General features: G+C 35.7%; 8 protein-coding genes, 1 long non-coding RNA gene and 2 pseudogenes across 11 annotated transcripts; 4 read left to right on the top strand and 7 right to left on the bottom strand.

The window, feature by feature from the left end:
* Positions 1-15,949: 15,949 nt before the first annotated feature.
* On the top strand, positions 15,950-18,653 carry LOC125203790 (actin-7-like). Its single transcript, XM_048102240.1, has 5 exons — positions 15,950-16,091; positions 16,814-16,886; positions 16,987-17,380; positions 17,575-18,188; positions 18,303-18,653. Exons 2-5 carry the CDS (start codon positions 16,827-16,829, stop codon positions 18,366-18,368), a joined length of 1,134 nt encoding a protein of 377 aa, XP_047958197.1. The 5' UTR covers positions 15,950-16,091; positions 16,814-16,826; the 3' UTR covers positions 18,369-18,653.
* A 623-nt stretch (positions 18,654-19,276) lies between these two features.
* Positions 19,277-22,179, bottom strand: LOC125208372 (probable protein phosphatase 2C 43). The gene is made up of 5 exons (XM_048107970.1): positions 21,855-22,179; positions 21,002-21,336; positions 20,179-20,543; positions 19,840-20,076; positions 19,277-19,752 (listed from the first exon to the last, which is right to left on the bottom strand). Exons 2-5 carry the CDS (start codon positions 21,303-21,305, stop codon positions 19,513-19,515), a joined length of 1,146 nt encoding a protein of 381 aa, XP_047963927.1. The 5' UTR covers positions 21,306-21,336; positions 21,855-22,179; the 3' UTR covers positions 19,277-19,512.
* Positions 22,180-25,934: 3,755 nt separating this feature from the next.
* Positions 25,935-26,772, bottom strand: LOC125207843 (annotated as a pseudogene).
* A 1,687-nt stretch (positions 26,773-28,459) lies between these two features.
* On the top strand, positions 28,460-29,398 carry LOC125207753 (putative germin-like protein 2-1). Its single transcript, XM_048107228.1, has 2 exons — positions 28,460-28,580; positions 28,724-29,398. Exons 1-2 carry the CDS (start codon positions 28,466-28,468, stop codon positions 29,257-29,259), a joined length of 651 nt encoding a protein of 216 aa, XP_047963185.1. The 5' UTR covers positions 28,460-28,465; the 3' UTR covers positions 29,260-29,398.
* An 85-nt stretch (positions 29,399-29,483) lies between these two features.
* LOC125207936 (putative germin-like protein 2-3) lies at positions 29,484-30,794 on the bottom strand. The gene is made up of 2 exons (XM_048107457.1): positions 30,599-30,794; positions 29,484-30,119 (listed from the first exon to the last, which is right to left on the bottom strand). The coding sequence occupies exons 1-2, from the start codon at positions 30,714-30,716 to the stop codon at positions 29,575-29,577; spliced, it is 663 nt and encodes a 220-aa protein (XP_047963414.1). The 5' UTR covers positions 30,717-30,794; the 3' UTR covers positions 29,484-29,574.
* Positions 30,795-41,816: 11,022 nt separating this feature from the next.
* On the top strand, positions 41,817-42,955 carry LOC125207775 (putative germin-like protein 2-1). 3 transcript variants are annotated; one of them, XM_048107253.1, is made up of 3 exons: positions 41,817-41,836; positions 42,152-42,240; positions 42,378-42,955. In XM_048107253.1, the coding sequence occupies exons 1-3, from the start codon at positions 41,817-41,819 to the stop codon at positions 42,911-42,913; spliced, it is 645 nt and encodes a 214-aa protein (XP_047963210.1). In that variant the 3' UTR covers positions 42,914-42,955. The 3 variants fall into 3 exon arrangements, with proteins under 3 accessions (XP_047963210.1, XP_047963209.1, XP_047963208.1); XM_048107252.1 differs by lacking the exon at positions 41,817-41,836 and having other exon boundaries at positions 42,126-42,240; positions 42,372-42,955; XM_048107251.1 differs by lacking the exon at positions 41,817-41,836 and having other exon boundaries at positions 42,126-42,240.
* A 522-nt stretch (positions 42,956-43,477) lies between these two features.
* Positions 43,478-44,686, bottom strand: LOC125208007 (putative germin-like protein 2-1). Its single transcript, XM_048107547.1, has 2 exons — positions 44,495-44,686; positions 43,478-44,108 (listed from the first exon to the last, which is right to left on the bottom strand). The coding sequence occupies exons 1-2, from the start codon at positions 44,610-44,612 to the stop codon at positions 43,585-43,587; spliced, it is 642 nt and encodes a 213-aa protein (XP_047963504.1). The 5' UTR covers positions 44,613-44,686; the 3' UTR covers positions 43,478-43,584.
* Positions 44,687-52,205: 7,519 nt separating this feature from the next.
* On the bottom strand, positions 52,206-53,141 carry LOC125204327 (putative germin-like protein 2-1). The gene is made up of 2 exons (XM_048102948.1): positions 52,982-53,141; positions 52,206-52,882 (listed from the first exon to the last, which is right to left on the bottom strand). Exons 1-2 carry the CDS (start codon positions 53,100-53,102, stop codon positions 52,347-52,349), a joined length of 657 nt encoding a protein of 218 aa, XP_047958905.1. The 5' UTR covers positions 53,103-53,141; the 3' UTR covers positions 52,206-52,346.
* Positions 53,142-59,154: 6,013 nt separating this feature from the next.
* Positions 59,155-60,231, bottom strand: LOC125206296 (annotated as a pseudogene).
* A 1,525-nt stretch (positions 60,232-61,756) lies between these two features.
* On the bottom strand, positions 61,757-62,790 carry LOC125207956 (putative germin-like protein 2-1). Its single transcript, XM_048107479.1, has 2 exons — positions 62,542-62,790; positions 61,757-62,417 (listed from the first exon to the last, which is right to left on the bottom strand). The coding sequence occupies exons 1-2, from the start codon at positions 62,657-62,659 to the stop codon at positions 61,879-61,881; spliced, it is 657 nt and encodes a 218-aa protein (XP_047963436.1). The 5' UTR covers positions 62,660-62,790; the 3' UTR covers positions 61,757-61,878.
* A 5,432-nt stretch (positions 62,791-68,222) lies between these two features.
* LOC125207574 lies at positions 68,223-69,466 on the top strand. Its single transcript, XR_007173992.1, has 2 exons — positions 68,223-68,510; positions 69,267-69,466. It is a non-coding gene; the product is annotated as an uncharacterized LOC125207574 (long non-coding RNA).
* Positions 69,467-70,725: the final 1,259 nt, after the last annotated feature.

Here is a 70,725-nt window from a genome sequence, read left to right on the forward strand (position 1 = left end):
ATATAGTTATAGTTTATAGAGTCTGCTCTCCAAAACATGGAGTATCATCAAGTTCTAATTTTGGTGCTTTCAATCCCCTTGAAGATGATGAATGGTAAGAAAAAATTGTTGAATAAAATCGGCATGAGGATGTAGCTATTCGTGCAACAACTCTATTTTATACACGCAAGGTATATAATGCGATGCCTTGAAAAAAAGCGTGAGAAAAGAGTTGTGTAGTATAGCAAGATAAAAAAAAAATAGTGTTTTACACCAATATAGGACTATAGGAGTATATTGATCATAAATTTGGGAAATTGCTTTCTTCACGTGCTTTGTTTGTTTGTACGAAAGTGCGCAACTCATCTAGTTGTGCTTGCAAACTTTCTTTGTGGATCTTCTGTTTTTATGTGTGTATATTGAAATGTTAATTGGACAATTTGGACCTTTAACTAAATTCGAGGGTCGCCAATTTCTAGTTTCTTGCCAAATTTCAGGCAAATCTTTTGCTTATTTATCATATCTGAATCAGTGCCATTAAGTGACAAGCCATGATACAAAAATATAATAAAACGTTAATATTTGAAAATTCAATCATGTCAATTATTATTTTATAAGTATTCATGGGCAGCATGAAATTTGCCTGAGTTGTTCTTCCTTACATCGTGGCCCATGTATGAAAAGAAAATTATATAGTGCTAGTGCTGGTATTGAAGTACTCTCTCCGTCCCATGAAAATAAGGATGTTTTTTTTTGTTCGTCCTATAAAATTATCTCATTTTTATTTATAGAAAGTTCTCTCAAACTCATTATCTATATACATCAATTTTGTTTACAACTTATATTACTAGGGTCCATCATTAAACACTAATAATAATATGAGTCTCACTATTCACTGACACTATTTTAACTATTATTATTCTCATCTTTCTTACTTTATCAATTATGTATTAATTCTGGTGTCATCTCAAATGTGCATATTTTTTTTTAAGACGGAGGGAGGGAGTATAAAGTCGGTAAGTTTCAACTTGATGCAAGAAAGGAAAAAAATGTGGTTGGGCTTACGCTTAAGCCCATTCTAGCCCTCAATTAGCTATGTCCGTGCTTCAGGATATTTGAGTCATTTCATTTTCTTCACTTATTTTTGAAAAATAATATTTCCTATGTTATTTGAGTCACTTCTTTTTTGTTTAATAAATAGTTATAGTTAAGAGAGAGTAAAGTAGGAGAGGGAATGTGAATAAGAAGACTCTCCTCTACATTAATCTCTTTTCACTTTAACTATTTATTAGTAGTATTATTTTTCCAAAACGAGTAAAAAAAAGAAATGACTCAAGTAAATGGGATGGAGGAAGTAATAAATACTTCCTTCGTTCCATAGTATTAAAGTCATTTTGTCATTTTGGTATTTTACTCTCTATCACTTTATTCTCTCTCCATCTCTCTGCCTTTTTCATTTCTTACATTATTCTTCTTTACTTAACTCACTTAACATAATTTTTCTTCAATCGCGTGCCGAAAAGAAAAGTCTCCACTACTATGGAATGGAGGAAGTAGTTAAATTGAAGAAAGAGTAAAATAAGAGAGAGAATAATATAGTCTTAGCTACAGTATTCTCTTTCTTATTTTGCTATTTCTCCATTTTAACTATTTATAATTATTTTTTCAAAAAAAGTGCAGAAAATGAAACTACACCACTACTGTAGAACGGAGGAAGTATAATCTAACAAATTAGAAACAATAACTTTACATTATTCAACTGCCCATTGTAAATATGATTTGCTTGGAACTCATATTTTTAATCGCACGGCATGATTCCTTGAGCTTCCTCCAGACCATATTTTTGTAAAAAAATAAAAAATTAATATTTTAATGTCGATGTGTGCAGTTGCTATTTTCATTAAATATTTTATTTTTTTTTATTTTTTCTTCGTTCTCCAATAAATATCTCATTTCATTTAAACTATATTTGTTAAGTCGACCATACAGTCTACTAACTCATTTACAATTTATTATAGAACTGGAGTAATATATAAAAGTAGGTTCCATACATATTCCACTAACTTTTTCTATCCACTTTACTTTATAAAGTTAAACAATTTCTTAAAATCCGTGTATATTAGATATTTAGACATTTAATCATGGTCTGGGAGTATATTCTAGTATGTGCTTAATCTCTAGCAACAAATGTTTATCATGTACAATAAATCTACGTAACCGAATTTTGTTAAACCAAAAATTAATTTATTTGAAAAAAATCCTATTGTGTAACCTTGTAGCTGAATAGTGAGTGAATGGGTAAGCTTAACGTTATGGAATATCTGAGACATAATGATATCACAGTCGTAGTGATGTGCACTGCACGTTTACATCGCTCAGTTACCCGTCGGAATGCCAAACTATGGTCGGCGGAAACGGACACGAGTCGGCATAAAGGTCGCACGTGGACGACATGCTCTCACAAACAGAATGCCGAGTTGGAATCTGCACGAACTTTTCAATGTGGCTCTCTATCATTGCCCTCTTTCTTTCTCTCTCTACCCATTTCAAGAGAGAGAAATCAAAAAGGTAATCCATGTTGGAAGTTTTGATTTTTTGTTGGAAGACTTTTTGGTGATTAGACGAGTCTACCCTTCTGTGTTAAAAGGTGTTCCCCGCATGGCCTTTTTATAAATTTAACTTAAGATTCTTATCGCATTTTTTTTTAACAAAGTATTACATCCTCATTTGTAGAGACGATATGCTATACGGTTTATTTCAAATTTTTATAGCGTCTATAATACTCTCTCCGTCCGTCATTAGGAATTTCATTTATGTCCGGCATAAGTTTTAAGAAATATTAAAAAAAGTGGTTGAAAAAAGTTAGTGGAACAGGGATCTCACTTGAATATATTAATTTTAAATGAAATGTGAGTGGAATGAATAAGTGGAAGGTAAGACCCTATTACCGTTTATGGTAAAAATAAACCGAGACCCTATACGGTTTATTTCAATTTTTTATACCTTCTATAATACTGTTAGTTAGGAAGTAACTTAGGGTATCTCTTGGGCATGCCCAAGCCACCATTTCTTGGGCATGCCCAACAAACTTGTCCCTGCCCATGAAAACTTGGCCACCACAATGGTGGCCCTCCGGCCCACCATTTTTTTTTATATTTCAACAATTAAAATTATTTTCATACATTTTTGTTATATTTTAATATTACTAGAATAAAAATTATATGCCTATAATAATTAAAAAATGCATACTTTAAAAAAAATGCATACTTTAAAAATTACTAAAAAAAATTGAAACCAAATTGTCGTCGTATTATAGATAGGGTAAAATTATACAACAACAATGTTTTAAATACTATAAAAAAAATGACGCACACCGCCCGACTACTCGGTGTCGTCATCGTCATCCATCACATCATCTTCACCGCCGCCACTGCCACTTGCACCCACTGCCGCTGGCACCGCCCGTCTGCGACCCTTCGCCCCATCCCAACTTCGACCTCAGTCGAATAATGAGGTCGTAGTAGAATCTCTTGGTCTCCGGATCAGTTGACTTCTCGTACAAGGCCAAATTCTCCGAAAGTTGCTTCATCATCTGGACCTCTAGGGTATGAGTCAAAGCCGCCCTCGGTGTTGAGGGCACTGCTGTAGAGGTCACAACGGAGAATTGAGAGCCGGTTCTAGATTCCCGGATTGCGGCACGCTGGCCCTGCGGACGTGGGCGCCGAGAGAGTCTGGAGGGGGGCTCCTCCTCCGAAGCATCATCGTTTAGGTCGAAGGCGCTTGAGTCACTACTACTGCTGTAGTTGCCGGCGACGCCCAGTCTAGTCCGCTTCGGCCCAGAGAGAGGATCTTTGTCAATGATAGTCCTGAATTTCGGGCAGTCACGCAAAACGAGGTATTCGCCCCAGTAGGTAAACTTCGGCCACGATTCAGTATTGTACAACTGATACGACAACGCTCGAACGTCGGCTTCGGTGCGGCCGCTCTCAACAAGGCAAAGTTGGGTCTCGTATATGCCACTGAACCTCTTCAACGCTTTAGTAATCCTTCCGAACTTCTTCCGGATCTGGCTAGCTGTACGCTCGATGCTCCCATCTGGTTTGAATTCGTTGTACGCATCGAGAATGCGATTCCAAAAGCAAACGTCGGTCTGATCCGGACCGATTATAGAATCGGTCGGTCGTGACCGCATACCAGGCTCAAGCTACAGCAATGGATTCTTCATTGCTGTAGTAGGTCGATCGCCGGCCTCCACCGCCATCGCCATCCCCGCCGCCGCCTCGCCCACCACTTCGGCCGCCACCTCCTCCGGTCCCCTGCTCTCCTTGGCGGCCGGTGCCTGGACCACCGCCGCGGCTTTGCCCCCACCATTTCCGCCATTTCGCCCACCTTCGCCGCCGTTTCGCCCCCCAACGCCTTGATTTCGCCCGCGACCGCCTTGAGTACCGGACACCGGGGTCTCTGGTGGTGTTCCCATCAACTGTTCCAACGTGAATCTATCAGATTCAGATAGAGTGGATTGGGTGTATTGGAATTGGGAGGGATTGAATTGCTGAGAAGGGTTGTTGATCGCGTCCATATTGGGTCGGTAGTCGCCAAACCCCGATTGGGGACGACCCACGTTTCTCTGCGGCTGAGAAGAGGACTGACCCCGGAGTTGGGGTGTCTGTTGCCACGGCGGCGGCGATTGTGGATTCCACAGGTGGGTTGGAGGGGGTATCGGACTCGATCTCCACGGTTGGGAAGACGAAAATGTGCCAAATCCCGATTCTCCATAGCCGGGAGAATCATCTCCACCTTGCATTTTGTAGACTTTGAAAATGGTAGAGATTGAAATTTTAGGGTTTAGAATTGAGAAAGATAAAAAAATGGGATGAATATAGTATTTATAAATACAATTTTTGAAATATAAAAAAAAAAAAAAAAATCTGACCAAGAGCCGCGGCTCTCGGCCCTTGCAGTGGCGGGCCGAGCCGCGTGCCCAGGAGCCTCGGCCATCGCTCGTCCACCCCCCCAGGCTGCGTCCTCCTCTCGGCTCAGTAGTGGGGGGCCGCGCCCTACCCATGCCCGGGCCAAGGGCCGCGGCCCTCCCACGGATGCTCTTATATTCTCCATGTCCCAAAAATGTATACGCATTGTGATGTGATACGAATTTAAATAAAAATTTGAAAAAATGGAATTTTGTAAGTAAACATTGTTGTTATTAGTTGGTTAAGTATAAATAATGATGGGCTATAATTGTTTCGTTTTCGTAAATATTTGTGTGTAAAATAACGGTAAATGTATATGTATCCACTAAATAAAAGCTAACTTATGTGCATTATTATGTGGTACAATTCAAAATGACAAATCTACCTTATTTTATAGTGGTGGAGTTATTTTATTATTTTAGACTTTCCATAATGGTGAAGTTATTTTCTTTTCTAATAAAAGTTAACTCATTCTTCTTTCTTATTTTACTCTCTCTTACTTTATTTTCTCTTCATCTCTCTACCCTTTTCATTTCTTACTTTATTCAACTCACTTCAAATATTTTTTCTTAAATCGAGTACCGAAAAGAAACACTTATATTACTGTGGAACGCTGGGAGCATGTACTAATGTTTTTTATGAGAAATGAAATACTCCGAAAAATTTAAATTTGTAGATTACTTGTATCTAATTTGGAGATGATATCAATGATTCAATGTCACTTAATTGAAACTCCAGGCTGATCGGAATAGTCACTAGATAAGAGAGATATGGTTGAAATTTGTAATTCAATACAATTGCAGTGGGCCTGCAATTTAAATGGGCCCCAGATCCAATGAGTTGACCTTATGTTTAACTTTTGCTCTTGTTTGAGAATTGATACGCTATTTTTTTTTAATTATTTTAATGCTCTGTCCGTCCACGAAAAATAGATAAAATTGTGAATGATACGAGTTTTAAAGTATAATGATAAAGTAAGAGAGAGATAGGAAAAGTAGGAGAGATGAGTGTTAGTGGATTATGAGATTAGCATTTAAATTGCTGTGTAGGGTTAATATTGATTAAAAACTTTTCTTTTTGAACTTAGTCTATTTTTTATGGACGAACAAAAATGGCAAAATTTGTTTATTTTTGGTGAATAGATGAAGTAAAATGAATAACACGTCAACAAACCCTTGTCATTTTCGTGAATAAAGGAAGTAAAATGAATAACACGTAAAATTCAACAAATCCTTGTCATTCTAAGCATATTCAGTCAATGAATGAACTAGTCTATGAGAATACTTGTAAAACTCCTGTCATTTTAAGCAAATTCAGTCAATGGATGGACTAGTCCCTGAGAATCCATTTTCTCGCCGCCCTGTTTCATAAAATTGTTCACTATATTTATAATTTCATTAGCATATAACATAGTACTTACTATATTAACGTATGATTAATATAGATATATATATAAAGAGTTGTCAGATAAATCAAATCACACTTATTCCGCCTAATGGATATAATGACAATAGTCTTAAATGGTATACTAGAACACTCTTAAATAGTACTCTCTCATCCCATAAAAATATGGGCAATGAGTATAACACGAGAATTAAAATAAATTTGGTAAAGTAAAAGAAAGGAGGAGAATGGTATGGTAAAGTAATAGAGAGTAGGAGAATGATAGTAAAAGTAGTGTTAGTGAATAGTGAACCTACATTATTAAATTGATACTCCCTCCATCCCAATGAAGATGACCCATTCCTTGGGCGGCACGAGAATTTATGCAACTTTATTTTGTGTGTGAAAAAAAAAAGTAAGAGAAAGAGAATGAAGTAGAGAGAAAGGTGTTTCCATTTTTAATAATAGGTCATCTTAGTTGGGACAAACCAAAAAGGAAAATGTGTCATCTTTGGGATGGAGGGAGTGTAACTTTCCAAAAAAGATGACACATATTTTTGTGGGACAGACAAAAATGGAAAGTGCACATATTTTTATGGGACGGAGAGAGTATGATAAATATGTATCAATTCAGAAGATCACTCTCTATAACCATTGGGTAAATAACACCTAATGATCTTTCCCTCAATTTATTTTATTAACCAATGAGATCATGTCATTAGTTACAATCTTATTGATCAATACATATTTTATTTAATATTCAAATATCTTTTATACCAAAATTCATATTATTTTCATCCTCTCTACAAATAGAGATCACATTTTCTATAGTTTATTCACAGAAAAATCTTTATTTTTCTCGACATATAATCTTTCTTATACTCTGCAACTTCTCTCTCTTTTTAAATCTTTCTTATACTCTACAACTTCTCTTTTTTTTTTAATTCTCAATTCCCAAGATTATTTGTATTTTAATTGTTGCAATTTATGACCTTTTTGTTTATTTTTTTGTTATATTTTTTATTTATTTATAAATTTTGCAATAATATAATAATAATAATTATTATCATTATTTGGAAAATTGTAGAAAGATATATAATGTCGTTGTTGGGTGGTTATTGATATATCATAAAAAAATATACTTAGTTGGATGAATATTGATGATATGAAAGAGATAGAACTAATTAAATATTATAAAAGTACTTCGGTTGATTGGATTGAGTTAAATAGTTGCTGATGAAATAAGTAAATTGAATTTACATAAGCTTAAACGGATTTAAAAAAAAATATTTAAAATTGATAATTTAAAGTCCTATCATATTATGTTGATGGAAAATTACTTTATTTAGCTTAACTTCATGTCATTTTTAGTACTAAACCAAACTATTTATTAAGTTTAGAATTATAAAAATTCATTAATGAAAATCCATTTAAAATGCACACTTGTATACAACCATTCTTATTTATTTTCATTAGTCGTTAATTTGTTGGCTGACATGTGCAAGACATACAATTGAAAATATGTGTACTTTTTTCACACTTGAATCTATACAACATATAAAAAGAGAGTTTTTGGAGAAATTTACTCCTTCCGTTCATGAATAAGAGTCCTATTTCATTCTGGCACGAGTTTTAAGAAATGTAAAAAAAGAGGATGGAAGAAAGTTAGTGGAATATGAGTCCCATTTATATATATTAGTTTTATATGATATGTGAGGGGAATGAGTTGGTGGAATGTAGGGTCTCTTTACCATTTAAAGTGATAATGAACCGGGACTCCTATTCGCGGACGGATCAAAATGAAAAAATGGGACTCCTATTCACGGATAGAGGGAGTACAAGATTGCTATTTAATTTTAAAAATTATATTAAATTAAAATGTATAATTAAAGCCTAAAAACATGTGATTAAGTGGAGTGAGTGGGAGGTTAGGAGTATACAACATATAAAAGGAGAGTTTTTGGAGAAATTTACAAGATTGCTATTTAATTTTAAAAAATATATTAAATTAAAATGTATAATTAAAGCCTAAAAACATGTGATTAAATGGAGTGAGTGGAATGTTAGGAGTATATCACTACGATGGAAGTTTTTTAATTTCATCTACCCATTTCACTTTGCATACCAAATTAAACTGCTATAACCTCTCGATATGGCAAGTCATAGATGAATTCGACCAGCACGTCCATTTGGTCGAGATTGACATCGAGGAAGATCCAGAAATAGCTGAGGCTACATGAATCATGACCTTGTGTACAATTTTTCAAGAACAAGGAAATGATCACGTTGGTTAAATTTGGAGCGTCGAAGATGGTATTTTTTTGTCCCAACCATCAATATTTCGATTCCTCTATGGACTACAACACGTTGCATTCGTCTCGGATATAGCACCAACCTAATTTTTCATATTATCTAGATAGCTTTGTGATGTTTTTGCTCATGCCGCAGGGAAATTGAGTGCCTTAATCTTTCTATAATACATTGTTAGAATCTAAAACGTTGTCGTTGAGAAAAATAAAAAAATGTTAGTACTATGTTTTTGTTGATCTTGATTTTAATTTGAATGTGCAGGACTGTATCGGGTGTGAAGATGAAGAAAAAGTACAGAGAATTCATTGAAGCAAATAAATAAGGTGATGCTCAAGAAGATGTGTGACTCAATTTTTATGTGTTGGAATTATACTATTTATTTGCTGAAGAAACAGAAAAAGATATACCATTTCTTTTGCCATTGAGATTGTATATTTCGAAATAGTCTTATTTAAATGTACAAAACCAAGTCGAAAGTTCTGCAATTTGAGTTTGTTTACTATGTCTCGATGAAGTCTGAAATGCCCTTTTTCAACTACAACCAATGTAATGTGTTGAATTATTTGCCAATTTTTACTAAATTTGTTAATATTTAATTATTGTTTACATATATAATCATTTTTGTTTTACATAGTGTAGATATTGGATTATTATAAAGTAAATTAAGATCTGTGCACATGTAGTATACTAGTTACAATAAAATTGAAGTTACGAAAAAAAAAAATATTATCATAATGAATTTTTTGAATTAACAAATAAATTAAATTGGTCATGATCGGCAAGAATGGAAAACACACCTAAAATTTATTATAGCATATGTTTAGATTTACATATATGGATAAATTATCATATCACATAGTATGGTTAAATTCTGGTTCTATCTTATAACTCGTCAAAATAGTCAAACTATGATTTAGATGATAATAGCCATGATTTTTTTTTAAATTGTATATTACTTAGAAAAATCATTGATTTTAGTGTGAAAAATATAGAATACTCCAAAACATACATAATTCCCCAAATATATGTTAATGAGACAAATAAGAAAAATGTCACAATTAGGGCTGAATAAAAATACCGAAATACCAAAATACTGCACTTATCGTAACGAAAAAATACCGATTTTTCGGTACGGTATGATGCCGTACAGAAATCTTTTGATACGGTAACAATATCAATTTTCCTATACCGCGGTATACTGTGATATACCGAATATTTGGTATACCACGGTATACCGAATCCTGCATCGAAAAATCGGTACATGTTGAAATATTATATACTGAGTATATTACATTATATTTAATATATTTATAAAATATAATTAAAAAGAAAATATCTCAGAAAATCCTACTTTTAAATATTTTGTGTATAAAAGAGATTTTTTTTGTATAACTATACTACGGTATATCGTACCGTACTTCAGTATACCGCAATAACGGTAAGGTAACGGTATCAAAAATTAATACCGAATTTTTGGTATACCGAAACTTCGGTATGGTATCAGTATGATATTTTGTCATACTGCAGTTTTCAGTAAGGTATGCCGTATGGCGTTCTCGGTACGGCATACCGCACTGACCCACCCGACTCACAATTATGATATAATGGGCTATTCTCTTGCTCAAGTTGGATTATTTTTTCAAAAACCCATATTCAATCACGAACAACTTTATGTTGCGATTTCAAGAGTTACGAGTCATGAATGTTTGGAGATTTTGGTTTATGATGATGATGATGTTGGTTGTGACTTTACCGTTAATGATGGGTACAAAGACGTTTTTCAAAATTTGTAAAACAATAAAGTGGGGAATATTTTCTAGTAATGGTTTTTGTAGATTTTAGTAAATTGGATATACACGAACTCGATATATGCTTTTTAGTATATCAATCCTACCAATATCAACGTATAGAATGCACCATAAGCGAGGTGTTTTCTTTTGAGTATGAAATTTATGAAAATGATGTTCAGATACTTAAGTTGAGAGAGAATAATGCAACACATAGAATAAAACATGTGAAATAATAAAGTAAGAAAGAATAATTATGTTAAATTTTTGCTAAGAAGAAAAAATGACTTGATTTAGATCATCTGGACAAGCTGACAAACCGACTAGGTAGATAAAGGGAAGGGGAGAAATTGGAGTGTGTAGACTATTTGATTGACCTTAAGCTTGTGGGGGCGACTGCTTAAAAATTTGAACTAGTTCATGCCTATGTGTTTTATTTTCTTAAGTGTTATTTTCTTTTCCTTTTTCTTTCGTATGTTAGTGTCTAGGTCTAGGAGTTTTCATTGGTCAGGGAATAACCATGCATTGAAATTCACCTTATTTCTCTTTTTCTTGTCTTTATACTTGAGGACAATACTTGAGGACAAGTATGATTTAAGTGTGAGCAGTTTGATAAGGCTAATTTCATGCATTGGTTATGGGGTAAAATTCTGTGATTTCATGGGTCTAACAAGGTTTAATAAGCCAGGTGTGTAGAGAAATCGCCAGCCCTAGGAAGAAGGCGAAGATTGCCTGGATGGAGAAGCTGGCGGGGAAAATGAGAGGAAGAAGGAAGAGTTATTAGACTGAGGAGCATCAAATTGGAGGGCAAAATAGGGAACACGGGAACAATCTAGAAGCTCTATCCACTATAAATAAGAGCATGCGATCAACATGAATGGACGTTCCATCACTTTTCGGCTCTTAGCTTAGTTTTCCACTTCTCTACACACACTTTCACGGGGAATTGGTACGAGGGTTCACGTTTTAGCTTGATTGTGGAGCAACACCGTCTATACGGAGGCGAAGAAACAAGTATCTTCTGATTTCCTGTTTACTTTTCGTACTTTCCGAGTCCTCGCTGTTCAAGGCTCGACTCTATTTCGTTATTGTCGTTGAATACTTCGTATTTTGCAATGGATGTCGCTACTTTTGTTTCGTTTACCTTATCGCTGTGTTGTGGTTCTGATTTGCTAATTATTGTTGGTTGATATGAGTTTGGGGTTTGATTGTGAGGAATTTGTTGTTGATCGGTTGAATCTACGTAAGCTTGTGAGGATCGGAGATGGAAATGATGTTTGATTGTCGTGGATGGCTTGGATCCGGAGTGGATTAAGCGTCCCGTGGATGGATCTGCTTGTTTTCACTTGATTTTGTTGTTTAAATTCTGCATTCTTGTTTGCCTCGTCTAGTAGTCGTAGATCCGCATTAGTTTTACCTGTTCTTCATTTCTATCGGTTTAATTTCGTTCACCTTGTTTCGATCTTCGCTTTGCTCTGTTTTTCACTGGTAGTTTCATGATAAAAGTTGGAGAAGATGATGTCGCTGTTAGTTAGTCCTTAGGTTAGTTATTTTGCAGCTTTTCAGTCGTACTCTGCCATTTTGGGGAATGGTCCCCACGTCTAATTTTTCCCAAGTCTAGGTTAGTTTAGAAAGCTTTTTGCTCGGTCCAGTAATTGTCTTGCTTTATTCTGGTTTATGCATGCTTTAAAGATCCCATCTAGATCTAGCTGTTAGGATAAGTTCTTTAAATTCATAAGTCTAGGAAGTAAGTCTCAACCCCAAAAATTGCGTGGCAGCAGCCAAAAATAGTTTCCAGGTCTGTGAACATGTTTACTTACGCATTTATATCTGTGGATTCAATCCCTGCTTCCCTGTACTAATCTTTTAGCTAAAGCGGGTTGAGGGTTTTGAAGGGGGGAATAAGGTAGTGATTGTGTGCCCAACGACAGATAGCTCAAGGTTCTTTGAGTTCCTAGACCCAGTGTCTAGAGGATTTTCTAGATCGGGGATTTTTAATTTTGAACACTCTGTCACTGACCATTAAACTCACAGCTCTTCAATGTACTAAATCTGATATTATTTCAAAATTATCATTTTTCTTCCCTTTTTTCCATCCTTCACTTTGTTTCTTTATTTCAATATTAGATTTAATTTTATAAAATTAAATTTTAAATTTCAATTTTTAAATATCAATAAATTTTTATTAATTATTAAAATTACTATTAAATAAAAAATTTATAGTTCTAATCAATATTTGATAGCGTCTAATATTTAATCAATAAGGTACGACGACGCCTTTGTTTTAATCAATATTTAATAGTTTTAATTATAAATAGTTCATATAACACGATTTATTCTGAGATAAATATGCATCTAATGTAAGACTAATATAATTTTCATTTATTAATTTGAAAACAATCAAAATTAACTAGAAAATTTCAACCAAAATTCTCCTATATCAAATTTTTAGTAGTATCTAATTTTTAGTCAACTTCATAATTTTTAATCACAAGCAATTATAACAACCGAACGAATGCTAAATAGAATAACTCTTTTTCATCATGATTAATCTATACTTCTTCAATTCAGCTGAATATTATATTAAATTACAAAAATTAATAGTTTCAATATTTATAGTGTCCATGAATTAATAGTTTTAATTAAAAAATGTATTGATATTTAAAAATTAAAATTTAAAATTTAATTTTATAAAATTAAATCTAATTTTGAAATAAAGAAACAAAGTGAAGGATGACAAAAGGGAAGAAGAATGATAGTTTTGAAATAATATCAGATTTAGTACATCACTGAAATAATATCAGATTTAAAGTGTAAAAAGACCAAATTGCCTAAACCCCCCAAAATCCCCTAAAAGGGTATTTTCGTCACGAAACAATGAAAAATGACCAATTTTAAAATAAACGCTTAGTCCAGGGTTGTCTGGGGATATTTTTAAAGTCCAGGATTCAATTATGAGATACTCCCTCCGTCCGCCATTAGGAGTCTCATTCATGGGCGACACGGATTTTAAGAAATGTTAAGAAAAGTGGGTGGAAAAAGTTAGTGGTATAGGGGTCCCATTTGTATATATTAGTTTTAAATGAAATGTGAGTGGAATGAGTTATTGGAAGGTGAGACCCTATTACCATTTATGGTAAAAGTGAACCGGGACTCTTATTCGCGGACGGACTAAAATGGAAAAACGAGACTCTTATTCGCGGGCGGAGGGAGTAAACACATAGTTCAGAGACTATTTTTGTAGTTCACTGAAAAAAAAGTAGGTATTTAGTTTTTTTATGCCTAGATTCCCGAGAGAGAGACATCCGTTATGGGTTATCAAACGTACGAGAGGACAAAGAGGGAAGATGGCCGAGTGAGAATTACTCCCTCTGTCCGCCATTAGGAGTCCCATTTGTGGGCGGCACGGGTTTTAAGAAATGTTAAGAAAAGTGGGTGGAAAAAAGTTAGTTGAATAGGGGTCCCACTTGTATATATTAGTTTTAAATTCAATGTGAGTGGAATGAGTTAGTGGAAGGTGAGATCCTATTACCATTTATGGTAAAAGTGAACCGGGACTCTTATTCGCGGACGGACTAAAATGAAAAAACGGGACTCTTATTCGCGGACAGAGGGAGTAGAATATAACGATGGAGAGAGATGCAATGAGGAAAAAGAAAATTAATGACGTGGAAGAAAGTATATATATTAAAAAACATTTGTGGCAAAAGTAGGGGTGAACACTCAGTATTTTTGCCCATTCCGATATGCATATCTAAAATTTTATGTAAAAGGAATACGATCCGATCCCGTACGAATTGTCCAAAATCCAAACTATTAAATCCGATTAAGATACTATTCTTTTATACAGTACTACTATATAAAAATGCAAAAATCCAATACTAAATTTGAAAATCCAATACCAAATTTGAAAATTTTCATACTTCCTTTGTCCACAAAAAATAGTCCTATTTATGAACGACACGAGTTTTAATAAGAAATTGATAAAGTAAGAAAGAAAAGAAGAAAAAGTGGTTATAATACGAGAAAGAGGAGAAAAAATGGGAAAAACATTTTAAAAATGAGAATTTTTTTTGCAGATATCGCAAAATTGCAAAATATGACTATTTTTCATGGATGGAGGGAGTAACAAATATCATTAGAATTGTTTAACGAACTATTTTTTTTATATTAGGTTTATAATTATAATACTCCATCCGTCCCTTATATAAGAGCTATTTATATTTTAGTACGCCCCTTAAAAATTTTATCCTTTATATTTTAGGAATCCTTTTTTCTTTCTAATCAGTATGCACTATCAATATTTCAATTTTTTTTTGTATTTCTCTTACTTTACTAAATGTATTAAAACTCATGTCTCTTTTTTTGGTTAACTAATACAGACAAAGCCTGATTCAAAACTAAATTAACGAATAAACTCATCGCTCTATAATATACTTAGGTGGCGTTCGGTTGCCATGATTAGTATTATGAGACTATCCATTTAGGATTAAGTTGTGAGATTATTTTAGTTGGAGGGGGGAGACTATGACTAATTATCATGAGAATATCGATCTAGGATTAAGTTGTGAGGGTCAATCTTATGAACCAAACATGATACAGATTTAACATGAGATTTAGTCTTGCCAACTTAACACCTACTTAGTATTTTTAAAGGATGAAGACATCATTATATAATATACTCCCATCGTTCTAAGTAAGTTGAGACATAACTTTTGGACACAGAAATTAAGAAATTGTGTTGAAAAGTAGGAGAAAGGAATAAAGTAGGAAAAATAAAGAGAGAGTAAAATAGATGGTGGAATAAAGCAAGAGTAATTGGATGTTTTATTTTTTATTAAAAAAGGAAATGACTCAACTTAGTTGGGACGGAGGGAGTACGAAATAGGAGTAGTGGGGCATGTTAGGGTGCTACCACCTCTTAAAATAACACCATACCACTATTTCTAGCCAATCATTTGTACACGTGGACGAATAATAAGCTGCCACGTGGCAAAAAAAAAAGAAAAAAAAAAGTTAAAAAAGACGGCCAACAATATGTTGTACACTATACAACAATTTTTCTTGGACAACAATATCCAACACGCTAGACAACAATCTATCGATTGAATATTGGTGTGTACACTATAGATTGTTGTCTAGCGTATTAAATATTGTTGTGTAGCGTTTATAATATGCTGTATAAGTGGTGTCACGGTGTCACTTTAAGAGTGGTTGTCATTTTAACACAAACCTGGAGTAGTACTATATAAATATATTTTGAATTTCAAATTACTTCAAATTTTAAAATATCAAAAATCTTTTAAAATCCAATCATATTCGAACTATAAATCTAAAAAATTCAAATCAAAATTTAAATTTCAATTTATTATGTTTATACCTATTAAAATAGACAAAAGGGAAGCCAGCTACGTTCACCATGCTGTCGTGGGTGCCACAACCCACGAATCCAATCCAACGGCTCAGATCTTATAATCTTGAATTTGAGGTTCATTTGATCTGAATTTAATGTGAGGCTGAGGTTTCATTTAAAGGAAAGGGCCGGCATTTCTTTTTAAACCAAGGCGAAAGAAAAGCACACACACAGTCCTCATTTTCTCTCGGAGTCGCTTGCTGAGAATCAGCAAAGAATTTGACAATCATCTTCCGCAACTCCTCAAAGGTCCAATCTTTGTTTTCATTATATCAAATCTTCGTTGCGATGACTCGATTTTGTTTTAATTTTGTTTTGAATCTAGTTTAGTTATTTCATCTTATACGATTTTTGGTGGTCTCGATTTGTTGTTCTTGTATGAGATCTAGTTATTTATGTTTCTATAGACCTTCTTATTTATGGATCTGACGATGGGTGTTTTGAATTGTGGCTTGTGCTTGCGTGACTATTGATTGGTGAAATTCATAGTTTCCAGTGATACTTCTTGTGTGAAGTTCTGTATTTGATTGCCTGTGTTCGATTAGGATCTAGTTTGAAGTTGCTATAATCGGAAATTTCCTATTTATAGCTGAAGTTTGGATAGACATGTGAATGATCCGATTCGTTATTTGATTAGATCCTTTTTGTTTGCTATACTGTAATTAGCAATTGGCTGCTTAATCTTTGAGTCTGCTCCTGAGTCAAAATCCAAGTCAATTAGATTAATTTTTATTCTTTATCAAATCGAGGATTATGTGCAATTGATAATATCCAATGTTGAAATTTGCTTATGTTTATGGATCTTGTATTATCAAGTGATGTCAATCAGGTTCTAGTCTGACATTTGAAATTTTGTGATTTCTTAGATGGCACATTGCATTCATTGAATATTTAGGGTTTTGGTTTTCTTGATTTCAGATGCATGATGTGTGTCTATGTTGACGATCTAAGTATTGTTTTATTGTCTTCAGATAACATTAAGCGATGGCAGATGCAGAGGATATCCAGCCCCTTGTTTGCGACAATGGAACTGGAATGGTCAAGGTAATCTCGCTTTCCTTGACCTAACAAACCTTGTTTTTGGTTATCAGTTCAGATTTTTGTTGATTTATTAACCTTAACTTATTACATTGTTGACTTTCAGGCTGGGTTTGCTGGGGATGATGCTCCGAGAGCTGTCTTCCCGAGTATAGTGGGGCGCCCTCGCCACACTGGAGTCATGGTTGGGATGGGCCAGAAAGATGCTTATGTTGGTGACGAGGCTCAATCAAAGAGAGGTATTTTGACCCTCAAGTATCCGATTGAGCATGGTATCGTCAGCAACTGGGATGATATGGAGAAGATCTGGCATCATACCTTCTACAACGAACTTCGTGTGGCCCCAGAAGAGCACCCCATCCTCTTGACAGAGGCCCCTCTCAACCCAAAGGCGAATCGTGAGAAAATGACTCAGATCATGTTTGAGACCTTCAACACCCCTGCCATGTATGTTGCGATTCAGGCTGTTCTCTCCCTTTATGCCAGTGGTCGTACAACTGGTAAGGAAGATATTAGAAACTCAATCTGTATTTCATGCTTGTTGCAACATGTGACTTTTTGTTGATTGATATAATCAATTACCTATTATCGAGCAATTCTTATTGCCTACTATATGATTAAAAAGCCATTAGCATAAACCCTAGTGGCTAAAATTGGTCTATTTGCATATGCTTGACATGTTGTTCTTCGGCAGGTATTGTTCTTGACTCTGGAGATGGTGTCAGCCATACAGTTCCAATCTATGAGGGTTATGCTCTCCCCCATGCAATCCTCCGTCTTGATCTTGCTGGCCGTGATCTCACTGATAGCCTCATGAAGATCCTCACAGAACGTGGTTACATGTTCACAACTACAGCAGAGCGGGAAATTGTGAGAGACATCAAGGAGAAGCTAGCTTACATTGCACTTGATTATGAACAAGAGCTCGAGACTGCAAAGACGAGCTCTGCTGTGGAGAAGAACTATGAGCTGCCTGATGGACAGGTGATCACTATTGGCGCTGAGCGGTTTAGATGCCCTGAGGTCCTCTTCCAGCCCTCGATGATCGGGATGGAAGCTGCTGGCATTCACGAGACTACATACAACTCCATCATGAAGTGTGATGTTGATATCAGGAAGGATTTGTATGGAAACATTGTCCTCAGTGGTGGCTCCACCATGTTCCCGGGTATTGCTGACCGGATGAGCAAGGAGATCACGGCTCTTGCCCCAAGCAGCATGAAGATCAAGGTGGTGGCTCCACCGGAGAGGAAGTACAGTGTCTGGATTGGAGGGTCCATCTTGGCTTCTCTCAGCACCTTCCAGCAGGTACGGTCACAACTTAACATTCTCTGCTCATGTTCATGTTTGTGCTTATGCATTATCCTTGCATCATAAACAAGAAATGCAATGAACTGTTTTTGCTTGGTTTTGCTATTGTAGATGTGGATCGCCAAAGCAGAATATGACGAGTCTGGCCCTTCGATCGTTCACAGAAAATGCTTCTAAACATCGAACTCTTGGTTCGCTGGCTTTGCTTGAGGAGATTATACTACATGATATGATTTGCCTATGGCTCTCTATGTTTCATTCGCTTTTCTTCCGGTTTTGTTCGTTTATCGAGTCGTCGTCTACTGTTCGAGAATTTGAAGTTTGGACATGGAAATATTTTAATTTTTTTGTAGCAGACTTGTGCTTTCCGGATGGTACTATGGGTTTGAATTTTGGATGAAGAGCACATACTGTAATTTTAGTATGGAATTCGTAATGTCAAGATTCAGTCTTTGCTTTCTTTGTGATTATGTTTCATCTTTTGTTTCTAAGTGAAGGATATTTTATTTCAGTTCGGGGAAATTTCAGAATATATCTAAGATTATTGATTTACTAGTTAACTTTTTAGATTAAAGAGAAAAAGGAATTTGCTACTTACTAGTTTGTGGGTTTACAATTTAATTGAGAGGAAGGTGGTTGGCTGAGCTTATAAACTGAAACAATATACTATATCATGTTTCAAGGTTTTATAAGATGTAATGTTATGAGCCTATGTTGCGTGAGAGCGTTGTGATTTAAAGATACTCCTTCTATTTCATAGTAATAGAGTTATTTTATCATTTTTGTACATTCCATAGTAATAGAGTCATTTCTCTTTTTAGTAAAAGTCAACATATTTTTCTACACCTACTTTACTCTCTCTTACTTTTTTCTCTCTTCGTCTCTCTACCATTTTCATTTTCCACTTTATTCTCCCTTTACTTAACTCACCTAACATAGTTTTTCTTAATCTCCGTACCGAAAAGAAACGCCTCCATTATTATGAAACGGAGGAAGTGGTATATTTTTAGTTAGATAAAGAAAATGGAAGATGGATAGGTTGAGTTCAAAGATATTGACAAATTCGAGCTGGAACATGTATTGGATTAAAACCAAGTAAACACGATAGTAGGAGTATTATTCAAGAATAATGACAAGATCTGTTTTTTACAAAACGGAGATCAAGATCGACAACTATAAGTCAGTCTGTTATTAGGCAAAAGATTGTACAAACGCATGATTTCGTCTAGGCGATTTCCGAAGGGCATTCGCCCGGGGCTCAGGCCAAATAAAGAAGTAGGTAATCAAGTTCCACAGACATAGCAGGCAGTTCTGCATCAGTCTAGGAAAAGTTGAAGTTCGATGGTCCGACAGAATCAACAAAACCTCGTACTGACTGTTCAGGCACGGAGGCCTCATCACCGTCAAGCATCTCGTGGTCGATGAAGACAACGACTATGGAGATATCGTCATGGACGTGTCTCCTGACCCCATTATCGAGTTTCTTGATTTCCTCATATGGCATCTGTCTTATTCTACCAGCCCTCTGCAGAGCTGATACAAGTAGCCTCCTTGCTATTCCCTGTGATGCACAAAACAAGGATGTAAAATTGATACTATATGAAAATAAAATAGTTTTGAGCTATGAACTGAGAGATGAAAAACAGACTGCTCTCGGATTGTTGTGGACGATCTCCACAGCCTCCTGATTGGTCAAGAATTCCCAGAGGCCGTCCGAGGCGAAGATGAGGAACTTGTCATTTCCTGATATCCGTCGCGTCACTATGCTTGGATCAGCTCTAAGAACTGGTCTCTGCAGAGGCTGGGGAAGGTGGAACCGTGGGAAAGATGGATCGAGGGCAAATTCTGGCCTCTTGAGGTAGGCATCACCAATGGATCTTGATACCTGTGTATAGATAATACAGACACATACCAAGTTCAAGATTCAAACCATTGCCACAATTGAAGCTCAGTTGTTACAGTATCATGGGATAAAAATGAAGCGAACCTGTATGATTCCCTTGATACGCCAAACTCCTTGCTTCATCACAACAATCTGTGAATCTTCGGGGTGCAAATTAGTCAACTCGTTTCTGACCTCTTCCATGCTAGCATTGTGATCTCTAGTGAGCTGCTCGGCTACAATTCTATTTGACCGGTCCGAACATCCCATTACTGCTCTAGAGTCCCCCAAATTAGCAACATATAGCATTCTCTTCCAGATAACTCCGACCAGACAACAGGAACCGATTGCTGCAAGCACTGGTCTGATTGCATAAGCTCTTCTAACTAGCGTAAGAAACCCATTTTCTGTTTCAGAAAACGCATTTCTGAGTATATCCTCCGACATTGCTCCATTTTCCTGAGCAAGTCCTGTGAAAAAGAGGCATTCATGTTAGGACTTAGGCATCAGCCACTTTCTTCCCATCTTAGAATAATTTCATGCATTTGTCCCTTACCTGAACTTTTCTATTGAGAAAATAACTGAAAAGGGAAAAAACACGAATTTAGCAACATAGAGGCCACAGCTAACAAATCTCACAGCATCTAAAAGCTTATAGGTGACCAGAATCTTTTTAACAGCTTGTCGAGTGGAAAGAGATGCTTACGAACATTGAGTGGTTCATCCTGATGAACTGATTTCCCAAATTGCCATAACATATAAATTTCAGCAACGAAATCATCAAAGTAGACTAGTGAACATAATCCAAAGAAGTTAAGACATGATGAACATGATCAGCAAATACGTTGTTTCTCATTACTAATAGCAAACGAGTCCTACTTGACATTGAACTCAGACATTCCGAGACGTATCCCAGCAAAAGACTTACTAATCAAATGATTGAAGAGGTGGTCGGAGATGTATCTTGAGGCCTCAGGGCCACCGTGGCCATCATAGACACCGACAAAAGTGGCGTGCCTACCAGTCTCGACTTGGCTTTGATCCTCAAGGACAGCATTTGCCTGGACAACAGCAAATGAGAACTCACCGTGTGAATGCTTCTCGAGATCTTTGGACCAGAGAAGCGCGTCGTCCTCCCCTCCGGAGCCTTGGTCATCATCCTTGCTCATAGGGGCATATCGACTCATAGGACTCAAACATGAAGATGCTGTTTTTCCCAACCAAGAAAACATCCCTCATTTCCTTTTTAAAGCAGAGGAGATTCTGCAGTTGAACACACATGTAAGCTAGACTGAGTCAAACAACAAGCTAAAAATGAGTAAAACAACAAGCTGAAAACATCAAGACCTTCTAAACACAGCAGCATGATATTCAATTATTCAGATTAACCCTCAATTTAGCCCCAAAATAAAGAGTGGATGCTAAAACAGTGAGATCAAGAGTGCGAAGTTCGAACAATTCAACAGTATAGTTAAAAATAGGGTAGAAAATGTAAACAGAAATAGAAACAATTTCAAATTGGAGCAAGTGAGTAACTGATCAACATAGATTTAGCTAACAATAAAAGCCAAAGAATATGAAATTGCCAATTTCCAAGAAGAACCAAACGAAACCCGCCAAGACAAAAGAAATCAAAATATATGATCACTCAAGAAACGTTATAATCTGATTGAATCCACAAAATACGAAACGGCTGAGCTACTACTTCACTAAAAACGTACTGATTAAATAAATTAATGAAAAGTAAAAAAAAAAAAAAACATTTGAGACGAAACACTTACAAAATTTCGTCCAATAACTATAACCAAGACAGAGTATAGCCGATATATCAAGATCCCAAGAAGAATTCACCAATGCCGAGCGATCCAAGCACTGAAATTTTTTGTGGGACGAAGAGAAATTAGATTAGAGTGCGTGTAATATCGGAAAAAACATATCTTTTGGAGAGTAAAAGTGCAAATTGATGAAAATTTATGAGGGCTGTCAATTTCTGCAAAAACTTTTCCTCACAAATTGGAAACAGACGAGAGAGGATTGTTTTCAAGTAAGAAAGGGAAACATCGAGGAAGAGCTGTATATGTAGAGAGAGATAGTGAGAGAGTTTGACTCGGGAGGCAAATAGATTATGGTTGATAAGTGGAACTGCAGATATATACAAGCGGTAAATTACAGTTGTTTTACTGGAATTCTTTGCGAATTCATATCAATTTGAGTTTAACGTAATTTAATGTAAACAAGGTTTCACATTAAATATGATTTTACCTCAATCATTTATATTAAATTTAAATTTATAAAAATATTTTGTATATTATGCCTTTTTACTCACAAAATTGATTTTTTTTTTTTGTTTTATTGTAATGTAAATATAAATATAGGCATTTTTTTACTCAAAAAAACAAATATGAAATTAATTTTAGAGTTTCATGAAACTAATTATCTACTCTATTTTAGATTTTAATGTACCATTGAAAATGATCTTAATATATGCCCATTATCATCTTCTTAGCTCAATTCTTTTAATAATTCTAAATTTACTTTATATACTAAAGTGAAGTTTATAGTTTCATCGAAGAGTTATATGGAGTACATATATATATGGAAGCGTTTGATATGAGTTGTTTGAAAATAATAATTCGATGAATAATTGGGTACCACATGCTGATGGTTTTGATTTAATAATTATTTGTCTTCACAAAATTAGATTGATTATGTAATCACCCCCTTCACAATCTGATGAGGAAGTGTTCGATTACCCAACATTATATTAATTCAAAATCAGATTGAAATCGAAATAATTTTTTTTATCTTTGGAGGAAGATCATGACTTGTAAATTAAGACTAATCATACATTATTCTGAAATTAAAAAAATGGATAAACTATCAAATCAAACAATACTTATAAAACCAATTCCATTAAGACCTAACACGTTTGATCAAATCAAACAACATAAACTAGTTCCATCCCGATGTTATAAAAAATTAAAAGAAGGAAAATAAAAACTGCCGGTATATCTTGAAATTTAGAAAAGACACATGTGGAACAAAAAATTAATTATCCCTTTTAAAGTCAACTTTTGTCTGGAGTATTAGAAACTTGCATCGATAGTTTATATTTTATATTTGATATGAAAAATAAAATAAAAATATTATAGTTGTTGGTTGAAAGTGGATCATTAACATTTTCAGTTATCTTTAAAGTCAATGCTGATTGCTGACAAAGATCCACGGCCGCCACGACTATTTTGACATTTTTAACCATTTTTTCCTGATTATTACAAAAATACAAATGGTCATATTATGAGTATTTAGTGCAACATGAAGATTGGTGAACGCTGAAGAAAAGAAAAGACAAATTCAAATGTTCATATCTTAATATTTTGTCGGAGGTAAATATGGTAAGAAAGTCACTTATCCATGTGAATACAGGTGCTTTTTTGGTTGTGTTGGCAAGAAACTTATGACATTTTGAGATTAAATAATAGTCCTATGTCCCTTAAAAATAACAGTTTTGAAAAGTTTAATGATTAATGTGCAATTGATAAATTAAAAAAAAAAAACAAAAAACAAAGATAAATGAATAGTGTCGGTGGATTATGTGATCTATATTATTAGTAGTGTTTATATGTAGGGTTAGTGAATATTGAGATACATAAATATTAAACTATTAATTCTAATGATAGAATTAAAATAATGTGTATGGATAATATGCTGTTCAATTTAAAATCGTACAAATTTAAGGAATGTACCAAAACAGAAATACTTGCTATTTTTAAAAGAATGAAGGAGTATGCATATTACTAATAAATTATAATGATAGAGCAACTACTAGTTAATATATTAAGATCAAATATTTGCATTTTGGGATATTTCACATCAAAATTACACTAATAAGTTATAAAGATGCCCAAAAAAAACCAAGTTACTTAGTACTCCTACATTATATACAATCCATCAAATTTATACCATTTGAATTGAATATATATAAGATATATATATATATATATATAATATTCATGCCCTTTATTTTCCAAAAAAAAGAGCACATCTCTAGTGTTCGTGGAGCGCATGGTCGACGGAGCAAAGAATACACAGAAGACGTGCATTTTAAGAGCTTAATTATATTTAATCACCTTAATTAATATCTTATCATGATAAATAAATAAATAAAATATGATAGTAATAGGATTAATTTTATATCATTTTATTATATAACTCCAAAATAGATGAGTTGTACGCTATACCGATTACTCTTGAGCGCATGATGAGCTCCCACACATAAGCTTTGGTACAAAAAAACTTGATTCATTCCACAAAATAGTTTGCTAAATTACTTTTAATTTTAGGTACTTAATCCGAGTTGACTTCATCCAATTTCGCATGCTTTTTTCCCGCACGCTTTTTCATTTTTTGGGAACTTTAAAAAGAGTTTGAAAATGAATTATGTCAATATACAACTGTAGTTTTGTACGAACTAAGAGTACTAAATTGTGAGGGCAGTGTAGTTTTCTAAACACATACAACTCGTGACCAAATCCTATCCTATCCTTTGATATGCAACACCACCTGCACAATCTCATCCCATAGTCAAATGAAATACTCCAAAGCTCAATTATAATTAAATAATTACTAACGTTCTCTCAATATAAAATGAATACTAGTAGTATAATTTTGTTCCTATACTATGATATTGATAGGGAGCTCACTATGAACATGGAAAGTACATATCAAGACAATGGAAATGAGGAAGATAAACTACTAGTAGTATTATATTTTGCAAATAAATAACACGAATATGTTATAAGAAGTTGCAAAATGCAACATGAAAAAGTGAACTTGGGTCACATGTGTGAAGACTAATATAGTAATGACAGCCTGATTTAAAAGGGATAGGAAAAAGTGCAAAAGCAACACAAAACGTGAAATATAGTTCAATTTTATCATGCTTCATATTATGATAATCCAACACTAACGTCCCTATCGTAATTACTGCAAATTCTTGGTTTCTTTAGTACACAACCACACCTATTTTTGGTTTATGTTTTTGGTGGTATAATCTTTAGATGACAAGAATATATGATGCTGAAAATGTCTTAGGTCCAATTCAGGCCCATTGTAGCCGTGGGCTTCCCTCTGGACCACTTCATAGATAGCCCAAGCCCACACAGTAGAATTCTAAAATGCCATAAATATGAATTGAATGTGGTAGTATAAATTTTTAAAGTCTACATTGTTCTTCCAACCAATAGGAGTATAGGAGAATGAGAGCTAAATTTACCGAAAAAAATACTCTACTACTTTACAACTCAACTTAAACGAAAAAAAAGTAGTAGTAAGTAGCTAGGTGCGGAAATAGATAATTGAAGTGGTAATTAGGCGTTTATGACGGTTGATGTCGAAGCCCCTTCAACGGTTCTACGCCATGACTACACCAAAATCATACTCCACTAGTACTACCATTTAATCATTTATTAAAAATTAAAAATAATGGCGAAATCGAGACAGAATATTGGGCGTACCTTCTGGAATATTAAGTGTTTTATCCATAATTTATGTCTTTCTATTTCCACACATCTTTTCAACCAAATTTGCTAAATCTTGAATTTAATTTACACTAGCGCACCAGCTGGTGTGCGTGCATAAATATTAGATATACAACTATATTTTTGAAAGTTGTGCGGTTAATTTGATTATATAAAACCCGTGCCAAACCAAGAATGCATACTCTTGTGTACAGAGGGAGTACTAAAATTTTGACATGCTAACATAATTAGCCCACATATAATGAAAATAGTGTCATCATCAACATGAATAGCGAAAATAAGTTGTAGATTACATAAAAGTGAAGGAAGCAGCAAACAAAAGCAGTAAATTAAAACAAAAGGAAAACTCAGAAACACATGCAATTAATCAATTGTATCTAAAATTTAGCTTGCAAGTTGTGCACAAGGCTGGGCTCAATCTGGAAGGCCTTGGTGAGAATATCGCTACTAATGTCAGGCTTGGACCCGAAAACCGCATTAGCAATGGTGATCACCCCGGGGTTCTGGCTGCTCAATGCAGCTATAGCAACTGCATTTTTAGTCCCCACATTCCGCTGGAAGTGAATCAGTCCAATCGGACATCCCCTTTCTGTAGGGTCTTCGTGATGAGCCTATTCTCAGGATTCGAGGTCACAAACCCTACTTGAAGCGAACCCTCAACGACTGTCAAGATCTCGGTAGCTCTTGGGTGAGTGTGAGGAGGGTTTATTCCCCACGGTGCATAGTCAATACGCACCATGGAGATGCCGAGGGTGTTGAGCCCAGGCAATTGGGCCACACTGACTGGGGTCACTCTCGAGCCGTTAGGGTTTGAGGTGTTTCCGGGAATGTGGAGTCCACTGAAGGAGAAGTCCGCAGCTCCAACTGATGATGGGCTCTTGCATGCTTGCCCATTCACTCTTGCTACATGTAATTGATGAGCATATATGATCAATAACTACTAATTTAATCATATGTAATGAGTAACCATAAGACAATTTTCCTCTTTGGTTATTGATAAAAAAAAATCATACAGTATATTAAGTCAAGATATCATCAAATTACCCGAGCTTGTGGAATCAGCGACGCAAAAATCTTGTAACGGACTTGGCTCGAAGGCGAAGACAGTGCAGATTATACAATGAGCAATGGTGCTCAACAAGAGAAACCTACTCGACATACTAAATTTTTATTTGGAAGAAATGAAAATATTGAGAGTAGGAAATACAATTATGGAGCTATTGCTTGTTATTGAATATTGAGTTGATAACCAAAGTATATATAGGCATTTTTCATGCACTAAATTTGTTGTTTCTAAACCACGTCGTTGCCGTCTTAAGAAATATTAATATTTTTGTACGTTTATTAATGTAATACTATATGAGAATGGATAAGGATTTGAAATTATCATGATTGAAGAAAGGTTCAAACATTAAGACATCGTTAGATTATTAATATCAGAATTGTGGACAAATTGTTGGCTAATTTCCTAATTCTTAGTTCTTGGACCGAAGGGAAACACATAATTCCGAAATTAATGACTAAGCTGAATTTGTTTAGGAATCAAAAGACCCAATAACGAATTGATTATAAATTGATCTTAATTTTTTTTTACATATTATAGCATAATTTTCGATATACGAAAAATAAAATCGAAATTAAGCTTGAGTACAAAAAGATCGTGTGGCTGATTAAAGCTCACGATATAAATAATTAAATAAATGTATATTAAGTATTTTTTTCATCGGATTGTATTATATACCAAACTAGTTTTAAACGCTAAACGTCAAACACATCATTATTAAATAACGCCGAGTTCATTATAACTTTATTTATAGTTTAATATAGGGAATTTAGAGATTTAAAAACAATAACGTCGTAATTTAAAAATCTAAAGTTCATTATAAGTATGTTATTAGTTCATTATAAATAAATATAATTTTGCTCTTATAATATGAAAGGGAGCTGGACCCGATTTCACTATGAACGTAGGGGGTACATATCAACACAATCAAATTGAGAAGGTATATGAAACAAATTATCTTTATCATAAATAAACGAATTACCAAGGGACAATGGATAGGAATTGAAGATATTTCCTCCATAAATTTAATTAGCTATTGCTACTCTCTTTGTATGTTGAAAACTTGAACGGATTGCGCGCCTGCTATCTTTCAAAAATAAATGGAAAAAGGAATATGTTAAATTCCTTAAATAATAACCATTGATCATAAATATGTGGCTTGACTATTTGAGGAGCATGATAACATGATTGCATTGTGGAGTAGATACCAATGCATGAAGAAAATTAAAATCTTGCATGTTTTTGCTAATGATAGAATGGTTTTATGTAAAAACAATTAAAAAATTAAGAAAAAATCTATCTTGTTTTTCGTATTTGGTTTTCTATAAGCTAGTATTCAAAGGCTCTCCGATTAAATAAACACCAAATTTTACATTACATGATCAAAATCTTAATCTTGACACATGGCTCTCATTCAGGAATTAGCCGTATGTATTATTAAGCACAATTTTGAATGATTCAACTGATGGACGGGGAGCATATAAAAATATGGATTAGGCCATCATGTTAATTAATTATATATAATTGCACATATAATTATTAGTTTTCACCATATACAAACATTTAATTCTAAACACAAGCTATAATTTTGGTAACATTTCCCATGTAAGATTAAGAAGTCGGCTTTCTCAAGTATTGTTCAACAGTAAAGACAAGTGTATAATCGAATTGAATATTGCATATTTGCATGGGAATTCTATAAATTGAGAGCTTCTGTAATTAGCTTTCACCACTAAACACATCCCCTTTAAAATTTTGAAGTTAAAATTGATCTTGAGTTAGACTGATCATGGCAATGAACATCCTCTTGTTTAGCTCAATCGCCCTATCTTTGGCCTTTGTTGCTCTCGCCTTCGAGCCAAGCCCGTTGCAGGATTTCTGCGTTGCCGATCCTACTAGCTCAGGTGATCATCCCTTCCATTTCATATTTTCATTGGCATGTGTGTTAATTTAGTAATGATAATGGTAAATTTTACCTTACCATTAAATGTAGTACTCCTACTAGTAATTAACGTTGGCTCGCTTTGACTTTGACTTTGAGTTTCAGCAAGAGTGAATGGGCAAGCTTGCAAAAGCCCTGCTTCAGTAGTTGCAAACGATTTCTCCTTCAGTGGGCTGCATGTGCCCGGGAACACCTCCAATCCTAACGGGTCGAGGGTGACCCCGGTGTCTGTAGCCCAGTTGCCAGGGCTCAACACCCTGGGAATCTCAATGGTGCGTATTGACTACGCGCCATGGGGAATCAATCCACCACACACACACCCGAGAGCCACTGAGATCCTGACCGTGATTGAGGGATCCCTCCTAGTGGGCTTTGTGACCTCCAATCCCGACAACACCCTCATCACCAAAACACTCCACAAAGGCGATGTTTTTGTGTTTCCAGTTGGGCTCATTCACTTCCAGCGTAACGTTGGAACAGGAAATGCGGTTGCCATAGCTGCATTGAGTAGCCAGAATCCCGGAGTTATCACCATTGCCAATGCTGTTTTTGGGTCCAAGCCCGATATTAGTACTGATATTCTCGCCAAGGCCTTCCAGGTGGATAAAACTGTTGTAGATGGGCTCCAGGCCAAATTCTAGGAATCCAGATTAAAAGCAAGATCCTCTCTTATTTGGTCCCAATATTATTTTTGTGTGCTTTCATGTTGTCTCTTTTTTTCCCTTAATTACTTAGCTTTCTCTGCGCGTGGCTTCTGTTTTGTTTCAGTTTGTTTGATGCTAGATTACCAATTTTTCTCTTGATGTTGTATGCAAACGTGAGACTAAATGAAATTTCGATTTTAAGTGTTCCAATTTAATCGATATGAAAAACAAAATGCTCATAATTTAATTAAAACCACGTGAAGTAGTTCATATACAGAAATTCTGAGACGAACAGAAGAGTAAATTAAGCTTCTAAAACTTTTTCTGAAGATCTTCCACGATTTTCTGATCCAGCATAAACGAACTAGCAAGATAACCGGCATCAATCGGCGGCGTGGTCCCAAAAACGCCGCTTGGAACGAAGATGAAGCCCGGATGCTGGCTATTGAAGGCCACCAAGGCGGCGGCCTTCCCTTTGCCGACATTACGCGCGTAATGGACAAGCCCCACGGGGACGACGAACACGTCCCCTTTCCTAACAACTTTGCTGAAATGCTTGTTGGAACCGGGGTGGGAGGTAACGAACCCGATCTCCATGGAACCTTCTAGAACCGTCACCAGCTCAGTGGCCCTTGGGTGGATGTGCGGCGGAAAAGAGCCATTCCGCCGCAAATCCACGCGCAGTAATATCAACCCCATTGTGTTGAGCCCCGGGATCTGGTCCACTGCCACGGTGGTGGAGGCAGACCCCGTCGGGTTTGACGTGTTTCCAGCCAGATGCAGTCCTCCTCTGAAGAAGAAGTCGTCTGCTTCCACCTTGGTGGGGTCCTTGCATGCTCGCGCGCCACTTAATCTTGCTGTTAATAATTACACGAGGTTAATTTCTTTTCGGCACGGGCTTCTTAACAAATTACTACCTCCGTCCCCCAAAATTTGTTACACTTTGACCCGACACGGATTTTAAGAAATGTAATGGAAAATGAGTTGAAAAAGTTAGTGGGATGTGAGTCCTACTTTTAAAGTATTAGTTTTATAATAAAATGTGAGTAGGAATGAGTTAGTGGAATATGGGTCCACTACCAAAAATGGTAAAAGTGAAGTGTATCAAATTTTCAGGGACGGACCGAAATGGTAATATGTATCAAATTTTCAGGGACAGAGGTAGTAATAGATATAGTAACAAAACAGAAAAATAAAGAAAGAATAAAATAGAAGAGGGTAATACTCCGGACTGCTTTCTATTAAAAATGAAATTGATCACTTATAATTATATAACGGAATTATGGAAAAATAGAAAAAAAATATCAATGATTTTGTAAAGGAATGAAGGCAGTACCTGAGCTTGTCTGATCTGCAACGCAGAAATCTTGTAGGGGGCGTGGATCGAAGGCCAAGGTGAAGACGCACAACAAATTTAGGGACAAAGTGCTAAATATGATGACTTTGAAAATCATTTTTAGTTTACCTATTGTATTTTGTAGCACCCTATTTTATAGGTATTTTAAACCAAGAAAGGTCAATGACATACAAATTTTAAGTTATTTTTATTCGGTTGGTGGAGCATAAGATATAAACATGAAATCTACTACTAGCTTTTTTATTAACTTTGGAATGTTATAGTATTGTCTTAATCTCCTTTTGAGTGTATATATATGCATATAGTGTTGTTTTTTGTGTACCACATATATTCCTCCATTATCATACATGCACAAACAAAATGGAATTACATCACTTGTTGACTATTCTGGTGGATAGAAACAAGTAAAAAAACAGAACAATGGAGAAACACCAGAAAACAAAGTACTAAAAGAATAAGAAACAAATGTTTAAAGAATAATAATAGTGTAAAATATGACAATTAAAACAAACGAGATGGATTGATATGATGAAGTGGCCGCCGTTGGCGCTTACAGCGTGGGCCATGGCTGAGCACTTAATCAGCTGAGCTCCACCTTTGGAGGTCTGAATTTGATCTCCACAGTGATATTGGGATTGTGACTAAAAATTGGATCACTATCATTGGAAGCCAAGCGATGTTGAAATAATTGAGTGAACAAATTACATAAAACTCTCTATGATGATTAACCAAGAACAGCGGAGAAGGAGTAGAAACTGTAGACTGAAAGTGTACCTTGATCCATAATAAATTGAACAGTGGAATTGCTTTGCAGCGGCTATGGATCTTCCAAACAATCAGAGACATTCTTCGAAATAGTCTGCCGAGAGAATACAGAGATATCGAATGTTCTTCTGACGTCTGGGACCATAACCTAATCTTATATTTATATAAATATAAAACCCTTTATTTTCTTTTCGTTTCTCACCAAATAGAAAATTTCATATGATATCTATACTTATTTCCATAACAAATAAATACACTTTTAATCCAAAATTTTAATTTTTAATAGATCACTTTAATTGGTCAACTAAAAGATAATCATAAATATTAAATTAGTCACGTGAAAGCCAAATTTCTAACAACGGGTTCTAACGTGATAAGATTTGAAGTACTAGTATGAAAGATTTAAAATTATTTTATCGATAAATCAATATTTATTGATCAATTTGACGCGTAACACCAAAACGGCTCAAAACCTGACATAACCCACAGGTATAAGTGGCATTTGCATGCACAACTAATTAAAGGATTAAGGACGTAGTTGAGGTTCTAGATCAGGAAGACATGAAAAAGAATAATTTAGAATATCAATAGTTTCTGTATTAATTATCCATAATTGTAAATCATCAGTTTTGAAACTTCATGTATTCTAGTAATTAGATCAATAATTGAATACTACAAATATTTACATATATGGAATTGAAGCTCCATTTTACGTAGACAATTCATCATTTGACCGTAGACAATGCGTCCCTACCGTTTTAAGCTCTTATACAATGTTCAATTAAAATTAAGTCACGATTCAATTGGAACCTTCTTTTATTGTTTGGAAATTAAAATTTTCCAATTGAATTGGTTGTTTTGAGTTAACATATTCTTTTGCGAATTTATTTTCAGTTGAATGATGAAAAATCCAATACATATTCCATAATTTATAAAGTTAATTATGTGACTAAAAAATAAAATATTATTGTGTGTATAATACTCCATCCGTCCTTAAAATATAATACTACTGTCATTTTGTCATTTTAGTTCGTACTACAAAATTATTTCACTTTCTATTTATGGAATGTTTTTCACATTCTATCATTTTTAAAATGTTTTTCATTTTATACACTATTTCAATTATTTTTCTATTTTTCTCTCATATTTTACCAATTTCGTATTAAAATTTGTGCCTCTAATTTTGGAAAACGAAGAGAGTATATGGCTACTTATTTGAAGCCTAAATGAAAAGAAATGAGGTGCTCAAAAACAATTTCCTTCTTTCGATTTGCTATTTCATTTTTTAACTTTGGTGACGCATTCCTTATTCTAAAAGAAGGGTTATAAATTTAACTATAGACAACCAATTGACAAATAAAAGAGCGTTGTTCATAGGTTTCAATCAGTTGGAACTAGTCATGGGGCAAGGAGCATTAAGTTTTGATAGACTAGTAAAGAAGAATAGTCTTGGTCAATTAGTTCCTTTTCGTAGACAAATAAGACCTCTTGTTTGAAATATTTGATGAAAAATATTATAGTTGGAAAATAGAAGCAAATATATACAGTTTCTAAGTTGATGAAAAGAGTATTTGATTGTGAGAGTCAAATATATGCCAAGCATGAAGGAGAGATGTTATGACTGACAATTTTTGATATGATGTGAAAATTTGATATAAACACACACAAAATTAATGAGTTTGAGTCAAATTTTATTAGGTTCATGTTTTATCGGATTGATCCATTAGAAACTTGATAATTTCAAGCTGAATTCAAGTTGAATTGAGTTGAATTCAGACCTTATTGGGTTAAGATTGTTATTGATCCACTTTATTGCAGTTGGTTTTGTTTTAGTTACTTATTTTCATCGGTTTTGGTGTCTCTTGTTTCATATTTATATGTCAAATGTATGTTAGAAATTAAAGAGTTAATATTTCGTGTAAAAATTTTATTTAGCTAATTTAGTTTTGGTTTTGGATTCGTTACTTTTGACTCAATCATGTGGCTGACTTAATAATGATGTGAAGTCTGAATGTATAATACTCACTCCATTTCATTAAAGATGTTTCACTTTTCTTTTTAGTTTATCCCACTAAAAATATCACATTTTTATTTTTTGAAAAAATTCTCTCTGACAATAATATAAATATTATATTTTCTCTTTCCACTTAACACACAGAACAAATCCTCCTAAAATCTCGTGTCGTCCCATAAATGTGACATCTTTTGTGAGACGGACGGAGTATTATTGTTGTATCACTTGTCAAGAAGGGCAACTTGACTTTTTAATTAGCTTGTGAATGAATAATACTAAGAGCATCCTCATCCGTGCTCTTACCACGGAGGTGGGCCCGGATCCACTTTTACCCCCTGTCATTAGATAAGAGCACAACACCCACATCCGTGCTCTTTCGCAAGGACAAGCTCAAGTGTTCCACCATTCTATTATTCAATTTAAATACTTAAATTACTAAAAACATTTCTACAATATAAAAATACATTAAAAAATAAAAATTACATAACTAAAATCCTAAAAAATAAAAATTACATAAATAAAATCCTAAAAAATAAAATTACATAATTAAAATCTTAGAAAATAAAAAAAATACATAATTAAAATCCTACAAAATAAAAATTACATAATTAAAGACTAAAAAATACCCCCGTGGAAGACTAGTCCTCTATCCCCAATATTTATCGGAGACGTCGTATCATTGCCACATGTGTTGCAAGTTGGCCGGGAGTCATGCTAGACCTATCGGCCGCATTGAGTTGACCCAAGAGGGTCCACAACGAGTTGGTCGGGGAGTTGAGGTGGCACAAAGGGAGCGGGGACGGATGGAGTCGGGGGCGCGACGGTGGTTGGCCATCGCCTTCTTCTTTCCTTGCGGCCGGCTGGGAACTGCTCGGGCCAACGTCGGGGCTACACAAGTAAGTTCCGACAAGCTGGGTAGCCACATCATCGGAGGCGCCGTCGGATAGGGCTACCGACCTCGACCGTTTGCTGGAGGAGCTGGAGGAGGATGCTACTACGCCACCCCTATACTTCTCATGATGGCGCGCCTCCTGCCATAAGTGAGGTACTTGAACGGTTTCAAGTTCAAGGATTGGTAGGTCGCCAAGGCGGCACTAATGATGTCGAGCTCGCTCTTGCCGCTCCCCGCCGACCGCTATTCCTGGAGGTGATACCCCTAGAACTTACCGATTGCGTCGTTGGCTCTGTAGATGCAATTGTGCACCATACTATCATTGCGATAGATGGTTCCACCAAAACGTTTCCCGCTTAGGTTCGTGCCAACGTCTGGATTTTCGGAGACTGCCAAGAAGGCTTTGAACATCTGCATCATCTCATCCGAAGTGTACATGGTGCGAGTACCATGAGTAGGAGTAGAAGTAGGAGTAAGAGCAGAGCTGCCGCTCCCTCCCGATCCGGGTTCGGGTGCCCACCAGTATCGTCCATCGGGGGCATCTTGGTCATCCACCGGGTAAGGCCGGTAGCCACCCGGAACTTGAGAACCTTGGGTTTGAGGAGGGGTCGAAAATTGCGTTTCCCGACTAGGGAATGACTAGAAGCCAAACCAATCGTGGTTCCAACCGTGGAGCCGGAGGGGTGATCACCGGAGCCGGACATTGTGTAGTGTGGTGAGAATTTAGATGAGAGAATAGAAGAAAAAAGATGAGAGAATAGATGAGAATTGATGAGAAAATAGATGAGAGAATTTAGATGATAAAATAGATGAGAATTGTGTAGTGTGGTGGGATTTTTTTTGTGTTGAAGTGGGGGTATTTGTAGATGAAAATGTGAATTTGGGATTAAAAAATTGAAAAATAAATTAAAATGTGTAGATAGCGGATATAATTTATTGGGAAGTGGGAAAATATTTTTTTTATTTAAAAACATTTTTTTAAATTATTTTTTATTTTATTTTTTTAAATAAAAGAAAAAATTGAATTTGCCAACGGCTATTCCGTTGGCCAATCAAGAGATGCCACGTAAGGCTGCTCAGCGGCACGGACGTGCTCTTATTTAAGGGCAGCGCCATGCCGGTGGCACGGACGGACTGCTCGCAGCGGCGGTCCGTGCCGCTGGCACAGACAGACAAGAGCCCGCTGCGGATGCTCTAAGAGCATCCACATTCGTGTTCTTTGGCAAGAGCACGGACGTGGGCCCAGACCCACTTTTACTCCCTGTTCTTAGGCAATGGCACAACACCCACATCCATGCTCTTCCGCAAGGACAAGCTCAAGGGTCCCACCATTCTATTATTCAAATTAAATACTTCAATTATGAAAAACATTTCTACAATATAAAAATATTAAAATTACATAATTAAATTCTAAAAAATAAAAATTACATAATTAAAATCCTAAAAAATAAAACATAATTAAAATCCTGGAATATAACAAAATACATAATTAACATTCTACAAATTAAAAATACATAATTAAAGACTAAAAAATAACCCCGTGGAAGACTAGTCCTCTATTCCCAATGTTCTTCGGAGACCTCTATCATTGCCACATGTGTTGCAAGTTGGTCGGAGTCATGTTAGACCTATCGGCCGCATTGAGTTGACCCAAGAGGGTCCACAACGAGTTGGTCGAGGGTTGAGGTGACACAAAGGGAGCGGGAGCGCGACGGTAGTTGGCCGTCGCCTTCTTCCTTCCTTGCGGCCTGCGGGAACTGCTCGGACCAGATTCGGGGCTACCCAAGTTAGTTCCGGCAAGCTAGGTAGCCACCTCATCCGAGACGCCGTCGGATAGGGCTACCGACCTCAACCGTTTGCTGGAGGAGCTGGAGGAGGATACTACGTCTCCCTTGTACTTCGGATGATGGCGCGACTCCTGCCAACAATTGAGGTACTTGAACGGTTTCATATTCAAGGATTGATAGGTCTCCAAGGCGGCACTGATGATGTCGAGCTCGCTCTTGCCGCTCCCCGCCATTCGCTCTTCCTGGAGATTATACCCCTGGAACTTTTGGATTTCGTCGTTGGCTCTGTATATGGCATTGCACACCATACTCTCATTGTGCATGATGGTTCCAACCGGCCGGTTTTCATTGTAACGACGAGAGACGCGCCACCAAAATCTATCCCCGGTTTGGTTCGTGTCAAACTCAGGATCTTCGGAGATGATCAAATAGTCTTTGAATAACACATCCATCTCCGCTGGAGTGTACGAGGTTCGAATGCCACGAGGAGGAGGAGGAGTAGTTTCAGAGCCGCCCGATTTGGGTTCGGGTGCCCACCGGTATCGCCCATCGAGGGAATCTTGGTCGTGCACCGGATAAGACTGATTGCCACCCGGAACTTGAGAACCTTGGGTTTGAGGAGGGGCCGAAAATTGCGTTTCTGGACTAGGGAATGGCTCTGAGTCGAACCAATCATGGTTCCAACAGCGGGAGTCGAAGGGGTGATCGCCGGAGCCGGAGGTGTGGAAGTGGGGGTATTTATAGATGAAAAATGTGAATTTTGGGGAAAAAATTGAAAAAAAAATATATAAGTGGGAAGAAAATAGATATAATTTTTTGGGAAGTGGGAATATTTTTTTTTTCGCTTTTTAAATTAAAAACGATTTTTTTTAAAAAAAGAAAAGTTTAAAATGCCAATGGCTATGCCGTTGGCCAATCCCGTCGCGCCACGTCAGAGTGCTCGCTGGCACAGACGTGCTCGATGCATCGAGCAGCGTCGTGCCAGCGGCGAGCAGCGGTTCACCGCTGCGGATGCTCTAAGTACTATTTAAACAACGTGAGTTCAAATTTGTAAATTGAATTTATAGCTAGTGCCAATTGCTAACTACTACCCTCGTCCCCCAAATATTGTACCACTTTCACTCCGCACTAGTTTTAAGAAATGTAATGGAAAGTGAGTTGAAAAAGTTAGTGGATTGTGGATCCCACATTTATATATTAGTTTTATAATAAAATGTGAGTAGGAATGAGTTAGTGGAATATGAGGTCCACTACCAAAAATGGTAAAAAGTGAAATGAGACAAACTTTGGAGGATATATGGAAATGAAAAAATGGGACAAACTTTTAGGGATGGAGGTAGTAATTATCAATTCAAAATTAAGACTAATTCTTAGTTACTAGATTAAGAGATCCAATAGTTAAAATAATGTCAAGTGAATTATATTTTAAATTTATATAATTAGTAAATAAATTTGAAGGATATTAATGTCAATTTTCTTTTATTAAATTCATCTCAAAACTTTAAATTTATGTAACTTTCTCGATTTGAATTATTTTTTACAAAAAATATATCAAATTAAAGATAATTTTATAAAGATTCCAACGAGATGTCAATTGCATATGTTCCGATGATGTTCGGGTGATGAAATTTGATCATTTATATTTCAGTTTTCCAGTTTTCGTACATGTTTGATAAGCAGATTTTTATCAACAAATGCAAAAAAAGAATCTCAATATAGTGTAGGTATAAATATCAATGAACTGTGTTGATATTTTCTTGTACTTGTGTTGAAATCCTGATGTCATATTGTTGATATTTCTAATACACTATGTTGATATAAAAAAAAAACTCACAATAATTATCATATGATAACATAATGACGATATTATCCTTTTGTTGATATTTTGTCTAATATTTATTGAAATTTGTAAACTTTAATCTCATCTACTCATTTTAAAATCTAAAGGTGTATAGATTTAGTCTTAGTTTTGAATATTTTAAAGGTGTATAGATTTAGTCTTAGTTTTGAATTATGATATTATAAGTATTATAAGAGGATCCAATATCCATATTAATCAAATTTAGTTAAACCAAGTATATTTACAAAATAATCAAGTTTGGCATAGTAGCTATGTACAAATTCAAGAGCATATTTGAAGGCCAACATTGATTGGCCCGTGCTAGTGAGCGGCCCATATTTGTTCATAGAATCACATGTTCCCAATTTTCAGGATTAGCAGCTTAGAAATCATGCAAGTCCCATTGAGACATATCATCCAACAATTAATCTACCTGTTTTCTATGGTTTCTTTCAAACATTTGTTTTACGAGAGAATTTATCTTGATGGCTAGGAGTGCGTTCCTACTCCCTACTTTCTAAGGATCTTTTCCGCATTAGCGTAGCAAACATTTGTAAAGTATTTCAAAAGTTTTATACTTCGCTCGATTCAATCTAAGTGACACATTTTTTTTTGGATATCCATTTGACATTTAAAAAAAAAAAAAAACATCACTCTATCTTTTCTATCTCTTATTCTTTTTTTTAAATTGATTTAGCTAAGAGCATCTCCAAGGACAGAAGGTATATAGAAAATGTATATCGTGTATTTACCTTCTTAAAAAGTGAAATATACTCTTCCAAAAAATAACACATTCCAAAAAGAAAAAAATATATAGAATGGTAAATTATTTTCTAAAAAATAAATAATAGTACAAAATGCATTAAAAAAACACAAAGTTTAATACCTTCTCAAATACTTTCCTTTTGGAGGATAGTTTTTCATGAAAAGAAGACAAATATGATAGTTATATAATTTTAATGGAGAGGTAAAGATACATCTTCAAAATGTAAAAACATATAATACCTTTTCAAATACCTCTTCCCTTGGAGAATGATATTTTACGAAAAAAGGTTAATATGGTAGTTATATCTTTACATCTTCATTTACCTCTCCCCTTAGAGATGCTCTGACAAAATAACATTATATTAAATCTAATGCCGAATAAAAAATGTTCCATTTAGTGTGGGACAAAGTGAGTACATGATAATATATGTACAAAAAGAAAGGAAATGAAATTTCATTAAATAGTACTCCCTCTGTCTCATAGTAAATGTCACACTTTCCTTTTTAGTTTGTCCGATAAAATATGTCACATTTCCATTTTCGGAAAAAACTTCCTCTCACATTAATATAAATATATTATTTTCTTTCTGTCCACCAAACGCATAAAACAACATCACCTAAAATTTCTTGCCAATTTCCAAGTGTGTCATCTATTATAGGATAGATGGAGTACTATATTCACAAATCAATTTGAATATTTTTTTATTAGAAAACTTGATTACTTTCAATAGTTATGCCAAAATAACTATAAAGATGACTCTGTTATCCATAGAGCTTCGACTAGGGATATCAATCTAATCCAAAACTCATGGGCCTATTTGAATAATCCAATAAAACTAATGGGCTAGTGCTATAATTTCACCGCTCGAATACAAAAGCAGGCTATACAGGTTAGCCCATTCGGATTAGCAAGTTATGCGGTTGGCTCGGTAGGGTTGCAGGTTAGTCCGCGGTTTGAACTCCAAGCTAAAAAATATTTATTACATGCTGGAAGTGGAGATTATAAATATTTCGACCTTAATCCACAGACTCGGTCGAGCAGGATTATTCCGGTAAAAGAAAATACTATAATTTTAGATAGTTATAATTCTTTAAAGTTTTGAGATATTTTTTATAAGTTAGTTATAACTATTTTTTTGTTAATAAAAAGTAATACCCCTAATCGACATTTTTTATACTCCCTATGTCCCTTATAATTTGTCACCATTTGATCCGGTACGGGTTTAAAGAAATGTATATAGAAAGTGAGTTGAAAAAGTTAGTGGCATGTAAGTCCTACTTTTTATATAGTTTTGTAATAAATATGAGTGAGAATGAGTTAGGGGAATGTAAGTTCCACTACAAAAAATGGTAAAAGTGAAAGGTGACAAATTTTTAGGGACGGACGAAAATGGAAATAAGTGACAGACTTTCAGGGACGGAGGGAGTATATTGTACTGATACACGTGACTGAATGATCTTGTGCCTTGATTTAATGATCCAATGTCTATCATTTAGTTATAGTTAGCAAATTTAAGGGTGAGTTAGCAATATAGCGCACTAATGCACTAAAATTACGGTATATACCTTAATTTACGCTATATATTGAATTTCAATATGCCGCTTTATATGAAAATTCATATTATTATTTTACCGAAATCTTTCGGTAAGAAATCATAACATACCAAAAATCACGATATACTAAAAATTTGGTATTATTAGTATTTTTTTCAGTACAATAAGGCCGATATATTAATATTTCGATAATTTTCCCGATCCTAAAATGTAGTGCCCTGTCGCCCAAAGTCTCCTCAGAAAATTCACATCCTATCATATCCTATGCTACACCACCTCCATGAGCTCATCCCATAATCAATTGATAAACTTATTTGTAAAGCTTAATAATTAAATACTAATCCTAACGCTCTTTCCATATAAATAATTTTGCTCTTGTAGCAATATCTGCTCCTCCGGAACCAACTGCGCTAAGCCCCTGCATGCAAATAATTTTGCTCTTATATTACGAAAGGGTGCTGGACCCGTTGGCATATGAACTATAGGAGGTACATATCCATACAATCAAAATGAGCAGATATATGAGACAAATTATCTCTCTCATAAATTAACGAATATACCAATGGATGGAAATGAAGATAATTTTTCCATGAATTCCGCTATTTTGCTACTCGCTTTGCACGTTGAACGGATTGCAGTGCAGGCCTGCTATTATCTTTAAAATATTGTAAATTCCTTAGATGTAATACTCAGAAATTTTAATAATGCAATACTAAATTTTTAATTTAAAATTTTAGGAATCGTAATTATATACTTTGGCATTTAATTAATGTATATTTGAGTTATTTATTTATATTTTCAAATATTAAAAATAAATAAATACTACTCCATAAATTAGATAAAGTAAAATATCAAGTTGTGATTTGTTTGAGCCCTGATTTAGAATATGTTGTTGGTTTTGTGGTTTGACTATTAGAGGTGCATGATAACATGATTGAATTGTGGACTGAGTTACCCATGCTCTATAATGCTTGGAAGAAAATGAAAATCATGCATGTATTTGGTTATGTATTGAATGGTTTTGTTTAAAAAATGTAGACACAAAAAAAAAAAAGTAATATACTCCGTATGTTCTTTTTTTTTTGGTTATTTGGTACGTTTTTGTACTAATAGCTAGTATAAAATGCTCTCGATTTAAGTAAGCACCAAATTTATCATTACATGGGCAAAATCTTAAACTTGACACATGGATCTCATTCAGGAATTAGCAATAAGGTTTAATAAGCACAATTTTGAATGATTCAACTGATGGAAGGGGAGGATACTAAAATATGGATTAGGCCATCATGTTAATTATATATAATTGTACATATAATTATTAGGTTTGACCATTTCTAAATATTAGCAAGCCGCCTGGCCTCAAGCATCTAATTATAATTTTGGTAACATTTCCCATGTAAGATTAAGAAGTCGGCTTTCTCAAGTATTGTTCAAGAGTAAAGACAAGTGTATAATCGAATTGAATATTGCATATTTGCATGGGAATTCTATAAATTCAGAGCTTCTGTAATTAGCTTTCACAACTAAACACATCCCCTTCTGAAATTTGAAGAAAAAATTGATCTTGTGTTTGATTGATCATGGCGATGAACATACTGTTGTTTAGCTCGATAGCCCTATCTTTGACCATTCTTGCACTCGCCTTCGAGCCAAGCCCGTTGCAGGATTTCTGCGTCGCAGATCCTACTAACTCAGGTGTGATCATCCTTCTATTTCATTGGCATAATGGCATGTGCATATAGAAATGATAACGTTAAATTTTAGCTTACAATTAAATGTAATACTCCTACGAGTAGTAATTAATGTTGACTTGTTTTGACTTTGAGTTTCAACTAAACACATCCCCTTCTGAAATTTGAAGAAAAAATTGATCTTGTGTTTGATTGATCATGGCGATGAACATACTGTTGTTTAGCTCGATAGCCCTATCTTTGACCATTCTTGCACTCGCCTTCGAGCCAAGCCCGTTGCAGGATTTCTGCGTCGCAGATCCTACTAACTCAGGTGTGATCATCCTTCTATTTCATTGGCATAATGGCATGTGCATATAGAAATGATAACGTTAAATTTTAGCTTACAATTAAATGTAATACTCCTACGAGTAGTAATTAATGTTGACTTGTTTTGACTTTGAGTTTCAGCAAGAGTGAATGGGCAAGCTTGCAAAAGCCCTGCTTCAGTAGTTGCAAACGATTTCTCCTTCAGTGGGCTGCATGTGCCCGGGAACACCTCCAATCCTAACGGGTCGAGGGTGACCCCGGTGTCTGTAGCCCAGTTGCCAGGGCTCAACACCCTGGGAATCTCAATGGTGCGTATTGACTACGCGCCATGGGGAATCAATCCACCACACACACACCCGAGAGCCACTGAGATCCTGACCGTGATTGAGGGATCCCTCCTAGTGGGCTTTGTGACCTCCAATCCCGACAACACCCTCATCACCAAAACACTCCACAAAGGCGATGTTTTTGTATTTCCGGTCGGGCTCATTCACTTCCAGCGCAACGTTGGAACAGGAAATGCGGTTGCCATAGCTGCATTGAGCAGCCAGAATCCTGGAGTTATCACCATTGCCAACGCTGTTTTCGGGTCCAAGCCCGATATTAGTAGTGATATTCTCGCCAAGGCCTTCCAGGTGGACAAGACTGTTGTAGATCGGCTCCAGGCCAAATTCTAGGAATCCAAATCAGCAAACAAGATCCTCTGTTATTTGGTCCCAATATTATTTTGTGAACTTTTTTGTTGTAGTTTTTTTGTTTTTGTGGCTTCTGTTTTCTTTCAGTTTTGTTGCTCAATTAGCACTTTATTTCTTGATTTTGTATGCAAACATGAGTGAGAGTGACACTAAATGAAATTCGATTCTTTTGTCTTATTCGTTAGCAAATAGTATGATTGCAACTAGCTAGAACCTTGAAAACAAGAACTCCTATTCAAAGTTGAATAGGGAATAAGGTGCGAGTTGTGAAGATATTAGAGAATGAATAAATGACGAGTAAATTAAACAGAATAATTACTTTTGCTTAATGATTTCGTCTAAAGATCATCCTTAAATATAAAATCTAAATTCTAGAAGGAACTAATAAAAGACTTCATGATTTGATTAAAAAAATTCTAAAGTAAATAATTAAGGTACGTTTGGGGTGACATGACATGTTCAGGGTTTGGCTACCGAAGGTGACGCTGCTGTTCTACTCGGCTACTCTCCATCCTTAAATTTTAATTTGACAGTTGTTTTTTAAAATATTCATGAAATATATTAACATTCGAAAATTAAACTGGAATATCGTTACACAAATTAACAAGCGGCTGAATTAAAGTAACAGAGGATCGGGTTTAACATAATTAGGATTAAAGCCACAACTTGTTCTGCAAATCTTTGACGGTTTTCTGGTCCAGCTGAAACACTTGGGCCAGAAAAGCGGTGTCGACGGCAGGCTTGGCCGCCAATATATTGTTGGGGAGATTAATGAAACCGGGATTCTGGCTGTTGAAGGTGGCGGTTAAGACACTCTTTCCTTTTGCCACATTCCGCACGTGATGAACCAGCCCCATTGGAATGATGAACACATCGCCCTTTTTCAGAATTTTGCTGTAATACTTGTTTTGCGGGGTCGAGCTCATGAATCCGGCCTCCACCTCGCCTTCCACCACGTAGATGACCTCTGACGCCCTAGGGTGCGTGTGTGGCGGGAAGTAGCCATTCTCCGCAAACTCTGCCCGCGCAAGTGCCAGCCCCAGAGTGTTGAACCCTGGCACCGTGGCTGCTGACGCGTAGTTGATGGACACGCCGTTCGGATTAGAGGTGTTTCCGGGCTTCTGCGGACCGCTGAGGAAGAAGTCGTTCGCAGTAACTGCTTTCGGGTCCTTGCATGCTGGAGTATTTGTCAAACATTTTTGGCTCCGTAAAAAAAACTTAACTTTTAATGACACAAAAATTGAAACGCAATTATTTGAGTAGAAATTTTTTAATAATAACTACAATTTAGAACGCAAAAGAAAGTGTTCTATTTTAAGGACGATTCTATTTGCGTCCTCTAATTTTAGTTGAGATACTAACAATAACGACATTTTTTTAATCGTCTGTGGTATAGTTAGAAACACAAATTAGCGTCCTTAACTGCATTAAAAAATGTCCTTAGTAGATTGTTTTATGTACTAATATCCATCTACCCTATCAGACGAAGCTTAATGTTTAAAGACCAAGTCTCAAATTCAAGTTTCGTATAAAATGTAATGATGAGGAGGTTTAGTTAGTTACCTTTTCCATTTGAACGTGCAACGCAGAAATCTAGGAGAGGACGAGTGTCGAAGGCGAAGGAGGTGTAAATGAAATTGATGAGGGCTAATGTGATCAACAAAATAGCACTAGAAGCCATTTTGAATTCGTGATGATTTTTTAAATTTATTACTGATCAAGAAAGCTTAGTTTAGGTTGTAGAGTAGAGATGAAGAAGATTGATTTTATAGAGGTTTGATCAACAATATGATTGCAATCATGCAATGCTACTGTACGAACTGCTGCCTTAATTAGGTTCTTATCGAAATTGTAACAAATAGAAAGAGGTATATTGCGCTATCAAATTAATTTTATAACAGAAGATTAATGAGCTAATTAAATAAACTTAATATAGAAATTGTTCGTATTGAGAATGGGTTTGCCTCTTAATTTGTATGATTAATTCTGAAGCAAGTCAAAATTAATTATCTGTAATAATTTATATATCGAATGAATACCTAGTTTCAACACGCTAGGAAAATATTAATACTACAATTATTTTTCCTTCAATTAAGCACTAATTGACATGATGGTCATTTCGAACACTAAGTTCGCTTTATCTTAGTGCTTAATAATGCGCATAATTGGATGTTATAATCATCATATTCTTAGTGCTTATAATTGAATAAATTTTATTGTATATTATAATGTTTTCAATTTTGAAATGAATACAACTTTATAAAATAAATATAATAATGACGTATGAATGAACCAACATATTGCGTCAATCGTCCAAACTGATGTGTTTTTTGGAAAAAAAGTTCTAAACTTTATTCAGAAAAAGAGTAGACCCTCCACAAAAGGGGGATTCATCCAACTATTCCCACATGTATAATGTCGTGAGCAGTGGTCGTCAAGTCGAACTCAAGCGGGACAAAGCCGTGGGCCCGTGGCTTTCACATGTTCACCATGAGTTATTTTAAATATTACTCCCTCCGTCCCATTGAAGATGACCCACTTTCGTTTTTAGTTTGTCCCAACCAACATGACTCATTATTTAAAATGGAAACACTTTTATCTCTACTTTATTCTCTCTCTCTTACTTTACTCTCTCCTCTCAACACACAAAATAAAATTGCATAAAATCTCGTGCCGCCCAAGGAAGGGGTCATCTTCCTTGGGACGGAGGGAGTACTGTCTTACTAAATGATTTAATTTATGCTATTTTTATGGATTTATAACCCGATTGATTGATTACTATTGTTTGTATTGAACTGATTTTGTATTTTGTTTTTTTTTATGATAAAAGATACTCTTCCCGTCTACAAAAAATAGAGCACATTTGTTATTTTTGGTTGTCCACGAAAAATAGAGCATATTTACTTTTTTCTCTTCTCTCTTACTAATAATATGAACCCCACATTCCACTAACACTACTTCTCTCTTACTAATAATATAGACCTCACATTCGCCTAACACTACTTCTCTCTTACTAATAATATAGACCTCACATTCGCCTAACACTACTTCTCTCTTACTTTTTTCCCTTCTTTCTTACTTTACCAATTCCACATTAAAATCTGTGCAATTCACAATGTGTCCTATTTTTCGTGGACGGAGAAAGTACGTTTTACACTCCTATTTATAGGACCAGAACATTAAATATGTCTAGGAAAATATGAACTTGGAACTATAACATGATATATTCCCTTGAGACCCTAAAAAACCTCCTTTCCCATAATCTTGATCCTCCCATATTCCCTTTCTAACACTCCCCCTCAAGTTAAGTAACGGGATTTCCGATACTTAACTTGCCAAGTAGATTCACATAATTCTTCGTGCCCACTGCTTTGGTTAAGATATCTGCCAACTGACCTCAGATCGAACGAATGGAAATGCAACTATCCCAGCTTCAATGTTTTTCTTGATGAAATGCCGATCAACCTCTATGTGTTTAGTTTTGTCATGTTGGACCGGGTTCTCGGAGATATTAATTGCAGCTTTATTGTCACAAAAAGTTGGTAAGTTTTGGGAGATAACATGCCTAACTCGTTCATAACCATTCTTAACCACAACACTTCAGTCAGGCCACTTCTAATTCCCCTAAATTCAGTTTCTGCACTTGATAATGCCGCGAATGTTTGTTTCTTTCTCCTCCACGACACTAGGTTTCCTCCAACAAATGCAAAGTATCCAGCGGTAGATCTTCTGTCAACCGGATTTCGTGCCCATTCTGCATCTGTGTAGCCATGAATTTCCAAGTGATCATTCTTCTTGAACATAATTCCATGATCACCCTTTAGATACCTCACAATTCTTATTGCTGCTTCCATGTGATCGGTCTGAGGATGATGCATTAACTGGCTGACAACGCTTACAGCATAGGCTAGATCATGTCTGGTATGTGACAGATAGATCAATTTCCCCAACAGCCGTTGATATTTTCTACGATCTGTCAATGCTGATCCTTCAAATCTTTTCAAGCCGTGGTTCAGCGCTATGCGAGTTTCCGCAGGCTTGCAGTCACCATCCCTGTTTCTGCCAAAAGATCTAATATGTACTTCTTTTGATTTATAAATATGTCGTGTGGTGACCTCATTACTTCAACTCTCAAAAAATACTTTAGATGCCCCAAGTAGAGGTGCCCACGGTTCAGGAACCGGCGGTTACGGTTCGGAACTGGCGGTTCCGATTTTGGAAATTGTTGAACCGGAACCGAACCGCGAGGGTGTTTCGCGGTTATGGTTTCGGTTCCGAACCGACAGTTTTCCGACAGTTTTTTTTTATGGTTTTTCACAGTTCCAAACCGCCGGTTTTTTACGGTTCCGGCTTGATTTCACGATTTTCCGGCGGTTTTTCGCGGTTCCGGTATGAAACCGCGCGGAACCGGCGGTTCCGGCACGGTTTCGGTTCAAAAATTTTTGAACCTGAACCGAACCACGGTTCAAAAATCAACGGTTTCGGTTTGGGTAAATTCTCACGGTTTCGGTTCGGAACTGTAACCGATGGTTACGGTTTCGATTTTAACCGCCGGTTTGATAAACTTTGGGCAGGTCTAGCCCCAAGTCCTTCATCAAATTCAGAAGCCAAATTTCTTTTTAAAACCTCTATTTCCTCCAAGTCATCCCCAGTAATAATCATATTGTCAACATAAATTATCAACCAGGTGATCTTTTCTCCCCGTAAAAACTTGATTTAGGATTCAATCAATTATCATTACATAAAAAGGATTCAATCAATTAAATTTGGCTTGCTGATTTGTATTTTGAGTTAAATTGAATATAATTGGCATTAAGTTCATTGTATATAACCCATGTTAAAGAATTCTTCAATGAATCTTTCTATATTATAGATCAAGGATGTAACTTAAGGTGATTCTCCTTCCAAAATGATGCGATTTTCTAGAAACAAATGAAAATTAAAAAGAGAAAAATGATTTTAATGTTTGGTTTGAAGACTATGGTTGACTTGAGTATAGTTATCAAAATATGTTATATACTCCCTTCGTTCCGTCCTAAACGAGCCACTTTTTTTAAGTACGGGATTTCAAAAATTGAAATTTAAATAATTAAAGTAAAAAGAATAAAGTATGAGAGAGAGAAAAGTAGAAGAGTGCAAAGAATAAAATAGGTGAGAAAATAAAGATCTTAATAGGAAAATGACTCACTTAGAGCATCCCCATCGCAGCGTCCGTCCGTCCGTGCCAGCAACAAGGACGAACTCTTCCGCCGCTGCGAGCCGTCCGTCCGTGCTGCTGAGCACGCTTACGTGGCGTGTTCTGATTGGCCAACGGCATAGCCGTTGGCATATTCAATTTTTTTAAAAAAAAATTTGAAATTAATTTAAAAAAACGTTTTTAAATAAAATATATATTTTCCCACTTCCCAAAAAATTATATCCGTTTTTTATCCACTTTTATCTTATTCAATTTTTTTAAAAAAAAATTTGAAATTAATTTAAAAAAACGTTTTTAAATAAAATATATATTTTCCCACTTCCCAAAAAATTATATTCGTTTTTTATCCACTTTTATTTTATTTTTCAATTTATTTTCCCCAAAATTTACATTTTCATCTATAAATATCCCCACTTCAACACAAAAAAAATCACATTCTCATCTATTCTATCATCTACATTCTCTCATCTTTTTTCTCATATTGTCATCTAAATTCTCACCACACTACACAATGTCCGGCTCCGGCGATCACCCCTCCGGCAATCGCGGTTGGAACTACGATTGGTTCAACTCCGACTCATTCCCTAGTCCGGAAATGCAATTTTCGGCCCCTCCTCAAACCCAAGGTTTGCAAGTTACGGGTGGCTACCGCCCATACCCGGTGGATGACCAAAATGCCTCCGGGTTCGGGTGGGCACCCAAACTCGGATCGGGAGGGAGCGGCAGCTCTACTCCTACTCCTACTCCTCCTACTCGTGGCACCCGCACCCCGTACACTCCGGGTGAGATGATGGTGATGTTCAAAGCCTACTTGGCAGTCTCCGAAGATCCGGAAGTTGGCACAAACCAAACCGGGGAAACGTATTGGTGGTGCATCACTCGTCTTTACAATGAAACCCGGCCGGGGGAACCATCTATCGCAATGATAGTATGGTGCGCAATTGCATCTTCAGATGCAATGACGCAATCGGTAAGTTCCAGGGGTATTACCTCTAGGAAGAGCGGTCGGCGGGGAGCGGCACGAGCGAGCTCGACATCATCAATGCCGCCTTGGCGACCTACCAACGCATGGAGTTGAAAGCGTTCAAGTACCTCGATTGTTGGCAGGAGGGGCGTCTTCATCTGAAGTATAGGGGCGGCGTAGTAGCATCCTCCTCCAGCTCCTCCAGCAAACGGTCGAGGTCGGTAGCCCTATCCGACGGCGCCTCCGATGATGTGGCTACCCAGCTTGCCGGAACTAGTTTGGGTAGCCCGACACTGGCCCAAGAAGTTCATGCCGGTCGCAAGGAAGGAAGAAGGCGACGGTCACCCGCCGTCGCGCCCCGACTGCCCCCGCCCCCTTTGTGCCTCCTCCATCCCCGAACAACACGTTCTGGGCCCTCTTGGGTCAACTCTATATGAACGATACGTCTAAGATGACTCCGGAGCAACTTGCAACGCATGAGCAAATGATCCGGGGTCTCAAGAGAACATTGGGGATGGAGGACTAGTCTTCCACGGGGGTATTTTTTAGTCTTTAATTATGTAATTTTTAATTTGTTGGATTTTAATTATGTATTTTTCTATTTTCTAGGATTTTAATTTTGTATTTTTATTTTTAAGGATTTTAATTATGTAATTTTTATTTTTAAATGTATTTTTATAATGTAGAAATGGTTTTAGTAATTGAAGTATTTAAATTGAATAATAGAATGGTGGGACCCTTGAGCTTGTCCTTAGCTAAGAGCACGGATGTGGGTGTTGTGCTCTTAGCTAAGGACAAGAAGTAAAAGTGGATCCGAGCCCACCCCCGTGCTCTTAAATAAGAGCATGAATGGGGATGCTCTTAAGATGTAACTTCCCAAAAATAAAATAAAAGTGACTCTCTTAAAATGGAATGGAGAAAGTATAGCTTTCGATGTTTCTTTATACAAAGTGGTTATGTAGCATCGAAAGATGAAGCGTTTGTTAGTGATTTATGTATAGGTTGTTAGAAATAATGGGATAAAATTCCCAAGCCGTTACAGGTGGTACTCTAACTATTACAATCGAAGGAAGATAATAACAATAAATGGAATGAAAATTACAACGGAAATAATAAAACAAACCGCTATAAGTCGAGTCGAGGGAAGCCCTCTTTCCGCAAGACAAATTACGCACCGGCTAGTGCTCACGGAATGACGTATTGCCCCCAAAGATAAAACGACTTCCTCCTAGCGTGTAGAAGCACCTCAAACCCGCTAGGCACCGGCGAACTTGATGGAGTTCCGAGAATTGAGCTATGCAATGCTCCTATCAATGCACACTATGATGTAGAGAGCTAGAGAAAGAGAGAATAATTTCTGTTGGTGTGTTTTTCATCTCTCAAACCCACCTATTTATAGGATAGGAGAGACCACCTCAAAAGTCTTGGCATTAAGGGTCACCATAAACCAATTGGAGGTTACAAAACATGAAAAGCCAAAGGACTTGAAGGTGAAAAGCTTGAAGCCTTTTCAAATATTACACGTTTTCAACATAGGTAAATAGATTAATAAAATATTTAGACTTTATACTAAACTAACTATTATCCCCTTTGTCCAAATTTTAAAATATCACTTTCGACTCAATATAAATTTTAAGAAATATAAAGAAATGTGAGTAGAAAAAGTTAATGAAATGTATATCATTTTTTAAGACACATGTAGAAAAGAAGTGACTCAACTTCTTTGGGGTGGAGGGATTATTAGTTTTATAGTGAAATGCGGGGATAATAATTTAGTGGAATGTAAAATTCATTTACCTAAAATAGAAAAAAGTAAATAAGACACTAAATCATGAACAGTCTAAAATAACAAATGTGGAAATATTTCATAGACAAACATTGTAATTTACACCACAAAGCTAAATTTGAATATGAAAATTTACTTACAAATAAAACTAGAATGTGACTTATATTGTTAGTAGGGTTAGCGTTAGACAAGATAAGATTATCAAATTTGTTTGACTGCAACAATTCATGTTATTTGTTTCCTTTCGAAACTAATGTTCCACTTTTAAAGCACATGTTGGGTCCCCAACCTTCATAATAAAATGCAACTTTCTGGAGATGCTAAATTGGTATAGTTTCAGCAATGATGAAATCGGTTAGTGGTAATTCCCATGTTCCATGAAAATATACCTTCTTTTCTTTTAATTTGTCCACAAAAATATGCAATTTTCCAATTTTAGAAATTTTTTCTTTAACGTGGTGAGAGATATTCTCCACTAATAATACTTTAATTATTTTTTCTCTCTACCTCTCTCTTATTTTACCAATTTTACATTAAAACTCGTATCGAACTCAAAGTGCATATTCTTTGGGGACGGATGAGGAAGTATTAAAAAGTACTTGTTGAAATGGAGTAGTATTTTTTGCATTGTGATTTGTCAAGTCAGAGGTGTGAATAAGAGGGGAAATAACTGGTTGAATGAAATTTTGATGGCATCCACCGAGGGTCAAATGTTCGCTAATTTCATAAAAAAAATTTGAGTTGATTTCAAGAAACAATTACTAGTTGGAATTAACTGTCGTGTGCAGCAGAAAAAATAAATTATTGCTTAAATATAGTTATCTTGCTACATAAATTGTAGTACATATTTTAGTTAAAAAATTGTTTGAATACATTTGTCTTTATTTTTAATTTTCCATTTATCTCACGTTCTTTAATCCTGCCATACTAGTTTCGTTCTTAATCCAACCACAATGTCAATATACATGTATGGCAACAAGCATTAATAAGGCCCATGTTTACAGTCAACGAAATGAAGTACGATAACATAATTTTTTCTCGTTTTGGCGTGTGAAAAGCTTCTGGGCAACTTACATTGTTTGTTTAGTTTATAGAATAGAATTACGTATCGCATATACTATAATGACTTGTTCTGATTTTGATGTGTTTGACCTTTCTTTCCTTCTTATTAAGACAACTAGCCCCTTGATCTGGCACGATATATACGTGCATATATCATTAAAGTATATACGCATTATTAAATTCCAACGTCTATAAAAAAAAGTTGAATAGGACTCGTTCACCCCACAATCAGAAACGAACGTTAGATAACGTAACCAGACCAATATAATTTCAATCGATATTTTATTTAAATTAAAAATGTTAAAAAACATTATTACATAGGTACATTGTACTAAAAATAAATTTAGCTTTGATTTCACATATTAGTAACGAAAATGAATTGAAGGAACAGCAATCTGCAAACATTCTAGAACACTGCCTGCAGCCTTTCCACGGTTTCCTTATCCAAGGCGAACGACTTGGCCAGATAATCGCTGTCGATGTCGGGATTCGAACCGAAGAGGGCGTTAGGGATGACACTGTTGCCCGGATTCTGGCTATTGAATGTCGCAATCGAGACGGTTTTTCCAGCCCCGACGTTTCTCTGATAATGGACGAGGCCGACTGGGACGACGAACACATCGCCCTTCTCTAGAACTTTACTATAGAATTTGAAACCGGGAGCGGATGTCACGAACCCGACTTCCATGGAACCTTCTAGAACTGTATGAATCTCGCTCCCTCTTGGGTGGTAGTGAGGCGGGAAAAACCCGCCCTCCACATAATCAAGGCGGGCTATGGCTAGCCCGAGGGTGTTGAGCCCGGGAATCTGGCTCACGCCAACGGGCGTCACGGCCGCGCCAGCAGGGTTAGACGTGTTGCCGGGCTGGGCCAGCCCGCGGAAGAAAAAGTCGTCGGCTTTCACCGTTGCAGGATCCAAACACGGCAATCCATTGATTCTTACTACAAATCAATCAATAAATCAAAGTTAGGCTCTCTTAACTTTTTTTTTTTTTTTTTTTTTTCTCCTAAAAAAAATTAAAGAAGGGAGGGAATTGTTACCTGTGCTTATGAGATCTGCAACACAGAAATCTTGTAGAGGTCTTGGATCATAGGCGAGGACAATGCTTGAGAAGGAAGCGAGAGCGAAAACGGTCGATAAGATCAAAGTTTTACTATCCATTTTTTATCAAATTGAAATGTACTAGTGTTATGTCTTAGTAGGCAATTAATATGAGGTATTTATAGGTGTCTTGAAATTTTAATGTCAACTATTTAACACGCTAGGGGTTGGCAAGATCCGTGTGCTGTAAGAGATCGATATTTAATTTGAATTTTGAAATGATTTAATTCATCAACAACTTTCCAACTGCTGTGACAGCTCTCATAACTCTGTTTAAGTAAATGGATAATTTAATTGTATTACGAGATTGAAGGAGATCTTCGATATTCTATTTTTTTTATTTATCGGATTTGCCTGATCCTAGTAACTCTAGCGTGTCTGCGCCAATTATGAATTCATCACGACTTACATTATTATACTATTGCGTAAAATATTGCCGCCATTGACCCATATTTTCCCTAGCTATTAATGATTTTGAGCTTCTCGATAAAAGGTTTGTTTTTTTGTCCCATAACGTAGATAAAGGGTTGGTTGTTGATTTTTTTGGTCCCATAACGTATTGCAGTTTAAAATTTATTATTTTAACCTAATATTTACAATGGACAAAATATAATGTACTCGACGATTTTAATGGAATAATCAATCTTGATAATGAAAAAATGAATTCCAAGAGAAAATATTTCTAAAAGAAAATATAAATAGTCAAACGAGAGATAATTGAAGTACTTGAAAAAAGAAACAAAAACTTGTTTTATTAATAGAAAAAGGTATACAAGGTAATGTTCGAAATTTAGGCGGAAAACCGTGTCCCAACAATTATATATCCAATAATGCAATAAATTTAACGAAATTCTCGCTGATTGTATATTCTCTAGAAACTTCATCGCTCAATAACACCGACTCGGGGCTAAATTAAGAAAAGATAAACGTAATAAATTCTACCTGCATAACATTCTTAAATTTTACAATCAGATTGAACCGATTTTATTATTAATTATAGGAATATCAGTCTCTAAAATTATAAACTTTAGTTCAATTTTGATATTTCTCACAAAATTTAAAATTAATCTAAAACACCATAAACTTTACATTTTGTTTGTTATTTCTCATGGCAGCCCAAATAAAATATGTTCGGCAAAAATTATTATACGTGGACAATCGTGAAATGTTTATGATATTTTATATTACTTTTAAAGTTCGTAATAAGTAGGATAAAAAACTACGTAGAAAATCACGTTGATTTAGTATTCCGCACGGAAGTTAATTGGATGTGATGATTGACCTGCCATGAGAAATAATAAACAAAATGTAAAATTTGCAATATTTTAGACTAATTTTAAAGTGAGTAGGAAATACCAAAACTTGACCAAAATTCATGGTTTTAAAGCTCAATATTCCTTAATTATATTATTTACTTACCTAATTATATTGTTTAAATCCTAAAAGAAACTATAATTAATCTTGATATATAAATATATCATCAAATCAAATCTACATATCTAATGTAGTATATCAATTACAACTTCCATCGTACATACTACCGAGTGTATGAATTTAATATAAAATATTTAAATTATGAATTATATCATGATTTAACAAATCAATTATTCTTGTTAACAAAATCTTGAAGCACTGGAATTACAGTAAATACTAAATACGGAGTAGTAAATACACTTACGTATCCTCTAATAAAAACTGCAAATCTTTGTGATGTTTGGTTATATAAACACAAGGAATGGTGCTTTGCATGATCAGTTGGTCACACAGGCTGTGCGTGACTGCCTGACTGGTCAACGTCGAGTTCATATCACAAATCACAACTTACTCTCTATTAAATCATTTAAACAATTCACATTTGTATTTGCAATTTATCTTAATAGTCAGATTTTTTTCACGCGTTTTAAATCCAGTTTATTCCCTATCTTAAGTTTTGTGTTCGCCTTTTGCCTAGGCAGACCGCAGATGCCCAGAAATAATTCTGGATCAGATTTAGGCGTTAGGCCCCACAAATACATAATTGAATCTGTCCGTGTACTGTGATGACCAAAACACCCCCATACTCCTCCTCCCTCTTTGGTTTCCTCTCACATTCCACCGCTGCCACCGCGCCACTCCCTCCGGCGATCGTTGGAGCTAGAAGATCGCCAACGACATCGCTAGAAATACTAAAATCATCACAATCATCACCGGGGTTGCTTCAACTCTCCATCTTCAAACTCCAGTTTGCAGCTTAGCGATCTCTTCTTCCTCATCGATTTCTCGCTCTTCAATCGGCGCCGACACTGCTACTTCCTCACTGCTGTTGAAGCTGAGGTGCTCGATTAAAATCTTCGCCGATTTTGGCGAATTCTTCTCCTTGAGGAAGTGCAGGGTTAAAGACGTAAATTCGCGGCCAATTCTTGGGATGACGTACGCATCATCAGATTTAAAAACCACGTTTTTTGAAAGATTTGTATCTGCACACTTGTGGAATGCACAGTGCGGGCCAATCAATTATCGAGCGCCGCCCATATTTGTAACTGGTAACCCAACGCCAGAAATTGTCAAGAAATGAGGCCATTTCCGCCCATATCTGATAAACTGCCATCAAGTAATCCCTGGTTTGGGCATTGGTGATGCTTAAACAAGCATGATGAAATTTACTCCCTCCATCTCAGCGTCTCAGTTAAGATGACTGATTGGTACGTAATTTTAGGAGTTATTGGTTAAAGTATTTAATTGGAAAAACAAAATGTGGGTGGACGTATTAATATCGAGAGAGGGAGAAAGATGAATATTTAATATGAGTTAGAAAAAGTGATTGGATGTATTAATTGAAGAGAGAAAGTTTCCAATTATTTCAAATACTTTTTCTTTAGAGCATTCACAATGGTACATAGGCTAGCAATAGGCTAGCCATTCCAGCCATAGCCCGTCGTACACTAGGGGTGGCCTGTTCTCGTGGCTCGGACCAGGCTTCGATCGTCATTGACCCAACTAGTCGTTTGTACGCCTCCGTCTTCGACGATCATGTTGTGCGAGAATAATGCAGGCGTACATTATCTCGGGAAACCGCATCGGACATCCCACAAACGCGTTGGACCCTTAATTGCCGCCCATCGAGACTGGAGCACACCAAATGCGCGTTCCACGTCCCCCTGCGCGCCGACTCGCTGTCGTCAAGCAAAGTAGGCCTTCTTTTTATCACTTGTTTGTCGGATCGTCTTCACAAAGACCGGCCACCAAGGGTATATCGCCAAGTAGCAGCCCATATCATGCCGGTTGCAGGCTGACGGACCTTCCCCCGGATGTGCTGGCCGATGTTCAGTTTCTTAGGGTGCTATTAGGAGCTCCGGCATCGACTAATGGCCGACACCTAGACCGTACGCATAAAACCCCATCGGCCCAGCTTGTTGCTGGACCCCACCACTACCACCACTACCACCACCGCTACCACCCGCGTTACTCATCGCGCGATGATGCTCTTGTACAGAAAGTTAGAGAGAGAAAACTCGTTAAAACAAGTGGTGCAAATGAAAATGAAACGAAAATCGCGTTTATATAGGTTTGTAAAAAATAAACAAAAAACAAAAATCGGCGCTGGCCGATGGCGGCTAGCCGATCGGCTAGCGCATCGGCCAGCCCACGCCGATCGGCTCGCCGGTTAGCCGCTTGCCGCCTCCAATGGTTCGGCTAGCCGATCGGCCAGCGCGAAGAATCGGCTAGCCGGTCGCTAGCCGACCATTGCGGATGCTCTTATATCTCTCACAAACTTTATCAACTTTCCAATAAACTCGTGCCCAATCAAGAGTGTATTTTCTTATAGGATGAAGGGAGTATTATATTTAAATTTAATTAAGAAAGTTCTAACAGGTGACCTATATATTGTCCAACTGGCGGCAAGGTTAAAGACTTGAAGTCCTATCTGGACTTTTACAACTCTTCTTTTCATGTCGGCTTTCAATAAATAAGCTTTATTTTAAGAGTGAATTACATATTTAGGACCTATACTTATCACGACGAAAGTTTGCGGTCCCTATACTTGCAAAATATCATTTGCGGTCCTTATACTTGTACTTATGCACGTTTTAAGGTTCTTTTCACTTTTTAATCTTTTTTTGGACAAAAATACCCCCAAAGAAAAAATTTGTACACTATTTGTCTCTCTTTCATCCTCCTTTCTTTTTCCTTTGTCTATAATAAAATTAGAACTAAAATTATGGGTTTATTAATCTTATTTCCTTGTGTTTTGTTAAATTTTTTGAGAAATTTAATCATATGATGATAAATTTTACATTTTCACGTCATTTTCCTTCATCACACTAGAGTATTTGTGATTATGATTCAAATGTGGAGTATTATAATTAATGATCCCATAAATAAAAGATTAAAAATTTGAACGACGAATTTCAACAAGTGAATATTTGAATCTAATTAATCGTAAAGTGGGGAATAATAAGCGATAAATGGAATGGATGAAATTATGGTAATTTTGGTTGTGTGTGTTTAGCAAGTGGGCAGCGCCCGCGACTTATGTGGGTTCTCACATCAGAAATTTCTCTTCGCAATTCTAACAAAATAATGTAAAATAAACTTCTTAGCTGAACATTTGATTTGTCTAATTTCCTTCTTTAAATATGTCTCATCTCAATTTTTCTTGTAATTATACAAGTCATTAACAGAAAAAAGAAAGAGAAAATATGAAGAAGAAAGAAAAAGGAGAGAAAATAGCATATAAATTTACCCTTCATTTATTTGGGGGTATTTTTGTCCTAAAAAATGTCAAAAAAAAGAAAAGAACCTTAAAACGTGCATAAATACAAGTATATGAACCGCAAATGATATTTTACAAGTATAGGGACCGCAAACGTTCGTCGTGATACGTATAGGTCATAAATATGTAATTCACTCTTATTTTAATCCAAACCAATAATTTAAATTTGTTTTCATTCATATCTAATTTTCATTAATTATTTTGTTTATAATAGATTATTTATTAGTCTACCACTAACTTGCTATTTTACAATTTAATTTTGTTTTCTTTCATATTCAGTTCAATTTATTATTTTATTTTTAATGGATACTCTCTCCGTCCTACAATCAGAGTCATTCTTATTATGGACACGAGTTTTAAGAAATGTAAAAAAATAGTGAGAAAAAATTAGTGGAATATGAGACCCACGTTTTTATATTGATTTTATAATAAAATGTGAGTTAAGTGAGTTAGTGGAATATGAGACCTACTTACCATTTATGGTAAATATGAAATACACCTATGATCTTTGTGGGACATACTAAAATGACAAAGTGTGTCTTTTATTGTGAGACGAAGTCAGTATTTTAGTCTACCCACTAATAAAACTTATGTGCTACTATAACGCAATAAATTACCGAAATTTACGCTGATTATATATTCTGAATCTCACTCAATAACACCGATTTAGAGTTTAGGATAAAGTAAGTACTCCCTCTAAAATCCGAGAGATTTCAGAAAAAGAGATTAAATTCGATGACATGTTGACATTTCGTAATATGAGATCGAGGCATGTGTATTTTTTAGAATATTTTATTTTTATTTTTATCCTTTTCGTCTCTTTTTTATTATTATTTTCCTTTCACCATTTATTAATTAACCAAATTACCCTCCACAAATTTATAAGGAAGCCCAAACTGAACTGCCCGCCTCTCTTTACTCTAAACCAGCCTCCACCCTCTTCCGCTCTCCTCCACAATGTTTCTGTAAGGGATTCAAAATAGACATATACTCTCTCCTCAGCGTTATGTAAAGTAAGCCATATATATACCTACTCTCTCCCCCACAAGGAATATATACATATTATTAGTTTGAGTAAATGCCAAAACTGGTCCTGAATATATTCCCATTTTACGATTTTTGGTCCTAGACATTATCTTTTGAATTTTTGGATCCCAAACATTTCAACTCGGATCATAATCGGTCCAAAGTTAACTATTCCGTCAAATTTTAACGGTCAACGTTTTTAATTCTGATTTTGACCAAATTAAGCTGCTAAATAACACAATAAAATTTAGCGACGGAATTAGCGACGAAAAACTGTAAAAGAAGAAGAAGAAGAAGAAGAAGAAGAAGAAGAAGAAGAAGAAGAAGATCAAATTAAATTCTGAGGAACATAACTGAGCAGAATCCAACCCTATTTCTATTATACTCAAATTTTCCGATGACGAAATGCCCCAACAAATCTTTCGTTTCAACCAAATTCTCCTCACACAGGAATTCCTTGTTGCAAACCCTCTCTACCTCCCGATCGAATTCGTGCACAAACACGTGCGTCTCCGCCGCGCCGCCCATCTTGCTCCGCGCCATTACTCCGGTGGTGAAAATCGTTGATATCCTCCCCGGCGCCGCCCCGAAGTACCCCTTGGCCCGTCGACCAGGATCACATCCCAAGAGACGTCGTACAAGTGGTTCGGCAAGTCATTTACGACCAATTTATAATTGGAGAAGAGGAAATTCTCTACCGACCGGCATTCCCCTCTCAATTCCCCTTTTGAATATTCGATCGGATCGTACAATTCGCTCACCTTTCGTCGTGAATTGGACGTCGTGGGCTTCGATCGACGGCTGCTTCTCCTCCAATTTCGACACGAGGTACGCGCTGTCGCTAACGAACACGTTGCGGCCGTTGTGGTTGAGGGAATTCCACAGTAGGGTTTCGTGGCTGAGACTAAAGACGAGGGGGTTGCAGGGGGCGGCGCAGGTGCACGGTGGCGACGGTGTTCAGCTCGTCGGCGGACAGGCGGTCGGTGGAGGAGGCGTTGAGGGCGACGGCAATACAAAAGGGGCGGAATTTCGCAGCAGTCGGAATCTACCAATCTCTCAATTAGTGACGGATTTGTTCCGTCGCTAAATTTTGTTGTGTTATTTAGCAGCTTAATTTGGTCAAAATCGGGATTTAAAATGTTGACCATTAAAATTTGACGGAATAATTAACTTTGGACCGATTGTGATCCAAGTTGAAATGTTTGGGATCCAAAAATTCAAAAGATAATGTTTATGACCAAAATCGTAAAATGAGCTTATGTTCAGGATTAGTTTTGGCCTTTACTCTAGTAGTTTTATATGCGTATGCATATATACATGTGCATATTTTTGTTTTGTCTGCCGTCTCAAAAAGTGAGAAAAATTGTGTAATAGTACTTCGTAGCTCATAAATTGTATCTGCCGTCTCATTTGTTTGGAACTTTGTGGCAGCACAAAATAAATATATACTACTCTGTACTATTTAAGTTTGTTTGTGTTAAAGATATGTGTAAAAGATAAAAGAGGAATAAGAGATTCAAAAGCTGGACTATAAAAATTTGTACATACTCCCTCAGTCCACAAAAAATACTCTCTCCGTTCTAAGATAAGTGACTTATATTTCTTTTTGAGGTGTCCCACTATAAGTGACCTATTTCCATTTTTAGCAAAAAGTCTCTCTTACTTTATTCTCCACATAATTTATTCTCTCTTCTCTCCTCTACTTTTCTCTCTCGCATACTTTACTCTCTCCACTTTAACTTATTTAAATACCATTCCTTAAATCTCGTGCCCAAAAGAAGTAGGTCACTTATCTTGGGACGGAGGGAGTAGGACAATTGGTGTATGACACGAGTTTTAATGTAGAATTAATAAAGTAAGAGAGAAGGAAAAAAAGTAAGAGATAAGTAGTGTTAGTGTAAGAGAGAAGTTTTAATTCTAATGACATAAGTGGTAAATAAAATCATGTGTAGGATTATTATTTTGTTGAAAACTTTCCATAAATGAATGTGCTCTATTTTTATGGACAGCCAAAAATGATAAATGTGAACTATTTTTTATGGACGAGGGGAATATGTATTTTTGGTTCCTTCCAAAAACGCCATGGAGGAGAGAGGAAAGGGTTGGGCAGGTTTGGTTGGAGAAAGAGGCGGTCAGTTTTGATTGCGTTAAAAATTTGTAGAGGATAATTTAGTTAATTAATAAATGGTCAAAAGGATAATAGGAGTAATAGAAAAGAAGATAAAATGAATACATAAAATATGATCCACTTGCCACTAATTTTTCAATCTATTTTTTATTAAATTTCTTAAAACTTGTGTCATGTCACCTTTTTATTAATACTTTTTAAATTCGTGTTAGATTAAATAATGGAGTAATAAATTATTAGGGACTGAAGGAGTAATTTATTGCATAACTATGTCGTTTCATAACACTGCACAAGGTGCCGTGTGTTCCCCACATTAGGGATCCTCCCCCTCAATTATATGTTGATAGTTAGCAACTGCCAACTTGATATCATATTAAAAAATCAATTGTGATTCTGTGGGTTGACCAAGCAATAGAGAAATCAATGTCTAAAGTTAAAGATATCCAGTTCGAATCTTCGATGACGTGATCTTTAAATTTATATTCATTTTTTAACCGTGAAAATATTGATTAAATCGCCTACATTGAATTGTATTGAGTCCACGAATTGTGTTGAGTTACTTTAGAAGTCCCAATTATATCCACTACTTAATTATATATATAGGCTTAAGTCTAGTCTCCATAAGAAAAGTAAATCAATTACACACATTATTCTATAATTGATATTTTCCTTTCTAGGTAAATTACAACCGAATCTTCTCACAATTTTTCTTAATCCGAACAATCTTCTCTCCAGAGAGTCAAGGTCAACCGTACCTTATTTTCTAAGAGCACTACATTTGTTTTTGTTTTTTTAAATCATACTAGATGAGAGTAATTGTTTTTTATATGTTAAAAAATAAAATGAAATTGTTGTGTACATTTACGTTACACATAAATATTGTAAGACAAGCAATGAATAATTACATGAAGAGAAAGAGAATAAAAAATCTAGAAAATGCTCTGCAGATGCTTCACAGTTTCCACGTCCATCCGAAACGCCTTGGAAAGATAAACGCTGTCGACAGCAGGCTCAGCCGCCAAAACGGCATTCGGAATATTTGTAACCCCGGGATTCTGGCTGTTGAATGCCACCATCGCCACGGTGTCCCTACTCGCGTAATTACGCACGGTGTGCACGAGCCCCACGGGCACAACAAACACATCGCCTTTCCGTACAACTTTTGTGAAGTAGTTGTAGGTTGGGTTGGAGGTTATGAATCCGATTTCCAAGGCACCTTTTAGGACCACCACGAGCTCCGTCGCCCTCGGGTGGTAGTGCGGCGGGAAGAAGCCGTTCGGCGCCAGATCCACGCGCAAGAACGAGAGACCTAGGCTGTTGAGGCCCGGCAATGTGGTCGCGGAGGCGGAGGTGACTGCGACGCCGTATGAATTTGAGGTGTTTCCCGTCACATCGAAGCCGCTGAGGATGAAGTCGTTGGCCGTTACTCTTTCAGGGTCCTTGCATGGTGCTACGCCGCCAATTTGTGCTGAAATTTTTGTCAAAACCATGTTAGTTTTTCCTTCAAATTTATAGGAATTGACTTTTTTTTTGGTGTGAATGTGACAAATTTTGTGGTCAAATTAACAAGAATTAGAGATGGAATTAATTACCTTTTTTGGTGAGATCAGCGACGCAGAAATCCTGGAGAGGTCTAGCATCGAAGGCCAAGGCGATGGACATGAAATTGATGATGGCTAATGTAAAGAATAATATTGAGATTGGAGACATTTTAAATTAAAAGCTTGGGAATGCTAGATGTCTTAATCACTAATTGCAAATCAAGGTCTGTAAGTGACAGAATGGAATGTAACCTGTTTATATAGGAGTCTTTGAGTAAGAGGATTGATATTTGCTTAATGTTGGAGTATTATTATCCATATATGCAGCTAATTCTATTACAAGATGTAGAAGCTGTTTATTTGGGAGCAAGTCAAATTCATAATGGAATCTTTTTCGTGTGTTCACATGGGGCGTTCCCTAATATTGTAATATGAAAAGAACGTGTTTGGAGGTTTGGACATAGTCAAACGAATCTTCTTCTTGCATCGCCAATGTAAACCAATAGTATTATTTCCTTCCAAAAAAAAATACTAATCTTTGTAGTATTATTTTCGTCCAAAAAAAATGCTAATAATGTGTCGAAAATGACATATAGATCTTGATTTAAAAATTAATACGGAGTAAGAAATTAAAGATGGATAGAGAGAAAAATTATCAAAGTATTATTATTGAAAATTATGATACATTCCATTTAAAACAGAATGTTATCATAAATAGATATAGATTAATTTTGATGAACAGGTCAAAATGGAAAATATGACTATTTTTATGGATGGAAATAGTGTTCTCACATGGATAAAATTTCGAGATTTCACATTATGGTGATTATAATGGCATCAAAATTCGAGAGAGAGGAAGCATTTGACTCTCATTAGGTATTTATTATGGAGTATTTTTTATCGGATAGGCATGCTATATTATACATTGAACATTGAAATTGAGTAATGAAACGTTCCAGAATTAAGTAAGATTATATTTAAAGTATGGATTGAATTAATTAAATAGAACTATATATTGTAACTCTATGTAATGTGTATGCAGGCGAATTGCGATTCAAATAGTGAATGTGAATCGTCTCAACATAAAGAACTATTACTATATTCAGAAAACGTGCGAATAAAAGTGTGTTATTTGGAGGTATTACTTATTAGAATATGATATTGCCAAATATGTCATCATGGTGTCTTTACGTCATTGCAACCCTTGGATTACCACGCATTCATATTGATGACATGAAACGCAACATTAGAAAATAGTCAACTTTGGCTAAAAATCAACACAAGTTTGCTTAACAACATTTTAAATAGATTGCATACTAACGTGAACGGCACCTATTATTTAAAACTAATCATTTTTTATTTTCAAAATTTTTGTTATTATTATTTTGATTGAGTGGGTTGAAAGGTTAACTCCAATTCAAATATGCATCTCCTTTAAGTATTCGAAACCTAGTAGAAAAATTAGAAATAAAAAAACAAGTCTTAATATTAAAATGGATTTGATCTAGAACACCAACATGAGAATATTCGGTAACGAAACTTGTGAATATTATATTTCATCGAGACCTCTTTTTATCTCTCTTCAGAGAAAAAAAGAAAAGCAGGTCATATAATCCAAAAGAAGAAAAGAAAGACCTCTACGATCTTCATATCGAGAGATATCAAAAGTCATGGGCCAGGGCGAGGGTTATTGTGATTTTTAGGGTGTAAATATGCAACACAAATTTACACAAACAAGAAATAATTGCTAAAAAAATCTACTATCAAGACAACACATTTAAATTCAGTTGAGACGGGAAATACTCCTAAATTGTTCTGTTGATTCCATGTAATCAGATTCATTCATGGGCTACATGCATATAAGAATCGTGTTTAGTTTTACGATTCCTCTCTTTTGAACACAATAGGAGGAATTGTACACAGAATAAGTTGAACATGTCACGTAGGCTAAATTTATTGATCCATTGCCCTTGCAGTACACAATAGACGCTAGACCAACTTCTAAAACAAATAGACATTATGATCCACTTAAGGAATATCCCTTGAGCAGTCACGGACTAAATTATGAAGTCACGGACTAAATTAAAGAGGCACGACTAAATTATGAAGTCACGGACTAAGCATCACGTACAAATAAAATTTAGCACCACAGATAATTTTTATTGTGATTTGCATCAGACTATAAGAGTAAGGTGTACAATAATAAAATAATGAATAAATTTATTTCACAAAATATGATTTATTTACTACTTCCTTTGTCCCACTTTATAACTCTCGATTGAAATATTCCATAAATGGTAATATGTCCTACATTCCACTAACTTTTTTCCACTCACAATTTATTATGTTATGATCGCATTTTCTAAGGATAGAAAACACGGTTGATCGAGCGGGAAAGAAATGGAAAAACAATGAAACTCGATTAAAGCTCGATATAGTAGAAATAACTCAAATAAAAATCAGAGTATCATCTCAAAAATTGACAACTCAAAGAGATAATATCTCAACAAGACATGAACTCAAAGAAACAACATTCAGCGGAAGCATTCGAGAGAAGAATAATATTATGTATGAACACATAATATATTCAGAATTTTTTATTTACTATCTTCTTTATTTTCATGCTCAACACCCACCGCGCTCGTCAAAGCTCAACCTGCACATTTTTAAAACAAATGCAGGACTAGGTACTTGATGCACTCAGTGGACTCATGCCGAAAACATTTTATAAAAAGTACTTATCATGCCACCATTGAGTGACGTTAGGGTTTTAACTGAAAATGCCGGAGACATTATAATCTCTTCCATCGTAAAAATTCGACCGAGCAGTCATTTTCCCACAGATGTCTATCATATTTGAACCAATGATGACAAAAGAATGTGGCCACATTCCAAGTAGATGTGATTCGGTACGGTATACCGTACTGTGAGTGTCATATTGTATACCATACCGAAAGTTTTGGTATGACAAAACAACATACCGATACCGTACTGAATTTTCGGTATACTGGTAAGGTAGTTTTTGATACCGTTACCATGCTGTGTTTTCGGTATACCGTACTTTTGCGGTATACCGAAATGCGGCACGACATACTTGTTATACCAAAAAAAAATCTATTATACCCAAAATATTCAAAAAAACAATTCTAGTGTTCAACTATTTCAAATAGTCCAAAACAATTAAACTTCACCACAATCAAATCCGGTTAATACAGTCATTCTTTTTGAATTTTAGTATAAATATAATATAAATATATATATGTGTTAAGGTCTTACTACCTCCTTAGTGTTAAGCATCAAACAAATCACAACCCTTGGATCATTGGATTGGATGGTTGTGATAAACTACATATTAGACTAAAATGCTACATTATTAGTCAAGTTACATTATTTACACTAAAATGCTACTCCCTCCGTCCCATAGTAGATGTCACACTTGGGAGATGATACGGAATTTTAGGAGATGTTATTTTGTGTGTTAAATGGTGAGAGAAAATATAATTTTATAATTGATGTGAGAAAGAACTTTTTCTAAAAGAGGAAATGTGACATCTTTTGTGGGACAAACTAAAAAAGAAAGTGTGACATCTACTATTGGACGGAGGGAGTCCATTATTAGACTAATAATCTACTTTATTAGATGACACGTGACATTAATCTAACCGTTATATCACAATATCCAATAAATAACAAGTGTTTTAAATGTTGAAAATGAATACATCATCCTTATATATATATGTTTATATATGTAATAAGCAATCGGTATACCACGGTATACCGAAGCATCGGTATATATTGACGATTCCGTATGCCGGTATACCGAAGATTCGGTATACCACGGTACCGCAGTATAGGAAATCTAATATCGCTATCGTACCGATTCTTTTGGTACGGTATGATACCATACCGAAAACTACGATATACCAAAAAATCGGTATTTTCAGTATTTTTTCGATAGGGTAAGTCCGGTATTTCGGTATAATTCTCCACCCCTAATTCCAAGTCATTAGACCGGCCAATTCGAAGAGATAGCGCACGATCTCCCATAGGTGTACACTAGCCTGAGTAGGGACTCACTCCCTAGTCAGACTGAATTCGATCATCCAGCATATAGCAAAAGCCACATTAAATAGGTTTCATAGAAAAAAACAAAACACGACATGACAAATATTCATAACATCATTTTCACATAAAAGTATACTTTAAAAGAAAGCCCACCTTGTTGTTTAATTTCCTAAATTTAAATTTCTTACTTCAACTTCAATTTTATTCGTGGAGAAATCCCTTCCTTGAGTCCCTGCTTTTCTTTTCTTTCATTTATTTTCAAGGCCGCCCGAGACTGAAATAATCGGCCCCAACCATTTTAATATAAACTAAAGATTTAAATCACCCATCCGCCGCCAACTTGTGTGCTCAAGACTTACAACTCTAGCCCAAATTAATCCAGGCAAACAGTAGCCCATTTATCTTCTCGCTCATTTGTCTCCCCCTTTTCGCTCTAAGCCGCCGACACTGCCCGCTGATTCGCCCTTCCTCAAGCTCGGAGTGGATCCCGTTCTGCCGCTGCCTCGGCCCTCTCTCCTCTCCTTGCGCTATTCCCCATTCGAGAAACTGGACACCACCGCTCTCTCTCTCCTCTCAGCTCCCTCTGCCAATCTTCACGAGTTCTACGCGCTGCTCACCCCTCCGTTGTCTCCAGCCTCGTCCTCTTTCTTCCTCATCTCACCGGAAACGGCGCTGCTGCACTCCATCACCGCCACTAGGTCGACGCTCGACGTCGATTTCAGACATCGCTGTGAATCTGTGATCATGCCCCGATCAGCTTTACTCCTCCTCTCTCTCTCTCAGTCACCGTCGCCCTCGCAGCTGCTGTCCACCGTTGCCTTGCTCCACTTTTCCAGTGAAGAAACGCCCTGACTCTCTTTTGCTCTTGGTTTCTTAATTTTGAAAAAGATGTGTATAACGTACATTTAGGTTGGAGGTTGTTTCAGTTTGCGATTTGGCGGAGATTTGTGAGAGTATAAAATATGTGTTGCAAGAACGTGGTGTTTGTAGATACAAAATTGGGCTCAAAGAAATATTAAAACATGACTTGGGCTCAAAAAACTTAGTGGGCTTCCTCAAAATAATTGGACTTAGTACGAAAAAGTTAGGTGTTATGTTATAAAAATAATATACCCTATATTCCACTTTTCTTTACATTTTTTAAAATTCGTACCGAACTCAAATAGAACTTCTAAAATTAGATGGAGGGAGTAACATTTAAAATTTAAATTAGATGGAGGGAGTAACATTTAAAATTTTGAAAAGGTAATGACTAATGGAAGTTGAAAACTGTATAACGAGAATTCACTCATTTCATGCAAATCCTATTGGGTTTGGTTTAATTTAGAGTATGTCATAGAGGATAGTGCGCTATTAGATTTAGGGAGGAGCACTACACTCCTTGTAGACTTTAAGATATAACATCCTACTTATATGAGCTACTTATATGAGCTGTTAAATATAGAAATTTGTGGTTATGATTTCATCAACTGAGGTTGCATTTCAGACCATTTTTATTGCATAGAAGGGTAAATAAGTCAATCCTACTTATATGAGCTACTTATATGAGCTGTTAAATATAGAAATTTGTGGTTATGATTTCATCAACTGAGGTTGCATTTCAGACCATTTTTATTGCATAGAAGGGTAAATAAGTCAGTTTATATTATACACCAACCCATCCGATATTGAAGCGCGAGATTTCAGGGGTATTTCAATACACGACCTTTCTCTCACATTCAATCATTCCCAATGTTTCAACTCTTTCTCCAATTCAGTCAGAAACCCCCCAAATTCTAAACCCTAGCAAAATCCAGCCGCTGTGAACATTTTCTTTCAACCGAAATCGTTTTTTTGTGAACTGAGAGCGCCTCTCTTCCACCGACTGTCTACGTTTTTCAGAGAAAATTTGCAAATGGCTAAAAGACGGGCAATTGCGCACAACCCGGTGGCTTAGGCCGGAGAAACTTCAAATTGTAATTATTTTGTTTGTGTTTATGTGAATTCACACTGGCTGAAAGTTAGAGTTTATTTTATTCGTGTTATGTGAGATTTTGTTCGCCTAATTCCGGCTTAGTTTGGGTTCGCTTATTTGCTTGGGTATCAATTGATATAAACTCCTATTAATTGCTTGGGGCTTGGGTTCCGACTTAATATTTTGTATTCGTTGCTTAATTTGTGGTAACAAAAGAACACAGTGGATATAATGTTGGACAAATTATGTGCAGTATACAATTGCAATTTATTTAGTTGAAGTTATATGTTGAATGTGCTTCATTTGCATCCTATATTGCTTCGAAATGTTGCTTAATTTGTTTGAGAATTTGCTTAATTTATTCGAAACATTGCTCAATTGGGGCGAGAATATGCTTAAGTTGTTGGAAAGATTGCTTATTTTGGCGAGAATTTGCTTAAGTTGTTGGAAATATTGCTTAACGTGGGTGAGAATCTGCTTAACTTGTTTGAAATTTTGCATTAATAGTTTGCTTGTTTTGTTTAAAAAATTATTTAGTGGAGTACTAAACTTTGCTTCATTTGTTTGAGATTTGCTTATTTTGTATGACAATTTTCTTATTTTGTTGTGTCCTCTGTACCTGAAAGTATGTACTATCATTTTGCTTCATTTGTCGTGTTATCATTTTGCTTAATTTGTTTGAAATTTTGCATGAATGGTTCGAATGTTTGCTTAATTTGTCGTCTATGCTTTCTGTAATTGAATTTTTTTTATGCAGATAATCGAAAGTTCTGCATCATAGTTAAAAGACTTGTTGCCACCAAGCATCCGTTATCGGAGAGCGATAGTCGAGTCCACAACATAAATTGTCATTATGTAAATTTGATTTTTTTTCCAGTACAAATTTTTTTCTAGTACAAGTTTAGATAGTAATGCAATGTATTGTATCGGAATTGGAGTAATATATTTATTATGCAATCATACTTGTTGCATGACTATGACATTGAATTGCAATTGTACATAATATATAATGCATGAAAATGCAGTAAAGCTATATAATGATGTTCTACTCATACAATTCAGAAAGCATAAAATATAACATGCTGGAAAATTGTACTGTCATTCAATTTTAAAGGTTAGGAAGATGCAATTTGATTTAAACTGCACTATTATTCATACAAGTCGGAATGTATAATGCAAGTATTTATGATGAAAGATGCAATACTTTATAGACCATGATGCAATCTTTATATTTTATAATTGTGGTTAACATGTAATGCATTTTGGATTGCTTTTTTGGCCAAAATTAAAGTTTGCATTATTTTACTAATACATTTTTTACCACTGGAATCAACTGAAGTAATATAATAAAATAGGGTATCATAAATTTAGTTCAATATTGATAATATAAGGAGAGTCGTTGGCGTTAAAATAGGAATTGTTTAGATATAGTCAATATCAGAAAAACCGCCCATTTAAGAAATTATTCTCATGACTCCAATACCCCACACACGTTATATATGTTACATTTTAAATATTGCTAGCATGTCACGTGGCAGTTTAGATTGCGTTAGATACCTATATCTAATGGTTATAATTAGAAGGATGTTGCAATCTTAAAATGACTTATTTATGAGTAGGATAGTTTGGATTTTGATTTACCAGGTTATAAATTGACAGTCTTAACCCTATTAAATTGTTGGTCTAATCGGAGGTCAATTATGAGTTCCAAGTTTAATTGACACCTCTACTCCGACGTACTACTTCCTACTATAACCTCAATTGTAATCTTGCAATGGATAGTAATTTAGGGATATAAATAGGCCTGCTTATTCGGCCGGTTCCGGTTCTAACCGCACCGGTTGACTGGTTAACCGGTTTTAAATTTTCATAAATTCAAGAACCAGAACCGGAACTGGAATCGATCGGTTCCGGTTTGGAACCGGTCGATTCCGGTTCCGAACCGGAACCGATGTGTAATTTTAATCCGAATTTATTTATAATTTTAAATAGTTCAATACTAAAAAAATAATAATCCAACATCTAGAATTATAACAAATAATACCTAAAAATTAAAATAAATACACAAAATACAAACCAACAATACAATAATATTCATATATGGATAAGAGTGATGCCAAGTGTAGTAGGTCGGGTCGGACTAGTTTATGTTAGCAATTTTTTACTAATACAAAAATAGGAGTTCTAAACTTTAGCAATTTTTTTAAAAAAAATGA

Source organism: Salvia hispanica, chromosome 2, assembly GCF_023119035.1.
Source record: "Salvia hispanica cultivar TCC Black 2014 chromosome 2, UniMelb_Shisp_WGS_1.0, whole genome shotgun sequence".
In the NCBI taxonomy this organism is placed as follows: domain Eukaryota; kingdom Viridiplantae; phylum Streptophyta; class Magnoliopsida; order Lamiales; family Lamiaceae; genus Salvia; species Salvia hispanica.

Excerpts from the sequence above, each read along its gene's own strand:
- LOC125203790 (XM_048102240.1), top strand. The coding sequence starts at position 16,827 with ATGGCAGATGCAGAGGATATCCAGCCCCTTGTTTGCGACAATGGAACT. Across the intron at positions 17,381-17,574 it reads TGCCAGTGGTCGTACAACTG|GTATTGTTCTTGACTCTGGA; the intron begins GTAAGGAAGATA and ends GTTCTTCGGCAG. Across the intron at positions 18,189-18,302 it reads CTCTCAGCACCTTCCAGCAG|ATGTGGATCGCCAAAGCAGA; the intron begins GTACGGTCACAA and ends TTGCTATTGTAG.
- LOC125208372 (XM_048107970.1), bottom strand. The coding sequence starts at position 21,305 with ATGTTTTCTTGGTTGGGAAAAACAGCATCTTCATGTTTGAGTCCTATG. Across the intron at positions 20,544-21,001 it reads CCTCTTCAATCATTTGATTA|GACTTGCTCAGGAAAATGGA; the intron begins GTAAGTCTTTTG and ends TCTTTTTCACAG. Across the intron at positions 19,753-19,839 it reads TCCACAACAATCCGAGAGCA|GGAATAGCAAGGAGGCTACT; the intron begins GTCTGTTTTTCA and ends TGTGCATCACAG.
- LOC125207753 (XM_048107228.1), top strand. The coding sequence starts at position 28,466 with ATGGCAATGAACATCCTCTTGTTTAGCTCAATCGCCCTATCTTTGGCC. Across the intron at positions 28,581-28,723 it reads TGCCGATCCTACTAGCTCAG|CAAGAGTGAATGGGCAAGCT; the intron begins GTGATCATCCCT and ends TTTGAGTTTCAG.
- LOC125207936 (XM_048107457.1), bottom strand. The coding sequence starts at position 30,716 with ATGATTTTCAAAGTCATCATATTTAGCACTTTGTCCCTAAATTTGTTG. Across the intron at positions 30,120-30,598 it reads TGCAGATCAGACAAGCTCAG|CAAGATTAAGTGGCGCGCGA; the intron begins GTACTGCCTTCA and ends AATTATTAACAG.
- LOC125207775 (XM_048107252.1), top strand. The coding sequence starts at position 42,126 with ATGGCGATGAACATACTGTTGTTTAGCTCGATAGCCCTATCTTTGACC. Across the intron at positions 42,241-42,371 it reads CGCAGATCCTACTAACTCAG|TTTCAGCAAGAGTGAATGGG; the intron begins GTGTGATCATCC and ends TTTGACTTTGAG.
- LOC125208007 (XM_048107547.1), bottom strand. The coding sequence starts at position 44,612 with ATGGCTTCTAGTGCTATTTTGTTGATCACATTAGCCCTCATCAATTTC. Across the intron at positions 44,109-44,494 it reads TGCACGTTCAAATGGAAAAG|CATGCAAGGACCCGAAAGCA; the intron begins GTAACTAACTAA and ends CAAATACTCCAG.
- LOC125204327 (XM_048102948.1), bottom strand. The coding sequence starts at position 53,102 with ATGGATAGTAAAACTTTGATCTTATCGACCGTTTTCGCTCTCGCTTCC. Across the intron at positions 52,883-52,981 it reads TGCAGATCTCATAAGCACAG|TAAGAATCAATGGATTGCCG; the intron begins GTAACAATTCCC and ends ATTGATTTGTAG.
- LOC125207956 (XM_048107479.1), bottom strand. The coding sequence starts at position 62,659 with ATGTCTCCAATCTCAATATTATTCTTTACATTAGCCATCATCAATTTC. Across the intron at positions 62,418-62,541 it reads CGCTGATCTCACCAAAAAAG|CACAAATTGGCGGCGTAGCA; the intron begins GTAATTAATTCC and ends CAAAAATTTCAG.